Source organism: Talpa occidentalis, unplaced genomic scaffold (assembly GCF_014898055.3).
Source record: "Talpa occidentalis isolate TD23 unplaced genomic scaffold, MPIMG_talOcc4v2.1 talOcc4.14, whole genome shotgun sequence".
Classification (NCBI taxonomy): Eukaryota; Metazoa; Chordata; class Mammalia; order Eulipotyphla; family Talpidae; genus Talpa; species Talpa occidentalis.
The window spans coordinates 58,055,362-58,127,450 of NW_023601433.1; the positions used below are offsets into that span (position 1 = coordinate 58,055,362).

Genomic DNA, 72,089 nt, shown 5'->3' on the forward strand with positions numbered 1-72,089 from the left:
TGTAGTTGTAATGACTGACAGGCTGGGAAATCTGGACGTCTATGGAATAATGGTCTTAGAGGGGAGAAAAGAAAATGTTCTGATTAGGTGTCATTGAAGGTTTTATTTGTAGTATTCCAAACACTAAATTATGAGGATACCTTCCTGACCTGATCTATTAAAAGGGATTAAATGGGCCTGGGAATGCCAGTATGGGTTCTTATAAGTCTAAAGTGGAGGGGTTTTCATCTAAATTGGCTTGGGATGGGAAAGGTTAAATATGGTGTCAGGTTTGAGCAGACACTGGTACTGCTTCCAACCTGAAGAAAATTTCTGAAGTCTTAACACCAGATAGCTCTGATTATTTTCTTTTTCATCAGTTTAATTTCATAACATTATCTTTTAATACACTTAAAACATTTTTTTTGGTCAGAGATTTGGGGAGCATGGACATCAATATTTATCTAATTTTGTTTCTTTAAAACAGGAAATGATGTTAGTAAGGTCTTCTATACATTACTACAGATATCCAATTCCATAGACCGACATTGCAGGACGAGTATGAGAATCCCTTTTAAACTCCTTTTCTGGGATATGAAAGGTTATTATAGAACAAAGTACTAGAGCTGTTTTTATTTCAGTTTAGGTATATTTTGTTTCATCATCTAGGCAGTAACCATGGTTGATTACATAATATTTTTATACTTAGCTATGCAACTATTTCTTCACATGGTATTGCTAAATAGCATCTGCATTAATATCTAGTTTAGAAGTAGCTGCTTTAGCAAGGATGCTAGCAAAATTTTAAATGTTGATGGTTTAGAAAGTGTTACATATGATTTTCATTTCAAAAATCCCAATTAAAATATTTTGGTATTTTTAATATTATATGTTGCATTCCTACAACCATGGTATATTAGGTAACATGTTTACCTAGAATGATTTCTTTTTCGTTATTTAGAGTTTGCAAATCTTTTTGATATATACTGTCTCAACAATAATCTAAATTAACTATTAGTCCCAATTTACAGAAGAAAAACCTGGGGTTGCTGGGGCAAGTCATTTAGCTGCCACGTAGGCAAAATTCAAAACCAGGCCATGACTCTAATGTCAAGTTCCTTTATTACTGTGTGAAGATAGCAAGGTAGGGGAGGTAGAGTTATTTTGCAGGTAGCCAGATACAATGGGCAGAAGACCACAGAATAACACAGCATTTCTCCACCTTCCTATGTTGGAAACCTTCAACAAGATGCTGCTCACTCAACTGAAAATCAATTGGGAAGAACAAAGACCTTAATTCATAGATGCGCTCCCATTACCTATTGTGGTATCTTCTTCCTTTCAAATCCTTTTATCTCTCTAGTTATAATCACCATGGATAAGATCTTAACTTTGTGTTTCCAGCTAAAGTTCAGATTTTTATGGGCAAATTCTTTCAATGTTTCACATGGCTCCCAGGTTTCTCAATGAAAGTTGCACAGCATCGCTTTTGTTACCATCAAGTGGCATGCTTGTAGAGATAGATAAACCATACAATTACAGGGTAGAGCTATAATTATCTCTGCTTTCTAAACCACAGTGTCAGATCCTTATGCTACTTCCTTTTGAATGTGATAGAGTTAATTGTTATTACTATGTTATCATATAGCATTAACTAATAAACCCCACTAAGCTACCTAGTAATTCAAGAGTCATTGCATAACAAAGAACCTGGTGACTTACAGCAGTGATCAGCATTTATGAAATGTGTGAACTGCCTTCACTACTATTGTAACCCATCGAATTGCTGTTGCTTGTGATCAGCTGGGGATTATAGTTCTCACAAAAGCCTTAGGGGTATTGTAGTGTCCTGAAGCAGAGGTTTTGAAACACCTGGAACTTCACATAGGCTCAAAACTCTAGCATGGCTGACTCAACAGTATATTGTTACTCACTGTGCTGTTTGTAAGTATTTAGGAAAAGCGCTTAAATGTGGATTTCTGTGTGCTCATAAGTGGACTCCAGGCATTCAGGGAAGGAGCAGAGGAGTGTATCTATGTTCCATCAACAGGCAAGCCTGTTATACTGGTAATGTCATGTAGTGAGAGATAGAAGAACTGGTTTGGAAAAAGTTAGAACTCTGGCTCATCCCACTCATTCTCTGACCTATCACCCAGTTTTGTGGAAATGTTTGGAGTCAAAGTTGGAACATTTTCCTCTCCATGTGATGTACATGAGTACTGGGAGAACAAACAGGTATTCTTCCAATTATACTCTGTATCTGGATCTTGGAGTTGATGTTCCTTGGTATCAGTCTATCTGTGTATCTTTATATCTATGTATATGTCTATTTGTGAACTTGTGTATCTCCTTTTATATCTTTATGGAACATGCTGGCATGAATAAGCCCAGATTGCTAACTACAGTCTGGAGTTCATGGATAACAAGAGGAAACTCGAAAAGGGCCTGAATAGCTTAGAGCCTGAGGCTTCGTGGCTTTCCAGAAATCCTGCAACTATTTTATTCCCCCAACATGTTGCTTCTATGATGTCTCTTGCATCTGTTGGCTCCAATTGCTATCATGCCAGATCAGTTCTTCATTAATCATTAAGTGGACTAATATAACAGTTTCACAACCAGCTTTCTGACTCCTCCCTTCTTATCCGTCCTAAACTACATTCTATCTCCTGTTGAGACACTGTCAATGATTCCCTACAGCTTAGCTGGCTATTCAAAGCCCTCTGTGGGCTTCCTTGTATTAATCTTCTCAACTTCTTTATGCTCCAGTTAGGGACCTATCCTTGAGTCCCACTGGAGTGACTGCTGTTTCTGAAATATCATGTGGCATCTTCCTTGCTCCCCATCATTCTGTACCTTGTTCTTACCAAATAAAATATTCTTTTATCCATTGCAACATTTGAGCCTATCTTGAATGACATTCTGACATACCCAAACTTCCCCTCTTAATATGTTTTTAAGTAGAGGAGTAATTACTAAATGATCATATTCATATTTAAAATATCCCTAAGGTAGGGATGTGGAAGATAGCAGATAGGGAATGTCATTTGCAATATTATGGAAAAGAAATAATCCCCTAAAATGACATTAGGGATGGGAAGGGTGATCCAAATTTGAGAGATACTTAGAATCTTAAAATTGAGCATATGCCTGATTACTGCAGAATTACAATCAGCCAGAGGATGCAGGCCTAACTGAGGTTCTTTATAGAGGAGGATTAATGTTTGACCCTTTCCTAATCGTTTCCACCACACTTTATCTAATACAACTTATGTCAACTGTATTTCTATAAATTTTTTGTCATCTGTTCCTCCTCTGCATTTCTACTTCCTAGTGTAGGCTCTGATAAAACATTCCTTGACTGCTCTAATAGTCTCTTTTCTCAATCCCCTGTGCACACCCACCCAGTCACGAAGCACACATGGAGTACACTCTTTGTTCCAGGAAGTGCTGAAAGATGACTTGGATAGACTGAGAGTATTAAAGCAAAATTTTAATGTCTGACCCCTCCCTGTTCAAAAACCTTAATGAATTCTTCCCTCAAAGATAATAAATTTCAAGTTCTTTTGTATAACAGTCACAAGATTTTATGTCCACATTTTTGCCAAATAAAGCTTCTTGTTCTGCTTATACATCAAGCATTCTCTTTGCCTCGATAGACTTTGATATATTGTCATTCTTTTCCCTTCTCCTTCACGTTTTAGCTCAAAGAGCTCTTTGTCAAAAAACCTAATTTGATTACCTGCAAACTGAGGGTTTTATTTCCTCATAATTTTTTCCTTTTTTCTTTATATTATTTTTATCTTTGCTTTTTCTCTTATTTCCTTCACTGACTATAAAATATTTTGATGACAGGGTTGGTACTGGGTTTATCATTAAGTGCTTTGCACTAAATCATGTGTTCAATGAAAGACTAGAGAATGGCTGAATAAATTAGGACAAGCTCCTATTTGCCTTCAATATCGAAATATAAGGCAAGAACATATTCTCAAATATGTTCCTTTTTTGGTTGCTCCAATGCCTGGACTTTCATACATAGAACATCATCCTTCTGGGATAACATATTTGATCAGAACTATCAGGACTATCAACTTGCTATTATCAAGTCACAGAACTGATAAAACTTTACATTTGCTTTCTTGGCAGGGAGACATGAAAACTCTCACTGCCAAGAAATTGGAGAAAATATTAAGTTTGCTTGAAATTAGGAGGTGTATTTGGATAGAGTTAAAATACTTGTTATGAGGGAAAGCTTAGTGATTCAGTGTGGCTCGGATGCCCAAGGACAGAGGTGGAGGCAGCTAAGAGATAAGAGAACCAAGAGAAGCATCTCTGGTTACTTGCTATTGCTTAAGGCCAGGCTTCATGACAGTCGTATTTCCAATGAGGGGGTTAGACTTGGGACAGAACTGTTCAGCCCATTTTATACTCTGACCCTACACCTCCACCCGGGGTGTAGAAGTGGAGGTGGGATTTGGGTGGGATGAAGTCTTTAATCACTGCTCCTGTCAAGGAAGAAGGAGGTCTTGAGTTCTTATTTTTACAGAAACTCATCTTCCATGTCTGTTGGTGAAGATGGAAATCCTGGCTGCGTCTTATCTAAGTTCCCCTCCAGCTATCACAAGCATGGATTCTATAAACTATTCTCAGCACAATATTCTGCATGTAGACTTGCTAAGTTCATCAATTTGATAGAAATTTATGACCACATCTTTTTGCAGCAACTTAAAACTCGCCTACAGGTATGTGTGCATGTGATGTGATAAATTGTCAATTACAAATACAACACCAGAAAAAATAAACACAAACAAAATTTAGCACTTTTCCCTCACTTATCTCTTTATTTCAACTACCGAAGGTTTGAGGGTCTAAATTATCTATTTGAATTGTCTCAGCATTTCCCTTCAATTTCTGTATGGAGATAACTCAAATTATGGCCAACATTACCATTGCCCCCAATCTCTTTTTTTGGCTTTAAGATAGTAAATTTCTCCTAACAACTTAAAAAAAAAATTGAGATGCCCTTTTCACTTTGACCATACAGATGGGAAAATTGTAAATAACAGATCCTTGACACTCTTCAGAAATAAAATGTGATGAAGGGCCCATGGTCTGATTAAATTCTCCCAATAAAATCTCACCTAGCCTATTCTTACCCCAGGGATAAAGGGCTATGCACACAATGGACATTATTTTTCTTTTGAACATACTTGTATCTTGTCAAGATGTCATCAATACAAATACTTTGACGCTTTTAGTGCTACGATTGGGAAGCAGGTTGAATTTTTCAATCCTCCCAGCCAATATAAGTCAGTCTGAGATACTTAATTTCTATTTGAGATCCTTCGTTTCTATTATAAACAGATCCCGCAGTGGGAGATAAATTTCATGGTAACAGTTTGGACTTTTTTATGAACCACCTGCAAGTTTTCTGCAAACAACATGTTTTATGGGAGCTCAAGGCAATGTACACCCATCAAGACCTGACAGTAAGAAGAGGATGGATGAGGTCTTATCTCAGGCACACATGTAACCTTCCTTGTCCCCTGGCCTGACCTCCCTCTGCACTCATTTATGAAAATGATTCATCTTTAAAGAGCTTCCTCGCTCTGCCTGCAGGCTGTAGATCTTTTGCACTGGACTTGTGTAGGCTGAGGTTATAAACTTCAGTGTGTAAGCCATTTGGAGGGGCTTAATTTTGAATATTGGTAGAAGGAAACTGCACAATGTGTGTGTCTCCTTAAAGGAACAGTCATGGGACTCTTTTCTATAGAAAGATGCACCCAAGGGAGTTCATTAAAAAGGATTTGTAGGGATTCAACTCTTACTTATGTTGCTAAAGTGCTGCCCCCTCTAGCACATTGAAATCAAGGATGGGCTGAGCTTGGCAAGTAGTGCTAGCATTGGTGGTGACATGAACATGCTTCCCTCTGTATGGAGAGAATTTGTACTTTGAATTTCATGTTCATAGAGGGCACTGCAAAGGCTGTTATTTGTGTCAAGGCTAGAGGGAATTGCCATGTTCCTCTAGAATACTCTTGAACTGAAAAGCCTTAAAGAGTAAGGAGTAGGAAATATAACTGAAGGGGGTAAAGAGCTAACCAAAAATAGCAATAGGAAAAGAAAGAAGACAGCGATATGAGCTGGTTCATTCAGGCTGGACTCATGGGTTGTAAAGTCAGGTTTACTTCTGCAGTTCTTGGGAATTGGGACATATATGGGAAATATGGCAAAGTGTGTAAGAGCTTGGAGTTGAAAGAGAGAGAAGATAGAAGATGTTGACTTAATGATTTTTAAACTGAAAAAAAAAGATTTATTTTTATTTATTTATACAAGCACTGGGTACAGTCAGAAGCGCGGGAGGGTGAGAGAATTCACCAGAGCCAGAGGGGACAGCAGAGCAGGCAGACTGACAAAATACACTGCTGAGGGGAGCAGCGGGTGGCAGGAGAGGTCTGCGCGCCATGTGGGATCCTCCTCTGGTGGCCGGGGAGCAGCCGGGGATGGAACTGATGCCGCAGAGGCTGCGGGCAGCTTCGCAACCCAGCGCTCAATGGCTGCGCCACTGGGGAGGCCCTAAACTGAAAAATTTTTTGAAGAATGTTTTAAATAGATAAGATATTTTAGACTGGGGTAGGCAAACTTTTTTTATGGACTATTGCAGAAAGAGTAATCTCCATAAAAAGGAGAGGTTCCAGGCTCTCTGCCCCACCCAAGGAAGGTGGAGCTGAGTGCTGAGGGGAAGCTAGGGAAGACTTGGAAGAGGAATTGGAGGAGACACATGGAAGTAGAGACATGTGACAAAGAAGTCCCACCTGCTTCTAAGCCATGGCCTTACCAGGGACTTGGGGGAAATGGAAAGGAAAGGAGACATGTGGTGCTGAGACATTTAGAGAGACTCTTGGAAGAGCCATGGATGAGATACCCATGGGAAGGCTGACAATTTTAGCTGTTACTTTGCACACTAATCTGTTCAAGTTCCTTCACACTAAGAGCATGTTTTGCCTTCGTGGGCAGATGGCAGGTAGAGCATGCAAATTTGGGTGTCACAGGACATCCCTTGGTCTGCCCACTAACAGGACAATATGTTAATTATTTTAGGCTTTTTAGCCTATAGAGTCTCTATCACAACTATTCAGCTTGGCCATCATAAACTGAAGGCAGACATAGACTATATGTAAGTGGATGTGACTGTGTTCCAATGAAACTTTATAATGACATGAGGCAGCCCAGATGTGGCCCATTGGCTCAAGTTTACCAACCCTGTCCTAACTACTCTGATCTATCATCAAACTTCAAACAGGCCTGAACCTGTTTCCATGCTCCTAGATTGAGACCGATGACTAAAGGTGAAGAGTAACATTTGCTACATAGGGGAAGTATAAATGAATGCAATGACAGCTAGTATGCTACAAGTTCCTGGTTGTCCTTAAAAAGGGTTTTCGTGGTTAAGTAAATTTTGTAAGTAAGAGGGAAACTTTTGGGGACTTTTAGTATTTCAAATTCATTGAGATTGTTTAGGAATAGTTGTAGAAGCCATTATTTTTCAAATGCATTTATCCATTGAATCCTTTGTTGTTGTTGTTTTTTTAAGATTTATTTATTTATACAAGAACTGGGGTACAGGTCAGAGGTGTGGGAGGGTGAGAGAATTCACCGGAGAGAGTGGAGAGCAGAACAAGCAGATGGACCAAAGATACTGCTAAGGAGAGCAGCAGGTGAGGCAGGAGAGGTCTTCCATGACATGTGGGTATCTCCCTGGCTGGGTGGGACTCAAACCCGTGCTGCAGAGGCTGTGGACAGCTTCACAAAGCAGCACTCAACCCGCTGCGCCACCGGGGAGACCCTCCATTGAATCCTTTGTAATTCCTGCCTATTTCCACATTTGGGACTCTAGGGTTCATTGGAAAACAATTTGGCCAACACTCCCATGTGATTCTCAGGGAGATTCAAGTCTCAGAAATTTACTAAATGCAAAATTTTTCCTATTTTGCTTTTCTGATGTGTTTATCTTACGCTAGTTTTTCCTTGCCTGGTAGGTATTTCATCATATGTGCCACTGGATTATGGGACAGTTGCAAAACAGCAGTAGAAAGTAGTTATTTCACCCTGTTCTAGCATTTTAAAAAGTCTGCTTGTTAGAGATATTACAAAAAGACCTGAAGAGACTTGTCTTCTGGAAATCTCTGATGCTGTGAAGTCTTATTCTTAGAAATAATGTCCAAAAGTTTTACTTTAAAGGGAACTTACCTGTTCTCATGGATAGCAGTCACCAAACCTGAAGGCCCTGGGGAGGCTGACAATGGTAGCTCCTACTTTGCACACTAATCTGTTCAAGTTCCTTTACACTAAGAGCATGCTTTGTCTTTTGGGCAGATGGCATATAGAGCATGCAAATTTGGGTGTCACAAGGTACCAAAGGCAGATGTGATTGTGTGGAGATTAATAAAGGATGCCAGTTGTCCCTGGCACAGTGGTTTGTGTGTTGAAGAATTGAGTAATTTATGTATTCTCTATTGTCACCTTCCATATTCATGGAAAGTGCTATTGAAATGAGTCAAATTTGTAAGATACTACATAGACTTTTAGAAATTTTTAGTTATGTAGGGGTTAAAGTGTTTGCTAGTGCAGTTGTTTTCAAATTGGGAAGACTGAAGATCTATAGAGCAATCTAAGGAGTGGGAGAGGATGAGCTGAGGGTCTCTAAATCCCCACTTTAATTGGAGTAGAGATGTCACGTATTGTATATTCTAGAAAAATAGCGGACACTGGAGTCAAAAAGTCACATCTTTCCTACTTACCATGATGCCGCATAATTTCACATAATCTGTTTTCCTATCAACTGGGAAAGCATCTAGGCTTCATAGATTTGCTATAAAGATTAAATGAACTAAGGTATATGAATTACCTAGGCCAGTTTCTGGTATAAAGTAGTGTCTCAATAAAGGACAGCTAAGATCATGAAGTAAAACTTGATTAAGAATCACAAGGAAACCACACTGCACCTTGCATTTCACGTCAAGAATAGTTGTTCTTCACCTGCACCCCTATGTTTATAGCAGCACTATTTACAATAGCTAAGCTTTGGAAACAGCCCAAATGCCCAAAAATAGATGACTGGATCAAGAAGATGTGGTACATATATACCATGGAATATTACTCAGCATTCAAAAAAGATAAACACATGCAATTTGCAGCAACATGGATGGCGCTGGAAGGGATCATGCTCAGCGAAATAAGCCAAAAAAAAAAAGAAAAATACCGGATGGTCTCACTCATAGCAGGAATCTAGAAAACTTAAATAAAGGACCAGGAAAATGAATAACTATAAGAAAGTGAAAATCAAAATCAACAAAAAACTATGAACCAGAGACACTTTTTGGGGGGTGGGGGGCAGGAGGGGAGGGACTGGGGTCAGAATGGGGGTTTTGCAATTGTATGGGGGAATATAAAAATAAAATTTATTATTTAAAAAAAAAAAAGAACAAGAGCAAATGCCAAGTGTATTAGGGCTAAATGTGGGAGCTGCCTCATACTTCTCTTTCCTCAGGAGGGCGGCATCCATGGCCTGAGACTGAGTATCATGTATTCGAGGAGCAGAGAAGCATAGAAGGAGGCCATGATAATTTCTGGCATGTGTCTGAGGAAAGGGTGGAGGTAGCTATGAGAGTTGCTATTTAGGATGTTTGACAGACCATCTTTGAGGGAGGGGACACGGGTTTATGGGTAGTGGAGCAGATGGGCTGAAGGGCAGTGCTGCAGCCCTGCTTTCACCACTGACTCCAGCCTCTCAGGTAACAGGTAACATTTAGAACGCAGCCATCCTGAAAAGTCGTGAGGCCAGATGCAGGAAACTTGCCAGGTTCCAGGTGTACTCAAGGTTGGGGGTGAACCAGTTTGTAAAAAAAAAAAGAATAGTTGTTCTTAAAAAATATTTATTGAAAAAAATAGGGAATAAAAAAATAAAAACAATGAATGAGAACAGGGATTGGTAACTGCTGGCTGGGGGATCAAAGAAAGTTTCATAGTAGTGGATACATTTGAACCACATATTTTCTTTGGATCCTGAGTGTTGATTGAGGGTTTCCTGAAATCAGTTGAATTTAATGGAAAAATGACAGCTGTGTACTCTGGACTTCATAGATACCCCCAAATATTTGGGGGTCACAGTATAGTTAACATCTAGAGCCCCTACAAAATGTCAGGTGCTATTATGCAAAGATTTACCTAAAAACAGAGGGTAGGGCAAGGAAGGGATAGAGATAGGGGAGAAGAACAAGAAGGAGAAAGAGGGAGAGAGGGAAAGAGAGAGAGAGAGATAAAAACTGCAGTTCTAAAACGTAACAACACCAGCTATATAGAAGATAATAGCAACGTTACTATTCCGTTTTCCTTCTAAATGAAGGCAGTCAATTTTATATGAATCTTTACTTCATTATCATAAAAGTAGTTCTACAGTTATATTTTCCAGCCATCAAATTTGTTCTTGATCAGTTTCCCTAAAATGCAACTGGAGGTTTGAATTAACTCTTAAACTATCACTAACGGTCAGTTTTCTGTTAGCTTGTTTCCAAAATTGGGGGATGGAGAGAGATAACCTTGGAGTTATTTCTAGGTTCAAAATAGCTACTTTAGTTTTAAAGGGGAATAAGTAGAATCTGGACATTTGAACTGAAAGGGATCCTAGAGATGATCTCATTATAGACTCCAATTTCACAGATAAAGAAGCAGAGGCCTACAAGCCGTCTGCACAAGCAGACGCAAGACCAGAATCCAGGTCTTATAAAACTTGGTCCAATAAAAATCTTCACCACACCATGTTTCACATCAGAATTGTATAGGTATCCATTCATTCAATTATTTTATTCAACATTTAGATAAGAAAAGTGAGCTGTTTCTATGCTCTGTTTTTCAATCAAATAGGTATATGTGCAGGTTGATTTGTAGCAGTATGACAGCAGAAAGTCTCTTAATGACTCAAGGCAGGGTAGCTCACTGGATGCTCAGCCAAAATTTAAGTTCTCCTCCTCCTCGTAACTCCCTCCTCCTCCTAACACACTGGCTCTGGGCCAGGTCTTTGCTTTTACTTTGTACTTCAACCAGAGAAGAGGCAGGGGAAATAAAGAAAGATAAAAATCAAAACAATAAACACACTCATTTGAGAGGACAAGCACTGTGTGAGGGCTTGGATAATCAGCAATTCAGTTACCTGTACTCTCCCAGTTACCTGGGCTCTCACGAAGGAGGAAATCTGGATGCTGAAGTCTGGGTGCATTATTTTTTTTTTAAATTTATTTATTTATGCATAGAAGAACTGGGGTACAGGCCAGAGGTGTGTGGAGGGGGGTGAGTGAATTCACCAGAGACAGAGAGGGGACGGAACAGGCAGATTGACTGAAATACACTGCTGAGGGGAGCAGCGGGTGAGTCAGCAGAGGTCTTCTGCGCCATGTGGATAGCTCCCTGGCCAGGGATCGAACTTGTGTTGCAGTGGCTGTAGATAGCTTCATAGGTTTCGTCCTAACCCCTTGCGCCACCAGGGAGGCCCTTGTGCATTTTTCCTTAGCTGCAGATCTCACCAATGAATATCTGGGCTTTCTGTAAGAAAAGTTAATGTAAACTATTCTTAACTAAGTCATTCTTTTTGTAGAATAATTCTTGTTATACAGTGTACTGGGAACACATGTCTATTGTATAAGGTGAGATGTTTTGTTCTGGCAATACATTTTGCTCTGTTTACTTTGCTCTTGGCTTTGAAACATCCTTTGGCCAAGCTGCTACTTCATCATTGTTTATTTTTTTATTTTATTATTTTTGTAGTAGCATTTACTCAGTGTCTTTCTTCTGTCAAGTGGTCCATGCTTTAGTATGAAGATACAAAGCTGTGTAATCACTATGTAGGAGCCAACTGAAAATTGACACAGATATCGAAAAACATGTCCAGGTCTGGGCTTTGAAAATGCTTTTACCTTTAGTCCAGTCTGAGTACTAAGAACAGCATGTTGAAACTGAATCATGTTTTCTCACAGATTCCTTATATCTGGCAGGGAGTAGTTAACTGCATTTCTATTATGTGTTAATTCCTGGGAAGATTTCAGAGAAGTTTTACATCGGCACTAATCTTTCTCATTATGCCTCCAAAATAGGGTATTAGGTCGTGAACCACTAGCTAAGTGGCAGTTTGCTTATTGGTGGATTGAGGAGGTGACCGTCTACTGGTAGGAGATGAAAGATCGTTGGAGGGTCCTACCTGGAAATCTTATTACCACTGTCTGCATAAATGTGTAAGATGCTACTAGAGATATGCTGTTTTATGTTAAGAATTACTATAATTTTTTAAAAGATATATTCTGGCATTATCCATATTACTGAAAAGGACTCTGGAAAGAAGAAAACTTCCAGGGAAATAACTATGAAGAAAGGGGAGAAAAGGAGCAATAATATTGGGAACTTAAGGTGGGGTCAGATAGAGACAAATTCTGTCAAATTCATATTTCCGTGTGATTGATTTCCTGGGCAAAAAGGAGACAGGATGCTGCATCCAAGGATCTCTATTCATTCCTTAGAGTGTTTAATTTCACTGCTAAATAAAAAAATTAGCTGGGACACTAGGATCATCATCAGGTCTTCAATTCAGTTAATAATTTTGTGGTTCTAGAAGAAAATGAAACAAAACATTTATTTTAATTTTTGTAATTGTATTATTTTTTATTGCGATAATGTTGGTAAACAATGGCATCCTAGATTCAGAGGTGCAGGTTCACACCTCTGCAGATGTATTTGACCACACCAGACCTACCAGTAAGTGTATCTTATCTAATCAACTGAGCTGTCCCATAAGTACTGACTTGTTTGGGAAGCTGGAAAATCTCCTACCAAACTAACCACTAGACAAATTGCAGAGAAGACATTTGAAACAATGGGGTCGCCTCTCCTTTACCTACAAATGCACATTGCAGATGTGCATTTGCTGCAAACATTTCCAGTCGAGATACTTAATTGTTAAAACGATTGGGCCTATGATTATTTGATTTCATAGCAGCATACTTTAAAAATTGCAAGGAGACTGTTTTACACTACAAACATTACAAAGGACCAGAATTATTCTTGCTAGGCAAGACCACTGGGCTAATATTTGGCTCAAGTGATATGAAAACCTCAAGATGACAAGTAAAACATTTTCTGGGAACCATCTCTCACTCCTTTTCCTGATGAATTGTCATGCCCTTCTGAGAACATAACCCATCAGTCCTCTGAAATAGAGAATCAGATAACCAAGTCACGCTCAGCTGATTTGTCAGCTGATAAATGATGAACTTTGCTCAAGCTATCTGCCCACAAGTCTTTCAAGAAGAAAACGGCCAGAGTTTGAGATAATGAGGCAATGGGACTTACAGCATCGTCATGGTTTTCCTTGGCTCACACAGCAATACTGATAATTTCCGAGTCTTCGTCAGCATCCTATTAATACATTTCATCAGTGGCAGCAAATGCTGCTATAGCAGAAATGCTCAGAGATTGCTACATGATCAGAGACACATAAGTGTTCAATAAATATTAGAGAATGAGGTTTCCAGTGGTGATGATGGCTATTCTCAGTGGCTTAAGGCACATGCTTCAGTAGATCTGTTGCCTTAACTATCATTCCAAAGTAGCATTCTGCACACAAATGACAAAATAAAATAAAAATGTGATTGTTCTAATTCCCAGAGGTTTCCTATGCAGATTTTGTATCTTCTTGTTCTGACTGTGATTGAAGCATTGCAAACAAGCACCAGACAGCTAAAGAGGGGCGTAAGATGTTGGTAACTATTGCAGGTTAGAATGTGCCAAAGGAGATTATGCTAGAGACAAATAGCAAGAATTCTGTTAGGAGCTGTGTCTATGAGATTTTTTTTTTTCTAGCATGAGACTATGGCATAAGTGGAATTTGTTTTTTTTCTACCTGTGGGGCTATAAGTGGGGTGTGATAGACTGAGAGAGTAGTGTGGAGCATAGTGAGGTAGAGAATCAGTCAATGAAGATTGCAGAGGTGAACTTCAGTGGATGAACTACTTTAATTTTCTTACTTGGGTTGATTGGTGATGTTGATAGAAGTAGGAGCAGCAATAATAACAAAACTAGTAGTAAAAGAGTTTACATTTATTGACATTTACAATGTGCTAGGGTGCTGTAATAATTGTTTAACATGTATTATTCAATTTAATGTCCACAACAACCAACCCCATGAGATAATTGCTCTTATACAGCAAGGAAGCTGAGGTTTAAAGTTCATTAAATTGCCAAGGCCACACAGCTTGTTAACTATGGCTATTTGAACTGGAATCTGGAATTGGACTGTGTAAGTTCAAGTGATATAAATAATGATAGACCATCATTTCCAGATAGAAATAAATACAATGTGAAAATGGCAAAAAAACATCATATTTCTCTCCAGTTGTCTTTGTTTTAATTTGCTTTATTTTGATCAAGAATCAGCCAATATGACCTATGGGCAAAGTTTGGCTTGCTGCTTGCTTTTCCTATGGTCTGGAACTAAGAATGTTTTTACATTTTTAAATGGTTGGGAAAAATATCCAAAGAAGAATATATTGTGACACATGAAAATGACATGCAATTCAAATTTCAGTGTCCATAAATAAAAATTTTTTGGAACACAGCAAAGCCCATTAGTTTAAGTATTGTCTTTAACTGCTTTTGGTTTACAACGGCAAGTTGAGTAGTTGTGACAGATACTACATGGCCGGCAAAGCCTAAAACAGTTAACATCTGGCTCATAGAAAAAGCTTGCCAACCATTCATTGCTTTTGTTTTTTTCAGAGTAAAGTAGTTTAGAAGGGTTTTAACTTGGACCTGCTGGGTTTCTGTTTCCCTTATTTGCTACATTAGTTGGGAAAAGACCACTGAATCTTCTTTTACCTCAGCTTCCATATCTGTACATGGGGTTAATGCTACTAACCTCAAAGGATTTTTAAAAGATATTAAATGACACATTTGATGAGGGAGTTTATAAGGAACTCTCACCCAGAGTAAGTGCTCAAACAAATGTTGGCTATAACTATCACACTAGCAAGTTTTCCCTATCGCTGTCTAACATGTGGTAGCCCTATCACTGATTAGTTAAATTAGGAGGATGAATCTCATCTCACCACTTCTCCTTGACCTACGTTATTTCTTTCCTTATCAGCACTGGAAAGGCTCCCTGGACTTCTCTTGCCTCAGGTTAGAATAGGGGAGTGTAAGGGCAGGAATGGCCACTGAGCAGGTTTCTAGGATCCAGCAGACCGGGTAAAGGAGGAGTCAGAGCCCTCCGTGGTTTTGCAGGCTTTTATTGGGATTGCCAGGTACACAGCAGGCAGAGGTGCTGGGGGGCCGGGAGGTTGGCAGGCCTCCCAGCCCCCAGCAAGTCTTCACTCTATCTGGGCTCTCCGGCGTCTCTCTCTCTCTCTCTCTCTCTCTCTCTCTCTCTCTCTCTGCTTCTGCTGCTTCTTTCTTGGCTTCTCCTTTGGCTTCTGTTCTTCTCGGCTTCTGCTGGCATCCCCATGACGCCACCCTTAAAAAAGCTCAGTCTCAGCCCAGGTGAATCCCATCTACGTATGCCCACACCCTACTCCAGGTGCCCACCATCAGGCATGCATTCAGGACCGCAGATCCATCATCTCTCCTGATGGCAGGAGGGCAGAAAAGCCTGATACATTTTTCCTTACCCTACAGGGAGGCACAGATAACATCTATACCTCCCATATCTTCCATTATAGGAGCTGGCTCTGTTTTCACTGCCTTTGGTCTACAGCTCCCTGTAGCTGTTTGGACAAATTCTTGTGGATTTGGAGACTGTTTCAGTTAAGTTTCATTGCTTAACTGTGTTCACGATCCCAAAAGGCAAGGAGGGTTAGGAGGCGTTACTTGGGTCTACAAATAATACTGAAGGAAATGGGCTTTCTTATGGGGTTGGCTGGGGGGGGAGGTAGCTTTTTCTATGATGTGACTTTTAGGGGCTCCCCATATCAGCTCTACTGATTGTCATTTTACTGACATATCAATTCTTTATTTGGCCAACAGATAGTGTATATGAGGGCTTGTGGGGGATGGAGGGGAAGGGACACCAAGAAGAAAGAAAAGGATACAGCACCAAAACACAGCATTGCCTTTTCTGGAGTGTTGCTGAGGACCAACTCTAGTAATGACTGTAGTACGACATGAAGAGAATGTGCATGGAAATGTTAGCAGTAAAGATAATTCCTCCTTAGAGCAACTGAGGCAGGATCTTTCTAAAGAGTTAAGGATCTGACTCTTAAGCAAAATAAGCACCTGACAAGACTATTCAAAACAGGTCTTTACTAACTAATTACTCACTGTAACTGGACTTCTCTTTATCACAAAACAGTAGTGAAACGTTCTAGTGTCTGAGTAACAATTGAGATGCAATAACATGCTTCAAGTCACACAGAGAGCTACTACTCACCCACGTCAGATTAAATGCAGAACCCATGCACTTCCTGTGAGTACTTCTGCGGTTCTAAGATTCATTGATTCTATACTCAGATGGCGTAACAGAGCTTAATAATGTAAGCTATGTTAATTACTTTAGTAATCAATAAGGTAGCCCACTATCACTTGAATATTTTGTATGAAGTATTTGCATTACCTTTTTTCTTAAATTAAGAAGTTAAATTGTGAAGTCAAATTTCATGTATTGGTTAGCATCAAGCTACAGTACTTTTAGGACTGAGTTTCTAGTTATTTTTCCCTGTCGCCACGTACTCAGTAGAAAAGCTATAGACATTTTATTTATCTTTTTCCTGTGAATGCCAAATGAGTGAACTTTACATGAGTTTGTAAACTCAGAGATGAGTGTGTGTGGCCATATGGAACATGTGATTGAATGTTGGTGGAGGTGGGAGTGGGAAAGGGTAAAATATAATTAATTGTTACCAGAGGGAAAAGTTGAACTGGGTGGAGGTTCAGAATGAGTCACCTGGATCTTTGACTCAAGTGACTTAATGAGTTTCTGCAACGCCTTCTGATAAAAGTTTGGCCAAGGAGATGGTATTTTGCTCAGGGTGTAACCACTCCAAGGCTTGATTACTATTTAGAAGCTGTGACTGCCATTTTGCAAAATGATGATTCAAAGATTGAAAAGTAAAAGTGAATGGCTCACCTTAACTGGATTGCTGATTTAGAATTCCAAACGGCCCAAGTATTAGCTGATTAACCTACCAAGAATAAAAAAAAAAAAAGTGATTTAGAAATACCCTGGAGCTAAAGTGTGTTTTAAAAGTGGAGCAAAACATCCCACAAAGCAGAAAAACAGATCAAAGTAGAGGAAACAAGCCTGTTTTAGAAAATCATCCAACCCAAACAACAGAAAACAGGAGATGGCAATAATGGACTTGCCTTCCAGTGAAAATAATGGGTTCAACAGGCATTTGTGAGTCCAGAAAGGGATGTTTTAAATCATGGTGCATCTTGTTGGACTTGTTATCACATATTTAGTGGATAGAACTTGGGTGATATCTCCTGCTGCTAATTTTAAACTAGTTAAAAACATATCTAATTCCATTTGGTAAATGACCAAAAGAAGAAAATGGGGTGGTCCAATCAGAGATCAGAGGTGTCTTTCTAATGTAAAACATTGTATTAAGCCTTTTAAAAGTTCTAATGATTTGCAATTGAAAAATAGAGTTCAGACTTATCACGCCAGGTAGATCGTTTGGAAACTGGTGAGATTGCTAGTGTTCTTGCTTTGTATCTTTGCAAAACTTCTTTTAGATTCTCTATGGTTTAATCACTCTTGGATACTGAGCCTTCCCAGACCACCACAAGTGTTCTTAGATTTCTGGTCTTTGTACACAACATAACATTACTACCTGGAATATAATGCCCTTATTTTTTCCTACCTCAGAAACTACTACTTTTCTTCAGAATCCAGATCTCAATCCTTCCAGTTTGTGTTTTGACTGCATTTCTTCCTATATCCATTCCACAATTTTAAAAAACATTTTTGTGGTTATATAACAATAGATATACATCAAAATATATTCAACTTTTTTTTTTTTTTTCTGTTAGGGAGTTGCCAATTTTTTTCTTTTGTAAAGATATCACAATAATCAGCCTTGCCCAAAAATCCCTCTAAGCATTTTGGATACTTTCTTAGGAAAAAAAAAAATAAGTAAAAAGACTGGATTGTAGAGTTTTAATACTTTCTTACCCTTGGTTCACATGCCAAATTGCTCCTATCATTTTTACCCTCTTTCCTTCTTTTTTTTTTTTTTTTAGATGTATTTATTTATTTATACAAGAACCAGGGTACATGCCAAATACGCAGGAGGAGGAGAGGATTCACCAGAGACAGAGCGGGGAACAGAACAGGCAGACTGACGAAATACACTGCTGAGGGGAGCAGCAGGCGAGACAGGAGAGGTCTGTCACACCATGTGGGACCCTTGCTGGCTGGCTGGGATCAAACCTGTGCTGCAGAGGCTGCGGACAGCTTCACAGGGCTGCGCTCAACCGCCTGGGCCACCAGGGGAGGCCCATTTACTCTCTTTTAAAACATGTTTTAAACACATTAAAAGTATTTTTGTCTATTAAGTCATAGGAATGGCTTGGCTGCCAGTGTTGCGTGAGATTGAAAGGAGAAAGATTCAAAATGATGCATGATTTATAGGAGCATAGGAGGTGAACATTGGAAGGGGTGATGGCAAATTCTAGATAGTGAATATACAAAATCAGGGTTAATAGAAGATTTAGGAAGAAAAATGCTTGCCCAAGAGGTTCAAGGCTGATATGGAGAGACACTATAGACGCATGCCTCAACCTCATAGTACTTATTGACATTTAATAAACATATTAAGAAGGGATGTAGAGTAAGGAACAAATGGAACAAATTGATTTTAAATACTTCCTGAAATCAACATGATTCATAATACCCAACAGAGCAGAAGAGATGGATTATTTTGGGAAGAAGAAAAGCATGCACAGAGGAAAGAAGAGCATGTTTGTTTATTTATTTAGATATTTAGATACTAAGATGGTTCTGGTGTGTGTGTGTGTGTGTGTGTGTGTGTGTGTGTGTATGTGTGCAAGAATAACTGAGACAACTGGTGAAAAACAGTCCTGTTATGAAGGTGGTTTCATGTTACTAGGGACAACTGGGAGACATTGACATCTAAGTTGGGGCTTGAGGAAAGAAAGGGATGATTGGGTGAGGGAAGCCCTGGATGCATGTGAAGGAGTTGACATGTGATTCATTTTACATCTTCTTTGCAGATGGAAATGGGGAGCCAATGAAAGATTGTAACGCAAGGGTTGGCAGGATTAAGTTGGCATCATGAAGGGATTATTCTGGTTACGGGATGGACAACAGATGGGGAGGAGGCAAAAATAGCATGAGGAATACAGTCGAAGACTGTGGCCACAATTTAAGAATGAATGGGTTAAAACCCATGATCTTAGGCAAGGTGCCGTAAGGAAGTACATGAACTGAAGAGAAGGAAAGAAGACAGAATTAGCAGAAACTGGTAAATCTTAAGGAAGAGTGATGCCAAGGATGACTTCCAGATTTCTGGTTTTGGTCAACCATGCACATGGTCATGCACATCCTGAGATAAACAGCAGAGAAAGAGCTGCAGTTTAAAAAGAGATGGCAAGTTTAGTTTTGGCTTTCTTAATTTTGGGATTGCTGTGGGACATCCAAATGGAAATGTCTCAAAGGAAGTTAGCAATGAAGCAATGATAAATAAAGATCTGGACTTACAAATAAGAAGCATGTTTGCTTTTTTTCTTTGAAGATTTATTTATTTATGCATACAAGAACTGGAGTATAGGCCAGAGGTGTCGGGGGTGAGAGGATTCAGCAGAGACAGAGTGGGGAACAGAACAGGCAGACTGACTGAAATACACTGCTGAGGGGAGCAGCAGGTGAGTCAAGAAAGGTCTGCTGTGCCATGTGGGTAGCTCCCTGGCTGGGGATCAAACTCATGCTGCAGTGGCTGCAGATAGCTTCATAGGTTGCATCTTAACCCCTTGGCCACTAGGGAGGTCCCAAGAAGAGGCTTGTTTTTGAGGACTGGGAGAATATTGGAAGAGTTGAAAGAGATGGGGATGTTATTTGTGTTCATGTAAAGAACTGTAGGGAGGAAAACTGGTATTTTCAGTATGTTGTTTTAAATACATTAGAATCAGATCTATTTAGAAGAAGTAGAGTTCATTAGCTCAAAGCTGCTAACTTCAACAATGAAGCCATCTCATTTTGGTGCTGTCATTAATTTCATTTTAATTTTAATCATTAACTTCTAGATAACTTCAAACTTTCATCTGGAAAGTGAGAATAACAATCCAATTTACAGCAGTATTTTGAATTTTATTATAATATACTTAAATTTAATACCAGTATTGATAATTTTAGAAACTCTTCACTACATTTGGTAATTTCTAAAGGCAGTGCTCCTTTTGCCTAACAATGGACATTCAGCTTTGTAAGATACTTAGTATTTTACATACACTTTTAAAGACATGACATCATTTGAGTTTCATAGTAATCTAGTAAAATAGGTAAGAGTTTTTATTCCTTCAAATTTAAGATGAGAAAACAAGCTAAAGGAGGAGAAATGACTTTTCCAAGATAAGTCATATTCCAGCAAGTGTCAGATTCAGAAATCTATTTCAGGTGTCTAGGCTACAAATATGATTACAATTTTTACAACTATTCCCTAACAGTCTGTTGTTCAATATTTGTATTCAGATTAGATAATTTAATTAAATTGGCTAAACTATTCATGTTTGCTAGTATATTCAACAGAAGCCATATACAAGGTATTGTATAAGGCATAGGACAGACATAAAGACAAATATTCAATGCAAATATACCTAAGGCATATAAATAGAAGTGTCTGGTTAATTAAGGAATAGTAATAAAAATACAAAATGATAGCAATTATTCAAGAGATTTTGCAATGTGTGGAATGAATGACCAGAAGGGTTCTGAGAGGCAGTCATTTGCAAAAATTTCATGGAGGAAGAATGACATATTATCCTTGGGGATGAGCAAAGAGAAATATGAAAATGTCTCATATGGGGTTACAGGGTGGACAAAGGGAAAGAGAAGGGAAGGTAAAGATACACCTGGTTCTCTATAGGCCAGGATGACAGGTTTATGCAATGAAACCTGGGTTGAAAATCTTATAAAGGTCAAGGGGGCCAGATGTTGGAGAACTTTGAAATCAATCCAAGGGAGTCACTCAAATCTGATTTTCTTCCCAAATTATTCTATCAATATAGTTTAAATAATAGATGATTAGTTCATTGAAAAAATTTTGAAATTCCATTGCAGTGGTAAATCAGTTTGGTCAAATTTATCATTTTTATGCATTTTCCTAATCACAGTTTGGGAAAACCTTCAGGCTGTGGCAGAGGGCAATTGCATTTACACAACGAAGTTCAACGCAAAATTTATGTGCTATTTTCTGTTAAATTCCTCAGGTTTTCAAAAAGCAATTTACTGAGGGTCTTTGGAAACTTATTTGCTAATGTGGACACACCCTTCAGGCTTCTCTTGAAATTTTTCCTGAGAGTTTCCTGGAGACTGATTCTTGTTCCACTCACTGGGATCAAGTGCTAACTCCTTAAAATGATAGTTTTTTTTTTTCCACAAGAAAAAGCAAATGTCAAAAGTTGACCATAAATTCAGACAGTTTAGCAAGTCTTTGACATATAGTCATAGAAGATGATCATATCTGTCATTGTAAGTCACTTGTTTAAAACCAACAACCAACCAATCAGTATTTAATGAAGCTAACCCTTTATTAATGATGCTACTTTTAAATCTTACTGAATCCACTATCAGGAAAAGATGACAAAAAATACTGTACTGATAGTTCCAGTTTCTATTAATGTCTGACAAATTATATAGCCAGTAGACATCTTTGGATTATCTCTTGGCGATATCAATGATATTACAACATAAGGATGGCTTAGCATGTACAGTGACAAGAAGCTAAAAGCTTCTGTACTGTCATATAATTATGTAATGTTCAAGTTGTGCCAAAAACTCCTAATCCTGATGAATGAGTTCTGAGCAGTGAAAAGGAAAATGCATTATCTGCACCAGTGTTGGCTCTGAGAAATGCCTTTTAAGAACATGTTGGAGCTATGTGACTGGATCACATTTTGGAATGGAGAATATTACTAACTGTAGAGGAAACTGAGTCAATGATGCATCTGTGGGCGTTAACGATCAATCCTGTGATTTTATGGAAGATATATATTCCATTTCTGGAACACACGTGGGCTCTTAAGATGGATGGACTTATTCTGCTTCAATACAAGGTAAAATTAAAACCTGTAGAGTTTCCAATTTGAGGGGTTGTCCCTTTAAAATACTATTTTATTTCTTTTAACAGATCAGGGTCATATAAATACAGGGTAATAGAAGGATGTTTATCTTGAGTTACATATGCTATATTGCAAAGGTACCTGGAAGGGAGTAATTCTGAATAAAGACATCTATTTCTTGATATGTCAGTCACGTAACGGATCTTTAGTTGTTCTGCTGATAACATGTAAGCATATTTTCATTGTCTGTGACTCTGAATCTTTGTTATCTGGGCTCTAGAGTTTTGGTGATTAGTTGTGCTTCCTCTGAGAACCTGTGTTTCTAAGCTTCTAAGATGGGTTAATTAGACCTCAAGTACTAGCCAAAAATCAATCAATCAATCAAATCAAGTCAATTCCAGGACCTGATTGGGCCTGTGAGATGTCAGTTTATAACTTTCAATTTAGTTCTATTCGTAAGTGACTATTGGTAGAAGTGGGTCAAAGCTGAGATTATGTGACCAGCAGCAGAGTGGGTGAGTCTTGGTAACTAAAATACTTGGTGGGCTCCTATAGCTGTTAAGGTTTGGGATGTGGGCCTCTGTGGTGGCGCAAGGGGCTAAGCACCGCACTATGAAGCAATCCACAGCCTTTGCAGCACAAGTTCAATCTCCGGCCGTCCAGGAAGCAACCCACATGGTGCAGCAGACCTCTCTTGTCTTGCCTGATGCTCCCTTCAGCAGTGTATTTCAGTCAGTCTGCCTGTTCTGTTCCCCATTCTGTCTCTGGGGACTCCTCTCACCCCCCCACCCCACATCTGGTCTGTGTACCCCAGTACTTGTATAAATAAACAAATCTTTAAAAAAATTAAAAAAAAAAAAGATTTGAGAGGTTAGGTTTTCAGCCACCTTCCTTATGATAATTTTCCTGAAGACTGGCAGAAAGAATTCATTAGGTCACCAACTCTTACCCTTTCTTGCTCTACTTGAGGAAATTGTGACTCAGAGTTAATACAATGACTGCAATTTATAGTGGACTTACGAATGGTTCAAACAATATTTAATACTGTAAACTCATTTGCCCCTCACCACAGCCCTATGAACTAGAAACTATTAATATTTTCTTTTTGAACATAGCAATACAGATACAAGAAAGTTAAGCAACTTGCCCAACATTACACAGCTACTAAGTGATTGAGAAAGGATTCAAATTAGCACCATTTGGCCAAAAGGCACCTTTGTGACTGCTCTGAGCTAACTGAAAGTGACTCGCTGGAGGCTAATCAGGAAATCAAAGAGGGGTAAAGATTAGAATTCAGCTCTCCTGATTAATAGCCCAGGACATGGAAAATTATGCTTTAATATCTAAGACCTGTGTAAAACACACACAAACACACAATCGCTTTGACTTACAAACTTTTGCAAAGTTATCTTTAAATCATCTGTTTTCTTTCCCTTATTCTCTCTTCATACCACCCTGTAATAATAATTTTCATTATGTGATGGCAAGGATGGGGATTAGGGCTGTTTAGGATTCTGTTCTTTTGCAGAATTATCCTGAGAACAATAATCAGTGAACATTTTAGATGAAAAATATTGGAAGAAACCATCCTGAGTGTTAGTTTTGTAATTAGCCTATTATCTATTTCTTCACAGTTCATTTAATAGTGTTATAATTTTGCAAAGATTTCCAATAGGATATTTACTTGCACAATCTTAGAATGTGTACAGGATTCATATGTTTGGTGTTTCTGACCTCAAATAGTGCTCATGTTAGGAATTGCTAAGTGGATTAAATAAATAATGCCAGCTTTGTGGGAAAAGGCCCATGAAATAGCTACCAAAATCATCTAGTAGATTAATTAGTTAGTAAAGTCATCTAATTAATGTATATTTTCTTCTTGGACTCATGGGCTGTAATATGTATTCTGGTAAGGAAAGAGATTTTTTTCTGTCCTCCTTTAGTACAAGTGTCTTTTCTTTCCTTTGTGGGAACACCCATCGCCCCCAATAGCATGCTCTTGTTTATCACTTCAAAATTGTGCAAGAAAATGTGGGTGGATTCAATATAACTGGTGCTAACATAGATCAGGCTTAGCAACAAAGCATGACAGAAAGAGTTCATGGCTCTTTCAACATGGCTCATCCATTCTTCTGTCCCTTTCCATCTTTTTTTCTACCTTGCTTATGGGTTGGCTCCTTATACAGAAACACTGCACTCTAAAATGCATTGCCATTTATTTCCTCATGACTGATACATGCCCTCAAAGACAGACATGCACACACAGAGACACACACAGTTAAGCACATGCTAGCACATAACATCCTGACACATATACAGAATCACAGAGCACAGACAGACATGAACACAGGCACTTATAAAGAGATACATAGAAGTGCACAGATATATATGCACAGACAGACACACCCTGAGAATACACAAACATGCACAGATGAACACACCTGTGTTTGGACAGAGGCACATGCAGACACATACAAATTTTGACACACAGGTAAAGACAAAGACACACATAGGTGTATATCCCCTGCCTTTAAATCTGTTGGTCAGACATACCTAAATAAAAGTTTGGAAAAGGTAGCAGTAGACAGAAAATAAGATGTATGATTTTGGGAAGTTGTAGTTCTTCACCATTTACACAGCAATTAACTTGATATTGTTAAAATCATTGGTGTGAGAAACACCCTCACTGATGTTGCTTCTGGAAACCAGTGGTCTCTGTGACAACAACAACAGAAGGACTACAACTCTGTTTTTGAAGCAGAATAGGAAGGTCAAGTTTAAAGCAAAGGAATTAGCCCCACCTCTTTCTATGCAAATCTGGGAGCCAACTTCCTTCACAGTTTTCCATTGCCTGCCCTCCTGTGAAGGGGGCAGATGGCAGCAAGGGTCAGGCTAAGGAAGAGAATACTTAATGGAAATGTGATCTGATGGTTTCTAGGCCACGTGGAGTTAACTTCCTGAATCATAAATTTGTTTAGATGCAGCTTATCTAATTATAACTACAAGGCTGTAACGTTCTTTCAGTCAGTATGGCTATCCAACCTTTGTATCTGCTGTAACAGATCTTTCTAAACAACTTTCACCATCATACATAACTACTCCCTTTGAACGCTGATTAAGTTCAGGTAGTACTAGCTTATATGTTCACTATTTCCCAACTGCAGTTCTGTTCAAGATATCATTTCACAGCATTGCGGTTTGTTTTGTTGGGTGAGTGGGAACATTTATTTGCTTTCTGAAAAGAGCGTAAACACCTAGGTGCAAGATAGATCTGATAGTGAGGAGGGCAGGGAAAAAAATTACCCAATAACTGTTCTAAATAGTAGCTACCACTTATTGATCATGTATCTGCTTTGATGCCAGGGGTTCATGATTCTCACAATGACCCTCCAAGGCAAGAGAGGTAATTTCAACTACATGAATGAAGAAACTGGCACTCAGTGATTCTTGGATATGAGCCATATTTGTTCATCCGAGGCTTTAGATGTAGAAAATTTGACACATGGATTTAGATACTCAGAATTTGATGGTGTGTGTTAGGAAATCACTACTTGGCTCCATTTTCCATTTTCTCCTGTGATTCTTTTGTACTTAAGAGTTTTTACCTGGATCAGATTTTACAAATGTGCATTATTACAATTGAACTTTCCTGAGCAACACTTCTGTATTATTCTCATTCTAAAGTGTAGCTCCAAAATCAGTTTCAGTTCTGGCTATGCCACTCACTTGCTACATGACTTTGGATATGTTGCTAACTTTTCTATATTTTAATGTTCTGTCCTGTAAGATGGGAGTAATTAAGAGCACCCACATTCCTGAGCTGTGATGATCAGGTGAGTTGATCTGGGCAAGATACTTAGTGCTGTGCTTAGCATATGGTAAAAAACATATTGGTGTCAGTTCTTATTTTTACCTTTAGTTACAATTTGGTTCCTTATTCCCTTACAAGTCCCTCTTCCAAATTTAATGTGATGAAGCAAAAAAAAAAAAACACTTTTTTTTTTAAAAGATTTTATTTATTTATACAAGAGCTGGGGTACAGGCCAGAGGCATTGAAGGGTGAGAGTATTCACCAGAGGCAGAGCGGGGAACAGAACAGGCAGACTGACTGAAATACACTGCTGAGGGGAGCAGCGGGTGAGACAGGAGAGGTCTGTTGTGGCATGTGGGTATCTCCCTGGCCCACCGGTAACCAAACCCGTGCTGCAGAGACTGCAGACAGTTTCACAGCGCTGCGCTCAACCCGCTGCACCACCGGGGAGGCCCAAAACATATTCTTTTTTTTTTTTTTTAATTTTATTTATTTACGCATACAAGAGCTGGGGTACAGGCTTGAGATGCAGGGGTGATAGGATTCACCAGAGACAGAGTGGGGTACAGAACAGCCAGAGTGACTGAAATACACTGCTGAGGGGAGCAGTGGGCAAGACCGGAGAGGTCTGCTGTGCCATGTGGATTGCTCCCTGGCTGGTCGGGGATCGAACTTGTGCTGCAGAGGCTGTGGATTGCTTCATAGTGCAGTGCTTAACACCTTGCGCCACCAGAGAGGACCCCAAAACATATTTTTTAATACATGGATTCCTCAATACAATGGATTGAATGCTAAGTTGCTATCAAAGTATGTACCAAATAACACTCACTAAAAAAGAAAGAAAAAGAAAAAGAGCTTGTGGTCCTAAAGGACCCCTACATCTGAGACATGGATCCTTAGCTCATTTGTCTGGTTGAACCTGTGAGAGTAGTGGAGGCCAAAGGAGTGTTCAGGGCCATTTCATTGTTTTTGTTCAATAGAATGAAGGTTGGCCAATTGGTAGCCTATGGCAGTTGTTTAGTCAAACTGAGACTTGACTAAGAGACTGATCATAATGTAACAAGAAAAATGAGCAAATCATTTGAATGGCAAGGTTGTGTGGGTGGGACGTAGGCTTATTATTGAAATAACTGATGTTATAGCTTTATTGCACTATTATTTCAGTCAAGGGAAATATCTTTCCCTCTCCCTCCCTCTTTTTCCCGACTCCCTTCTCCCCCTTTCATCTCATCCACTCTTGCTCTATTTTTTTTTCTCTCCCTTTTTCCTTTTATTTATTGTGGGAAGTCAGGTTTTCTACTTTGTGATACTCATTGAAATGACCTTGGTGACTCAGTTAATTTACACAGCAGGAAAAATCTAGGTTTTTCTATCTGCCACAGGGTGAAAGAGACATTCCTGTCAGTGCTGAATTGTGAAAAGTATATGGTGGATAAATTGTCTGAACACATTAAATCAATGTTAGTAACAAGTATAGAATTGTGGAGATAGTTTGGGTTAAGTGGCTAGACACAACAAAGGAACTAAAAAAAAAAAAGACAAGATGAATGTAGTCTTCACTTCTTCATTAAGTTTGTTTTTGTGAATCTGTGCTGACTTGTTAGAACTACCATTACTGTAATATCAGAATGGTACACAAAGCAAAACAAAGCATAATTATTCAGGGTGCTCAGAGATTTCTTAAATGTCCCTACTTCATCCTTTCTAAACAAGTCAGTGAGTTCAGCCCCAAACATTTCTACAGGGAAGGAATAAATCAAATCAGACAAATTAAAAACCTAATGGAAGGAATGGAACCTTTTAATGTTTGTTTCTGTTCTTCTGTGATGATGGGCTCAGCTCTCAGTTTTCACTGAGTAGAGAGTATTTTAAAAGAAATGAGGAGAGTCAGGGACAGTGATGTCAGGGTAAATTCTTAACATCAGAAATAATTATTGTCCCTCAGATCTTCAACTGTTCAAAAACCTATGATTTATTTCTTGCTCATCCATCTCAGGAGCCCGTGATATCTTTTTTTCTTAGAAATCCTGTAGAAGGTATTTATTGCTAGAGTTATACTTAAGTTGTATACCTTTCATGTGTCATTTTTTTGGCAAAGACATACTCAGGTTTAAATCTCATCTACTCACTGGGAGTGATAAACACCTTGAAGGCCAGATCTTATGCTGGTTTCTATCCTCATGGTAGTCTCTTACATACAACCATAGTTTCTCAATAGAGATTTAGTATCAGAGTGATGCTTTTCTTAGACCATATTTCTCATGTGGGTTTTTACTTAGCAACAGCAGGAGGAAAGTTGCTTTTCTAGGGACTAGTGGTTATCATTTACTGGACTTTTCTGCTGTTACCACAAAGAGGATGAGATGCTGGGTCCTTTGTCTGATTTAATATTCCTCTGTCCTGGAGGTGTAATGTACCTTTATACACAGAATTATTCATAAGAAGAGCAATTCCAAGTTTGTTTTACTTGGGAGCTCAGGTAAAATTAATGTTCTTGCCAATAAAATCTCACTGGATTTGCAACATTGCCTTACTCACACTGGTGGCGTGGCAGGGGTGGGGTTAGAAAGAGGAGAATGCATGAGGAAGAAGCAACTTGGGGTGTTGTCTGGTCTCGAATCCCATTCTTTTGCAGCCAAATCCAGGGAAATGAGAAGCAGGTAGACATAGCTTGAGGGTTAAACCTTATATTCATTATGGATGAGGCTCTGGAGGTCTAAAGTGTTCTCTCTGTTTGGAGGGAAAAGAAAAAAAGGGAGATACTGCTACCTCTCCTTTCTTTCTCCATTTGGAAATAGAATTAAGATACTGTTGTTGATTTCAACCTATGAATATTATTTCAACAACTTCCCAGTTTCTCACTTGTAATTTTAAAGATTATCTTTGAGTGGGAATGTTCAATCACAACATACAGGTAACAAGCAAAAAAGACAAGTCTGAATTTATCACTGAATGTTCAGGTCATCTGCTAACCATTTCAGGTATCTGATTCCAAAGCAAACATATCATATAGCTATTAGGATCCCCGGGAGACATTTAAGTTAAGTGAAAGGGCAAGCAATGCTCTGTGGCACAGATTGCCACTGCAGTCAAAGTTACTAAAATTTCTGGAGGTAAAAATTTCATGTTATTACTTTCAAATTAAATTATTCATTATGGTTTTTCTCTTGTGAAGTTTTATGGAAATGACAATTATTTAATTGGATATACAGATACAACTAATAATTAAAGTAATTGTTCTTTTCTCCTTAATTGCCACTGGATCTTTCTGGGATATTGATCAGCTTCACTGATCTGAAAACACCTTCCAGCACCTATGAGCACGTCAGCAAACTGTTCCTTAGTTTCTTCATATGTAATAGGTGATACAAAGCCTTTGATTTACTATATATGATTATCTTTTTTGATATATAAAGACAGAGTGTTACTGTGATTAGTGGTAGTAGCAACTTATTCAGATGCAGATTTTTCAGAAGAATGCACTGGGAAAATATTTAGAATATTAATTTCATGATGAGGTATAAGTTTGTTCATCTATATCTCACTAGTTTAATTTTATATGTATTTTTTTGTTTATGGAAATAGGGAATGGGAAGGATATTTGACCATAAGAGATGCTGTTACATTAGAGGAGCTTTTATTACATAGAGTTTGCATGCTCTGGCCCACTGAATTGATGCTTGCCTTATTTTTTACTTGTTTGTTATGTAAACTAGCACATAGGCAATCTGAATGACTTTAGAGTCTCTAAAAAACAATCAGATTTATTAATCACAGTGGAGTGTGGTATAGTATTCTTAATTAAAAGATGAAAACAAAGTAATTTTCATATTTTATATTTATTGATATTTCCTGGTTTTATAATGAATATTCTTTTCAATACAAAAGTAACGATCTAGAAAAAAAAAAGCACTATATTTTTCTGGCTGCACTATACTTTTTCCTTCAAAGCAACCAGCTGTTTCCTGATTCTTTTCTCAGAAGTTACATTCTTGGAAGTCTACATGAATATTTACATGAATACACATTTTGTTTAGGCTCACATGATATGATGTATTAAATTCACTATGTTGGGATAGATTCTAAAAACGTAGACAGTAGTATGGATAATAAAATATTACATAATTGAATAATTTTTCTCTTTCATTTAACATTGACACTTTTTTGACTGCTATGTTTGAAGTTCTTTTGTTGCAATTTTTACTCTGTATAATGCCTTGAAGTTTTAGAGATCACTTTTAAAAATGTTAGTTTGTTCGTGTTTGTGCGTGTTCTGATTGGGAATCAAATACTGGCTACGCTACTGGTTGTTGTACCATCTCTAAATCTACACACCAGAACTCAGGGAACCTCTACAGAAAAAGATCATATACTTTTTGGAGCTATGTAGAAGAAATTCCTCTATTATTCTTAGGCATTTTGTTGTTTAAACATTGAATCTATTCAAATTAAGCTGAGTCTCCCAAACATGCTTCATCATAAAAATCACCAAGGATGCCTAAAAATTTGTGTATGTTCAGGACACTTATTTAGAGATTTTGATTCTTTTGTTCTAGGACAGTGGTCAAGAATGCATATTTTTAATTAACAATGTAGGAAATACTTGGGTTTCACCAGGTTTGTAAACAGTGCTACTGAATAAAGACCAGAGTCTCTGTGTTCTCAGAAAAGAGGTTTTCATGCAGCACTTAGCTGATTAATATTACTAGATCAAAATAATTTTTAACTTAAAAAAGTTAATCAGTCTACACATGTATCAAACAATTGGTGAAAAATTATAATTATTGTGGCCTTTGCAATACCATAACTTCTTAGAAGGTGATTAGTTGGCAACATCAAGAACTATGAAACTACAGCTTTAATACTTCTTGTACTTTCTAGAGACAAAGCAATCCTAGACCAGTTGTTAAATATGACCAAATTCACTTAGTCCTCAACCTCCTGGTCCAGATATCTGGCCGAAATAGACTCAAGGACCATATTACACTCCATTTGATAGTATTTATACTTCATTTTCATGGGTGAAATTACATACTGTGTGGGGAGATGTTTTTGCAGAATTTCTAATCACTTGTGAAAAATCTAGAATTATAATGGTAAAGGGGAGAAAAACTGCCTTTGGGGTGACCTTGTGAATACTGAACTGCTGTTTTTCACTCTCCGTAACATTCTGTTGTGAAATAATGGCCAAGCTTGTTTTTCTTGCCCGAGTTTACCACGGCCAAGCCCACGTGGATAGAGACTAAACCAACTTCCTTACAGCACACCAAAAAATTTACTGGATGTTTTCTCCTCAATTTTCACGATTTTATTAGTCTTTAATAAGCATTTTCTCAGCACTTGGCAGTTTCCGAATGTTTTAAAATCATTTTTACTAGCGACTTCCAAAACGCACCTGTGTGTTAAGTCTGTGCATTCAGCCATGTTTTTACAGGGTATGTGTGACCAGAAATCCGAAGAGGAGAGTCAGAATTTCACTTTTAAGCTCTGTCCCTTGCACTAAAGCACAGGAAGCCAAGGGAGAATTTGCCTGCTATTTATTCATGTTTGGCCTTCTATGAGCCGTGTAAAAGTGCCGTGGCTCCAACATGCAGGTCCTTCAAATTCCTTTTTCCCTAATAAGAAATCCTCTTCAGAAAATGATTTCTAGTAAATTTTGTAAAGCAAATTCTCCAATTTTTAAGTGATGTGTTGCTTAAAAATAAAACTCAATAGCAACAACAAGAAAAATAATAGCCAACTTTTAGAAAGTACTATGTAATTCTTGTTGAGAATAGTGTAGCAATGGGATTTTTCAGTTTAGGCATATGACAAATTAGTATAATGACATAATGACTTGTGTACATTTTTTTCTTTATAAGGAGGGTGTTTAATTTACTGAAATGTAAGCTTGTGATTAAGATCTAAGAATTTTTTCTTTAATAACTTTCTGATTCTTCAACCTAGAAGCCATTCTTTACATTTGGCCTATTGGATCTCTTGCAAAAACTAATTATCACATTTTCAAATGAGTTCTGAATATTTCATTCTTTAACCCTTCTCTAACTCAATAACCTTCTTTAGTTGCTTAATTGTGTCATTTATTGGGTATTTGAAAACTTGAGTTTAAAGGGCCAATAATACCATTATACCTTTGTATTTTTTACACCACTTCAGATACATAACCATGAGTGAATGAAGCTATTAACACTGAATTAATAAGGAATATACTCATATAAACAAGTTTTGTAAAATGTGTACGCTTGTAAAAGACATAGACTTTCTCCCCCCTCCAATCAAAATTTAAATTAATTGATAGTGTTTCCTTGCTCATTAAAAATCTTTTTCAAAAAGAAGCAATATTTGACAAATGGAGAAGCCTGAAATGACAGAGTATTTTAAATTTAAATTTATTTTTATTATACATATATATTTATTTTCATGTGACTTTTTGCACTATTATATTGTTATTTTTGGTGATGTTAAAGTTGAATTTATTTCTGTCTTTGTTGGACTTAAAGTTACCTCTTAAGTTAAACTTTCATGTATATGATTAGAAAGTGCAGCTCAGCAAATGGGAGGCAGAAATCTGCAAATTCTCCAGCACATTGAATTAATGAACATGTTAAATATTTATTTATAGGTTATATCTTGTTAATTGAAGGAATTGATTTCCTTTATCAAAGCAGAAATGAAAATTTGTACTAAAAGCTCTTTTCTCTTTTTTTATTCATGGAGTCTGCATAGTCTCAAAAGCATGTCAAACATAAACTTTTGAATAATATAAAATTATGTACATGCATCTATACTTTTACATAAAGGTAAGATATAAGAGATTAAAATAATTCTTGAAACATCAATGTGACTACACATATTTCAAGTTTATTATCATATTATTAATTAATTAGTCCCAATATTTTTTCACACTTTGTAAAAATATCATATTTATCTCAAGCTATGGATTTTGAGAATGATATAATAAAAAGTAATTTTTTTTTAGTAATTATTGTATTGAACAACTGTTGGGATGATAGAAAATAAAACAATTCCATCCAAAGAATTGTAAATAACCTAAAACTTCCTTAATAGATTTTGATGAGAATTTTATAAATTAGATAGAGGTTGACTCAGTCCATAATAACTTTTAGTGAGATTAATTTTTCTTATTTTGTCCATTTCTATTTAATTAATAGTCATCATCACTATTCTTAAAAGATTGTCATTCTTAATATTGTCTTTTTTATAGAACTTTTCTTGAACAACAGTGGCTGGGCCTGAGTTCAGTGACCTCTCCTTTAGCTAAGACCTCTTCATTGGTAAATGGCTAGGGTTCTGAAGGTTTTAGTCTCATGGTTTCGGTCTTGATGCTTTGTAGTTTCTTCTGTGACCAAAATTTTGAGTTTCTCTTTTAACAGTAAATGCTGAAATCAGGGCACTATTTCTTACTGCTCAATTGAATGAGGAAACAAATGAAAGAAAGGAAAATTGGTGAATGTACTGGAATTTTTAGGAGTGGATTTCATAGTACCCTGCTAAGCTTTTCATTGTCCAAGGAAAGCAAAGATTTTAGCTTTAAGATTGTAATGTCTCCCGATATTATAGAATCTAACAGTGCAATGCATCGTTCAAGAATGTCAGCAATGAAGATATAATTAAGCCGTCCTTGTAGTCAAGTTTACGACACTTCCTAGTAATAAACATATTTATGTTTTCCAGTATCTTTGAAAGTCAGGTCAGTCTGTGAGAGTCAATTGCTCAGGCAGATCTGTAGAATGAGTGATCATTTCCTAGGGCAAAAGGGTCGGACTTGGAGAATTAATTTACTTGTAGTAATAAGCCTGACAGAATGAATCCAAAATGCTAACCACGTATCCAAGGAACACAAACTGGAAAGTGTCTCTGAGACCAAACTGGTAGCAATAATTCAACACATACATATCAACTTATTACCCCAGAAAGAAACACAAAAAACCCTTCCAAAAATTCACTCTCAAGGCATGCACATGCAAACAAAAGAGAAACCCAAGACTCACAGTTCATTTGAATTCACAAGGGAAAATTTTCGGGATGAATGTTGCTTTGACGTTGTCTTACTGATGCAGAGGGAAGCCAAACCTGTTTTTAATTGCAAAACCAAATGGTTTATGCATGGGCTCTGCCATGCTTGTGAGAACATGTTGTTTTTATAGCCCCCTCCCCCTCTGTGAACACGAGACTAGGCTTGCCAGCTCTGTGTTAGACCATGGCCACATTTAAAATGAAAAGCCTTGCAGGTATTTTTTAAGGGTGTGGGGGGGGTGTCAATCTGTCAGAGATGTCACTATAAGTGGATCTATCTGCCTATCTGTTACCACTTGCTAATTATGGATTTGGGTGATAATTGTCGTAAATCTTGCCACAAAATGTGTAATTAAAATGCACATTTCTGGGGGTAGAGGGGCAATGTGTGGATAGGGAAGAAGCTAGAATCTAAGGGCTTGTGATCAACATATCACAAAGCTTGTGCTGGAGAATTGTTTCCCTGCTTAATATTCCAGTGAACAAACATACTGTTGCGTGTGTCAGGCCGCTTTGAGCACATCGCTGGCATTCCATCACAGCACCGGTGAAGTACACAGAACATTCTGTCAAGAAGTTTCTCTTTATCTGGCCAAAAATGGCCAGGCTTCAGAAGTACTCTGTCCTCATTAGAGTTGTCCAGGAGAGAACTAAGAAAGAAAGCAGAATAAATGACTAATAAAATCAGGAATTTCCTACTGTTTATTAAGAAGCAGATTAATCACGGCAAAGTTAGATACTGGAAAAAATTTGAGATTAGGTCTTAAATATTTGTTGTTCCAAAGATTTCTTACAGATAAAGAAGAGAAAACCCAGAATAAAAGGTCCATGATTCATGAAGAAAATCTATGTTCTTCTGCAACAGGTTGGCAGTAAAAGAAAGTACAATTTAAAAATAGTTTCTGCTTCTGTGTCCAGTTCTTGAAGTCACTGCTACCAGCAGCCGCTGACTCAGTAACTGCCACCATTGCCTTATCTCTTCCTAGTCTCTTACCTATCTCACCCTAGACTCTTCCCTCATCAGCTCTCATCTACACACACACACACACACACACACACACACACACACACACACACCACACACAGAGAGTTTGTGACATGAGTCCAAATGTTGAGTTTAAGAAGTCCACCCACACCTCAGGGAAATAAGCTGGTACCTCGTTCTGGTATTCTATGAAAGGCTCTGAGTTTTCCTAAGGGCAGTTGGCATATTATCCTTCTGTCCTCACAATCCATACTCACTATATATTGAGTAATAAATATATAGTTAGTAGGAAGATGCCTTTCTCTGAAAATTGGAATTGTAAGGAAAGGTAAGTACCACTGGACATTAATGTCACCATTCATTCATAGAATCAAACAAGCAGCTCTGTTGGTAAAATTGGTAAAATTGGGATGACAGAGTCTAAGTGAATATATGTCATATTCTCTTTTGAGATATAACTGGTTCATACAACTCCAAAGGAATTGGCATACTCATGAATAAGAACACAGTTAGTGTATACCTTGCTTAAATTTTCCTCCTAACCTTTACCCTTATAGACCAGAACAATTTATTTCAGGTTCTAGTTCATCCATGAAATCTTAATCAGTGAAACTTGATACATTGTCATAGTATTTAACCTCAGGAGCAGGTGCTTAACGGTCTTCTCTGGTCTTTGCTCTTAACTAAACATTCAGTGGATATAATATTAAATTTGAATAGAATAATATAAATTCTTCAAAAACAGGAATAACAATAATGAAACTAGTTATGTATCATGGATATACAAAACATAAAGCAAAAATAGAAGCTACGTGCGTGTATCACCACTGTAGCTTTGATGGTACTCTATCACACCTACTTAATAAAATGAAGAAATTGAGGTTCTGAAAACTTGAGTGGTTTGGCTAGAGGTGTGTGCTAGAAGTTAATCTGGGAATCATATTCTGATCTTTTGTTTCTGTCTTTCATTTTACTTTGATAGAAGTGGTACAATAGACTGAAAATTGTCATGAGGTGGAAGAAGGGTTTGTTTGTTGCAGACATCTTTCTTATGTAGGATCACATTATTTGCCCTTATATTTTCATTCAGTAGGATGAAAAGGAAACAGTGCTCTCCCTACAATTAGGGGCTAAGGGAGAAAGGATTTTATTACATATGTGTGTTGAGGTAGAGAAGAGGGTGAAGAGGTGGACATTAGGAGGAAGAGATATAAATGCACCAGTTGCAAATGTCTGACATCATGTTTAGTGTCTGGATGTGAAAAGATGAATGAACAGTTTCCTTGTCTTCATAATTCAAGTACTATTTAATGGTCCAGTGAGTAAGAGAAAATATAATAATGAAGCCACATAGAATAAGTGCTCAGAAAAACATGGTTAGGATTCTGGAATCACAGAAAAAGGTGACTTAACCCAATCAAGGTATAGAGAAGGGGATAGCAGTGTTAAGGGTCCAGTTACTCCAAAGTAGTGGGAGTATAACTAGCCTTGCCTCCTCCAAAACACTAGAAGTTCCCTAGGCTAAAGAGTGACTCAGGGTTTGTGGGGATGAACTCAAACAAGAAAGGAATGCCTCAGAAATACCCTTGCTCTCAGGCACATAGAACCTGTCACCTAGGACTGGCTACCTAGTCAGTAGACACAATGCAAAATAAAAATGCCAGATCTCTTGTTCGAAATGCAGGGAGACAGTGCCATCAAAAGCACTGAAACATAAAGTTTTTTCCTTTCTTCCACAGATTCTCTCTCTGGAGAGGTCATGCTGTATTTGCTATTTAATGTCTTAGTAAATTTAATTCTAAGTAAAGAAAGCATAAACATTTAAACTATTAGCATGAATTTCACTGTTCATCTTTATATTGTACAATGTCAATTATTAATGCATTGGGGCATTTATCTAGTATAAACCAAAATTACACTATATATATATTTTGTTTTGTTTTTATTTTAATTTTTAAGAAAGATTTATTTATTTATACATACAAGAGTTGGGGTACAGGCCAGAGCTGCATGGGAAGGGGTGAGAGGATTCACCAGAGACAGAATAGGGCACAGAACAGGCAGATTGACTGAAATACACAGCTAAGGGGAGCAGCAGGCAAGACAGGAGAGGTCTGCTGTGCCACATGAGTCACTTCCCTGGCTGGCCAGGGATTAAATTTGTGCCCTGCTGTGCTGCAATGACTGCAGTTAGCTTCATAGTGCTGTGACTTAACCCCTTCCACCACCAGGGATGTCCTATATATATTTTGTATCTGTATATGCATATGTAGTTTTGTTCACACCAAAATAGTGTAAAGGCTGTACAAACCTAACACAACTCTTTTTTTATTTTGTTTCTTGATATGTACACATTATAGTCATGCAGTGTACTTACTTATCTTTTGCTCTCCTTGAATCTCTCAGAATTTCACATGTTATGAGTCATGGGACAACACAAGTGCTATATGTGCATAGATAGGCTGGCAAGAAATAGAATAAACGTGTTTCTCCTCTACTCACATATATTCTCCATTGTCTCCTTGGATGCTGCTTAGAAAACATCAATTCAAAGATAAAATGATCAAGAATTTTGAAATAGTGACAGCAAAGTTCTTGATCAAGCACAGGTTCTCCAGAGCATGAGTTCCAGGACCCCAAACAGGGTGCAGGCTCATGACACTAGGCTTACTGTCAACACAATTTCATCTTCGGCCAAAGAGCAAGGTCAAATGATCAAACAGGAACTCTCTGCTCTTTGACTCTCAGGCTGAGAGATCAACCATCCTTCATCTTGCAAAAGCCCAAACCAGGAGTATAAACTGATCATTCAAAATGAAGACTAGACAAATATTGCCCAAAGTGGATTTGTTGAACTTGAATAGGATACCAGATGGACATCACACACATATTTGATGCTCTTGCCCATCCTCTGGATTCTCTGGATTGGGTGGCTTGACATTTTCTCATTGATGTGATGATGATGATGACAATGATGATAGAACAAGGGCCCCAGTGGGATATAATAAATATGAGCTACAGTTATTATTTCTTTATTGTTTTTTTTCCTCTTGGGGGGATTTTCTGTTTAGTGGTTGTGTATCTTTGGGGTAGCTATTTAATCTCTCTGGACCTCTTTTTCTTCATCACCCAGACCGTGATAATAACATAATTCTGGTAAAGACTAATTGAGGTAATGCATAGAAAGGCCTAGCACATAGTGGGGCATGAAGTAAATTCTCACTAATGATCATGAATATTTGATTTTAGAATTCCAGCCTTATTCTCAGAACTTTGTTGATTCTTAAAATATTCATTCTTTCTTGTTTACTGAGATATAATTGACATGCAACACTGAGTAGCATTGTGTTGATTTGACACATTTGTATAATGCATTTATATAGTGTAATATGATTGCTTCCATAGCTTTAATTAATACTTCTACCATATCACATATATATCATTTCTCTTTTTGTGATAAGAATAATTAGGATTTGCTCTCTTATCAACTTGAAATCTCATAATGCAGTATTGTATTGTTGTTCATTAGATCTTGAGAACTTATTTATCTACTTTGCAAGTTTATACCTTTAATGTTTATTCTCCTTTAATTTAAAATTTTTCAGTAGCATCCTACATGCAGTTTCATGATTGATGTAGTTTCTCCTCATCGAGACCCTGAGATTTGTTCAGCTCTTCCTTTAGTTTTTATTTCCTTTCTTATCAGTAAATTTCACTTTTCTTTAATAGCATATCTTTTTGGCACCTCCTGCCACTAAGTGTTTTGTACTTACTGTTCTTGTTTTCTGTTTGAGTCCAAACAATGATCTGAGTTAACTGTTAATTAGTAGTTAATTGTCTCTGAACCTCATCAGTGTGGCTACCTTTCTAGAAAGTACCAGAGAGGATGTAAAGGGTGGAAGTAAGACACTGGAGAGGAAATGCAAAATATCAAGCTGTAGTCATAGATGGTAGGTTTTTAGCTTTCTGCATTTAACTGAGATTTTTAAACTTACCTTTGCATGTAGGAATTATAGTGGTGACCACTAACACTTATTTACCATCTCCTTTCTTCTTCACCTCTGTTATTTCCTCCCCTTCTTCTCAAGTTTGGTTCCCCCCTTCACCCCTTTTATAAAGTGAAGTAAAAGTAACCCTATTATTTTCCTTCGTTATATTTTGAGGTGGTAAATTTCTTTGTGTGTTTAATTGAGACTTGAGCCAAGAGTTCAGTTTACTTCTTGAACACTGTCACTAATCAATATATTTTGTGTATGTATGAATGTATGTATGTATTTATTTTTTAAAGATTTTTTTATTTTTATACAAGAACTGGGTACAAGCCAGAGGTGCAGGAGGGTGAGAGGATTCACCAGAGACAGAGCGGGGAGCAGATGGAAATACACTGCTGAGGACAGCAGTGGGCAAGACAGGAGAGGTCTGCCTCACCATGTGAGAATCTCCCCAACTGAAATCGAACCCGTGCTGCAGAGGCTGCAGTCAGCTTCACAGCACTGTGCTGAACCCGCTGCGCCACTGGAGAGGCCACTAATCAATACATTTTAAATATGAACTTTTACATTCTATGCTATATCTACTTATTTCAGATTTTTAAAACTCTTTTTTTTGACTTTCCTAATAGTTTTGCTTGAAGTAAAATGGTACAATAACACTTTTATTGTGGTCAGTGATCAAAATGAATTAATTGAGGCATATAAAGTGCATTGAATCCAGAAGCTTAAAACCTACTTTAAATAAAACCATCACCATACATTACAACTCAAAACATAATTCTTCCTCCAAAGCAGGTTAATTCATAGCTAGTAATTCCAGATCACTGACTTTATTTATATAACTCCTCAGGCTCATCCTTCATCCTTGACTCACCTCTTCAGCATCCCAAGGCCTCATTTGCTCAGACTTTACCAGCAACAGACTTGTTGAGTCATCTAATTGAATGACAGAGAGCCACTTTTCCACACCCTCAAATTTATCTTATTAAGAGCATATAAATATCAAATTCATTACAAAGGAACATTTAGAATTTACAAGCAGCCTCATGAGAGTGATATTTATAACCTGTACTGAGAATTTATATTCAAAATATATCAACAACCATAAAAGTTTTATGATATAGCAGAGCTCTCTCCTAAGAAGCAAAGGTCTTGGTTTATATGTAGTTCACACCAGCACATGACCTTGTGTTGTATAGCGATTCCAGTCTCTTACCCATGAAATGGGAGGAATATTGATACTTTCAGTAACTTCAGAGAGAGCATGGCAATTCAAGAATATAAATTTTGGGGGGGAATTTTGCAACCTAGAACTCAATAAATCTATGACAAGTATTTTTAAAATCACCTACTGTAAACTATGTATACAAAGCAAATTGAAATTCTGAATGAATTAGCCTTTTTTTTTTCTTTTCTGCCATCTGAAATATTGAGCAGGTATCTAGGACAATGTGTTTTAAAAAATATTTTGGGCTTGTATTTTCCTGATAAAACCTCAATTCTTTATTTCATTGTAGATAGTCTATCACCACTCAAGATATTTTCAGTTGGAATCTTGCTTGTTTTTATGGAGGAGAGGCCTATAAATGAATTCATAAGTTTTATCTTAAAATCTAACTTGGGCTTCTTTTTTTTTTTTAAATTTTTATCTATTTATTTATACAAGAACCAGGGTACAGGCCAGATGAATGGGAGGATGAGAGGATACACCAGAGACAGAGCAGGGAGCAGAACAGGCAGACTGACAAAATACACTGCTGAGGGGAGCAGCAGGCATGACAGGAGAGGTCTGCTCACCATGTAGGACCCTTGCTGGCCAGCTTGGATCGAATCAGTGCTGCAGAGGCTGAGGGCAGCTTCACAGCGCGGCGCTCAACCACTTGCGCCAAACTTGGGCTTCTTTACATAATACAAATTCCATTAAGTTGTTAGTTTGTTCTTTCCAGAAGGGACATAATCTAATTGGCCATTTTGGAGTTAAAATCCTTTCCCCAAGAGTAAAGCAGATCTCTTCTTGTCTCTAATCCATGAATTTACATAAAATAAAAGCAGTATAGATGTGAGGGAGACTTTCATGCACCCCCAAAGAGTGGTAAGTTTTTTCCTGAATGCGGTGTGGAGTTTCTCCTGCAGACAGAAGGCTCACAGGGAGACAAGATCTGCAAACTTGCTTTTCAGGAATTCTGTTAATATCTATTAATTTTGAAATTTATATCCTAGAATATCTTGTACCAGGATAGGATCTTAATTTTGTTCCCTAAGTTTTTGAAAGCCCACTCTTGTGAAGGACATTGAAAACAAGGCAGTGAAAATGTGTACGCATTTTTAATTTTATTTTTTCCAAAGTTTTTTTTTTTTCAGTAGGGAAGAAGAAAAACCAAGACTCATTGAGTTTCTAAAAAATCAGTTTTGACAAGATAATTTCAATCTATATTACTCAATAGGAATTTGGTGACAGATGATCTTTACACTAATCAACAGAAAGGTGAAGAGGGTATAGTTGGTCTGAGAAATGAAAAATTTTCCCATCCTGGAAAAACTGGAAAAAAAATAAATATATATATGGCTTGATTCATCTCCTTAAATAACTTTAGCTAAAGATAAAGGATATTGGGGGCATGGGACAATTATAAGATGGGTTATGGAAAGTTACCAGAAAAGTGTGGGCCATTGTCTTGATGGCCAATTCTTGCCAAATTTGACTCCTACCATTATTTTATCCTCATCCTTTCCAGTTGTCTGACTTCTATACCTACTGAAACTTTCCTTTAAAAAAATATTAGATTATTCTGATGATAACTGATATATTTCATCTTTAAATGTTATTCCTAAATTTCTTTATCACATAGAGTGTCCATTAATTCTCTCATTTGCCTGCACCCATAATGCAATAACTTGCATTGTTATTAAGGGAAGAAAACATCAATAAGAGAAGGTAGCTGGATGTTTTAAGGGAAGGTAGTGCCATGGAACAGAACAGGAGCAGGAAAGCATGGACTAAAATGATTATTTTGACATCTGAGGAACCTGAAAACAAAGTGGAAAATGGATCTCACAGTCCACATAGAAACAGAGCAAAACTGATTGTAGCCAATGTTCTTATATTGATTAGCAGAGATCTCATTCAGGAAAACAGTATAGATGGTGGAAGATGGGGGATTATAATACTTTGGAGCTTACTATTATAGACTTGGATTATAAATTTTTTATGGAGGTAACTAATTTACAATGCAACACTAATTTACAAGATTACACTTTCTCCACCCACCACCAGATATCCAGTCACTATCCATCACCATCCAGTTGGAACTCCTTTCCATTTCCCACCCCCACCACCACTAGCAACCAGCATTCTGTTGTTAGAATTCAAGGGTTTGCTTTTATTATATTTCATAAATGAGTAAAATCATTCAGAGTTTGACTTTCTCCTTCTGACTTATTTCACTTAGGGTAATCCCTTGAAGGTCATTCTATGTTGTTACAACAGGCAAGTTTTCATTATTGTTTTTTAAGATTTATTTATTTATGCATACAAGAGCTCAGGTACAGGCCAGAGATGGGGGGGGTGGGGGGGAGGTGAGAGGATTTACCAGAGACAGAGTGGGATACAGAACAGGCAGACTGACTGAAATACACTGCTGAGGGGAGCAGCGGGTGAGACAGGAGAGGTCTGTTGCACCATGTGGGTTTCTCTCTGGCCGGTCACGGATTGAACTCATGCTGCAGAGGCTGCGGATTGCTTCATAGTGCAGTGCTTTACTCCTTGCACCACCAGGAAGGCCCTTCATCATTTTTTTTTAAATGACTTAGTGTGTGGCTATGCCACATTCTCTTTATTCATCCTTCTGTCATTGGGCACTTGGGTTGTTTCCGTGTTTGGCTATTGTCAATAGTGCTATAAGGAACGTAGGGGTGTATATATATATTTTTTTTTGAGCAGTATTTTTCTCCTTGTTTTGAAAGTTCTATTATTTCAAGTTTCAGGTCTGCTTCTGTATAGTTTAATACAGATTTAGGTGTAGATTTGTTGTGATCATGTGAAAAGTTGAGTACAAGTTCTCCCTATTCCACTATCTGGACACCCTTAAGTATTTTCTTCTATATATAAAAAAAAAATTCTTTTGTATGAAGATAGGTCATTCACATAGTATTTGAGTGCTGATCTATTGTTTTACCCCAAGTATAAAATCCTATGAGGAAACACTCTTTTGACTGTAAATATATATTCCAGTTGTTCTTGTGTGAACATATTCTTTATTACATATATGTCAATATTTATCAAATTATCTTTAATTTTACTATAAAAATTTCAAAGTTATGCTAGGCTTCACAGCCAGGCTTATTGCCAGTGCTTTCTACATGAAGCCATTGCTGACGAGAAGCTGGATGCCTCTGTCCAGTCAGCTGTGCGCCCACTGAATAGTTGTGTGGTTTAGATTAGATCTCCCCAGTTTGTTGATGAGAATGTCAGGTAGGACAGAATCAAAGGCTTACAGAAGTCTAAGAGAGATTACATCTATTGCATCCTTTTTATCTACAAGGCCTGTCACTCTATCATAGAAGGAAATTAAATTGGTCTGGCATGATTTGTTCCTTTAAAAGCCATGTTGGTTGCTACCCAGTCCGTTATGCTCTTCTAGGTGATTGCAAATTGATCATTTTGATGATTTATCTTAGTAACTTTCCTGGCACTGTGTTTTAGGCTGATCAGTCTTTCTTTTTTCTTGTTTTAAGGATGGACATTGCATTTACTTTTTTTCTTCTCTTCTGAAAGGATTTGTCTTGATATATGATTTTTTATAATAGCTGATTAAAATCTGACAACATTCTAAAATCTCATTCACATATCATTACAATCTGTCATGTGTGTCATTTTCAACAATTGACTATTAATTCAGACTAATTCATTCATTCCTTTTATTTTTCTAGTGAGTCACTTATCATTTATTGAGTTTATAGGATCTGAGAAAATGATAAGTATATAACCAATGAATTCATAAACCTCTTGAGAAGTTTATAGTTAAGTGCAGGAGACATACAGATAAAGAGATAATTGTAATACAGTTCTGAAATCACTATAGCCAGGATGAGTCAGATGGGGCACCTACCACAGGCATTTACTTCAATAAATCAGGGGAGATTCTCAGGGGAAGTTCATGTCTGAACTGAGTTCCAGTGGCTGAGCAATAGTTAGTAGGTGTTAGATAGGGAAAGTGATGGGAAAAGAGAGTAAGACAAAGAGAATTGGAATCAAATTTGCAAAGACACAGATGTGAGAGTGCAGTAAGCTTGGGGACTCTTGGCATGCCAGTTCAGTGGGATTCAGGCATAGTCTTTCTTTACCCAGACACTGCGGAGCAAGACAGTAGCAAAGCTGGAGAGGATAGTTGTACCCAAATATGGAGATCTTGAATAAATATATAACAAGCTTGGTTTTCTTGAGGGAAACACTTGGGTTCCCTCAAACTTTATCTGACAGTTTTTTATTGAATATCTGTCATTTTAATAACATGAATGGTCATAAATATCAGAAGGATGTAGAACAAACTTTTAGAATATAATCTCATTCCTAATGTCCCTTGCAAATTTCTCAAGGAGTAAATATCTCTACAGACACATAGAAATAAAATTACAATATAAGTAGTTCAGGTAAGAGATAAACTCTTCTCTCAGAGAAGAGTTACTGGGAGTTCATAGAGAATAATATTTGAAATTGAATTTATGTATTTTATAAATTAGATATGGAATAAGAAGCATCTCCGATTTCAATTATTTGGGTAGGTGTAAAATAACATACACTCAAATTCAAAATGAGAGTTATATTCTTACAGTTGTTCAATACTAGCCATAAACTAATACCAAAAATAAATTATGCATGTGTTTGCTAATGATCTTAATCCACACTGTCCTAGTAATGTCAGAAAAAAAGTGAGGAAAGAAAGGATCTTTCTTGTGATAATAATAAAGAGTTCAAACTAACTATGCTACTGAGAAAATTAGACTAGTTCAAAAAGTAGTTTTAAAAGTGTTCTTGAATGTATTGCAGAGATAAGGTAGAGTAAATTACTAAGATAGGAACCAGGGGAGGGTGGAGGTTTAGGGAACAACTCCAGTAGTTGGGGCTACTTTTAAACTTACTATGTTTTCTCTTTTTCTCCCAAACATGAATGGACTAAGTAGCACTTTCTACAGTCTTACAGGTTTTAAAAGCTAGTATTGATGAGCAAGATTTGTGTAAACTATGAGCATCTATTACTCATTAAGATGCTGAGGACAGCGATATGGAATGTTAGTACTTCTAGGCCCCTTTCAGATCCAACTACACAGATCATTTCTGGAAGAAGAAAACATTGAGTGGGTGTTAAATTATTTCTAGGATAACCCAAGAATAAAGGACAGGACAACATGAAAGAAAACCAACAGAATATCAGATAACAGAATAGACCCACAGGCGTTCCATGTATTGGAATAATCCAAAAGAATAGAAACTTTATTGGAGAAATGGGAAATATAAGGACTTGAATGAAAATGCCAGCATTGAAATAAAATAATTGAAAATAATTATATATTATTCCACTAGAAAAAAATTATATTTAAGTTAAATAGTGGATGTGATACAACTGGAAAAAGATGAAGGGTAGATTATGAAGTTGATGCAAGAAACCCAATGAACCCCAAATAGTAGTTGAAATGAAAAAGAAAGCCATGCCTTGATATGCCATAAAAATATTATAGCCAGCTGCAACCAAAAGGGATAAAACAAACTGATTCCTTTAAGGAAATAGCATTAGACTGACAACTGAATTCTCAATAATAATTAAAAAAAATCCAGCTACAGTTGAATAATATATTTAAAGTGCTAGAAAAAATTAACTTACCACACAGATGACTATACCCACTGAAAATATCCTCTAGGATAGAAACATATTTTCAGACAAAAAGCAGAGATAATTCTTTTAAGTAGAACAGCAGCCTGCATGGACTAAAGATTATTCTCCAAGTAGATGGAAAAGGATTCTAAAGTGAAGGTCAGAAAATAAGTAAGAAATAAGAGATTTTAAAAAGAACAAGAAAATGTGAGGAAATATCCAGTGTTGATATTCTATATATAGAATCGAAATACATGACATCAATGATGTATAAGTTGTGGAGGTAATAGAGTTCAAATGTTTTAAAGCCATTTCATTAGAAAGAATTATAAAAGTGGCAAACATATAGCTGAATGTTACAATGTTGAGCAACAGGAGCTAGATTTTAAATAATGATTATTGTATAATGATATTTATATAAAATTTAACAAATGGGCCAAACATTCTTAAAGATTTAGAGTTGTATTAAAAGCATTAAAACTATAAAGAAGAGCAAGGGAGTGATTATTATAAAGTAGTCAGAATACCGTTTTGATTTGAGGGTCAGCAAGGATTTTGAATGGAACTTAGTAAAGGGAACTATGAAAGTGCTGGCAATATCATTTCTTAAATATTGAGTTCACCTTGTTTTCCATTTAATGGTAATTCATTGATTTGTGTATTTTTCTATAGATGTGTTTATGTTTTGCAATTAATTATTTTTAAGTGGAAGAAGAAAAGAAGCTACAAAAATCAAGAGTATCTGAAGTGGAAACAACCTTGAAATCAAAGAAGTGATTTCTCAGTAAGCCCTAAATGATCTTTTTCCTATCCTGGCTATTTGCTTTCTACTTTTTTGGGACTATTACATGTTATTTCACCAATTATAACTTCATTCCGGCATACTAAATGTCTTTTCTTAAAAATGTAAATACCTCTGGTAGCTTGAAGGGCTGTCATCACAAGTATCTTGTTTCTAAATCCCAAAATTCTGTCTAACAAGTCAACAATAATTTATTTTCATTTTACAGGTTAAATTGCCTTTCCTGAACAAGACAGGAATTTAACTGCTATTTATAATATTGTTTCTATAGAGATTAAATTAAATTAAAAAACAAAGTATTGGAATATGATCTATTTATCATCTGAGGAATGCTTGTGCAGTGATTAGCATGACATAAGGGAGAATGGAAAGGATTTAGAGTTTGATAACCAGGACCCAGGTTTTGGTTTTGGTCGTTATTAGCTACTTAACTTAGAGAAAATTACTAATCTCAGTTCCCTTATTTATAAAATTTGGGTAAAGATACCTATGCCCCAAAGATGTTAGGTTCAAGTGAGATAAAACAAATGATAAAGAGTTAAATTCACAACAGTAGGAATAAAATTGTATGCAAGAGATAAAACAGACTAATAAGAATATCATGTGGGACTAAATCATAATTCCATTCAGTTCGTGTTCCATCTTTCACATTGACAGTATTATTTTGAGCAACAACTTCATAATTAAATCCTTCTCTACTGTTCTCAAGGACTTGGAAAATATCCATGGTTTTTATCACTTAACTTTTTTAAACATTTGTAAATTGATTATCAGTATTTTTGTGTGAAATCCTAGCTTGTATTTTCCACAAGGGAAGAGACAGTGTTTGACGTATAGTCAACTGCAAATATTTTATGAATTAGTTAAAAACTCGTCTTGAAGTTCTCAGGCATGAAGTTACATATATTAAATCATTTGCATTAGTGTTAGGCGTTTTAGAATACAGTTGCTGATATTGACATATAGATTTCACAATGTCCTAATCCTCCATGAAATGATAAAAAGTTTTGTTACCATGTTAATTTTTGATTCTATTTGCCCAGATTCATATACATCCCTGTAACACCTCCAGACTCCAGCCATCATGAGCCATGATGACTGTGTATGGACAGTCACAAGTGAAAGTTGTCTGGCCCATGGGGTGAGAAGTTCCTCTCCTTATTTATCAATAACTCCATGCCAACCAAACCAACTGGCAATACCACAGACATTTAAAGGCAGGAGAGGATTGGAAGACACATATAAACTTTGCCAAAATAAACCATCTCTTTTAGAGATGTATAACTGTATAACTGAATGTAATAAAATACAAATATTTGGCTTATGTTTTCCTCTAAAACTTCAGTTTTCAAAGATTCCTGGTGCAAATCATCCAAACTTATACATAGGTCTTTGAGATACTTAAGACACTCTTCTTGCTGTGACTCTGCAAAGGAATGGTGACTGGAAATTGTGACTTAGAATTTCTGAAGACAAGATAATATCAGAGATTGAATTAAATACATAAGCTATAGGACTTTGGTCTGGAGAATCTTTTGGATAAGTAGAAGAATCAATAAGACACTGCCCCAGTGACCCATCCTCTGGGGATTTTCCAGCTGTCTTGTGGAGTTTTTCCTAAGAGGTCTTTCAACAAACTATTTAATTTACAATTTGAATTTAAATCAGAGGGCACTTAACTCTTGAATGCTGGCCTGAATACTAAACTAATGGAAAGAAAAGCCAAGCTGTATTATCTCGAACTCTTAAATTCACAAAGGATTATCTTTTCCAACCCACAACTAATTTTTTTTTTTTTCATCTGAGAAAAACACCTCAATACCTGTATTTGTTGCTTTCTCTTCTATGGGTGGTTTACCTTTAGCTAAGGAATGAGAGGAAACTCAGATGAAAGAAAGAGCTGCTTAGGGATGCTTATAGTTTTTGTGTCTTTCCTAGAGATTTTTGTTTTCTGTTTTTGTTCACACTGACGAAGAAATAACCTGGCCGTGTTTCTATTGTTTCTGGTCCAAAGGGTCAGGGCAGCTTGTAGATCGAAGCATAGTTGGTTTCGTGGTGACCCAAAATGATCCTGGACTTCAAAGAGCTTCCTCTTCTCTCTGCATGAAGAACTCTTTAAAGAAGTCCTTTTTCCTTTTACAAGGTGAATGCTTCAAAGCACGTGGGAGGAGTATTTCCTTCTCAGTGTTTACCTTTCAAAGGTGAGGAGTTCATAGACATTTCCCTGTTTGTACAGTAGAATCTAATCGCTGGCTTTGAGGCAAAGGTTCTCCTTGCTCCTGTTCTACTGTCAGGAGTTTCCCGTGCTCATTTTTCACTCACTGATGCACTAAAGAAGCTGTGCCAGGAGCCTAAAAAAAAAGCTGCATTAATTCCTGGGGAGTATATTTCTGTCAACATTGTATATCACTAAAAAAAGAACTTGGTTCTATTTTCAAAGCCTTTCTTTCTTTCAGAGGTTGTAGAATGTTCACTGAGTGGCCACAAATGACAGGCAAAGTGGATGAGTGGGAAAGTGCACATATTTTCTCACTAGGCTTGAGGGAAGAATGACCATAAAATATTGCAACATTTTTCACCTAGCCACTTGTATTTATACATCCAGTTGAGTATGAGCGCCTCAGTAAAGATAACCTCTATGCTCTCCACAAGATATTCAACAATGTGCAACAAGGAGGAAAAGCAGCTTTGAAAACATACTGAAATTCTATTCAGATCCATGGTGCATCATTTTATGCCATTGTAATCTTTATTTTTCTGCCCTGGGATGGTCTGTGAGGGTAAGGGCAGGGATTTGACCTTATTGGTTTAGAAATACCCTTTGAGGATTAGAATAATGACTGGTACTTTGTTAGAATTTTTTTTTTTAATATGTCTTTTGCATTAATGTGAAAAAATCTTAAACTTTGAATAAAATTGTAGTTTTGGAAACATCTAAAAACAGTTGGGATAGAATCAGGTAATGAAAATAATCTACTTTTGTCATATTATATATCAAAACAACAGATAAAAAACTGATAGAATTATATATAAAATATATAATTAAATATAAACACTATAGTTGTGGCATAAAGGGATATTATTCCTAGAGAAAACCAAATGAATAAAAACACACCAAAATGTTAATGTTAAAGTATTTGAATTATGAATGATATTTTTGTGCATTTGTTATGGCAAAAATTCATATTTAGAAAAAATAATGACGTATTTCCTTCTGTAATTTCTTTCCCTCAGGGAAATTATAAGCAAGAACATCAAAACTCTTTTATTATTACAATCAGTGACTTAAAACTATGATAAAGATAGCAGCTGTTTATTGAAGTTATAATGTGTCAAGCACATTGTTCTATGTGGCATACAAATGATCTCTAATCCAGAATATAGCCTGCAAGGTGAATATTTCAATTTCTACCTTACAGAAGATTTTTTAAATTTTTATTTCAATTTTTAGTGTTGTATTTTGCTCTTCTGTATGTGTACATGTTCTACTCACTCTACCAAATCTCCCATGCCAATACCTCATTTACTTACCCCATCTGCCCTCTCTTGGCTCCTCACCTGTTTCCTCTGGTAACAATTACTTTCTTTCGCTGAATTCAAGTTTTATTCCTACTGTATTTTACCTGTGTATGTTTTTGGTTGTTTATATTCCACAGGTGAGTGAAATCATCCAACATCTGTCTTTAACTTTTTGACTTATTTCACTTAACATAATCACCACAAGATCCAACCATTTTGTCCCAAATGCCACAATTTCATCTTTTTCACAGCTGCATAGTATTCCATCAAGTACATATCCCACAATTTCTTTATTCATTAGTCTGTTGAAGGGCCCTTGAGTTGGTTCCATGACTTAGCAATTGTAAGCAATGCTGCTACATACTAGGTGTAGGTAAATATTTTTGCAGTGAGTTTTCTTTCTTTCTTTCTTTTTTTTTTTTTTGATAAATAACTAAGGGAAGTATTGCTGGATTGGATGGAATTTCTGTTTTTATTTTCTAAAGAAATCTCCATACCCTATGGAAGAGGGACTGTACAAACATATTCCCATCAACAGTAGATGAGAGTTCCTTTTTCACCTAATCTCATGAACATTTTGTTGATTCCATACTTTTTTATATGGACAATTCTCACAGGGAGAGGAGGTTTATTAATGTGGTTTGGTTTGCATTTGCCTTATAATAGTGATTTTGAACCATTTTTCATATGTCTGTGGGCCATCTGAATGTCTACTTTGGAAAAGTGACTAGGTCATTTGCCCATTTTTGATTGGATTTTTTGTTGTTGTTGATGATGTTATAGTTGGATTATGAAAGATCTTTGCAAATTTTGGACATGAGGTTCTTGTCAGGTGAGTGATTTTGCAAATATTTGTTCCCATTCCGAAGTTTGCCTTTTTGTGTTTGTAATGGTTTCTTTTCAGGTACACAGTTATTTAATTTGATGTAGGCCCACCTGTTTATTTTTGCTTTTGTTTCTCTTGCTATTGGGGTTGAGTCCCCAAATAATCTTTGTGGTAGGGTCCTGTAGTATGTCCCCTATTTTTTTCAAGTACTTTATGATTTCAGTTCTTATATCCAAATCTTTAATCTATTTTGAATTAATTTTTGGATATGGAGTTAAGGATGGATATTGTTTCATCTTACATACATTGAAGTATTTCATCTTACGTACATTGAAGTATAGAAAAATGAAACAACTTAAACAGGTCCCATGTGGTGTATAGGATTGTGTATAGCCCTCTAAGCCCATGGCCTTTTATAGACTTCAGAAAGCCCCTTCTAGTGCCCAGTCTTCTCATTAACTAAAGGTCCATGTCCTGATGTAAAAGGGCTCTCTAGATTTATTACCCTCCTATGTAGTCAAACTGGGAGGCCCTCTCCCCAGACTCACCAAGTACATTCCCACACTCAGGCTTCTTCTCATATTGTCTGTAGGCTCCTCCAAACTTTACTAACCTTGTACAACCATTGCAAGATCTCCAAACTATAAATATTCTGGTATCTCTCTAGTTCACTGGAGTTGTGCTTACTTTTGTATTTTTTTACTCTGCTATTCATTGGGCACCTGCTTTCTTGTTTTTTCATATTATCATTATTCTATATTTTATGTGTATATGGTCTTCTCCATAGTTAGAATTTTCTTTTTCGCGTTCAGCTTATGTATTTTACTTATTTTTGTAATAATTGCAGTGTAGCATAATTGTAAAGAGAATAGAATATGGGCTCAGCAAGTTAGTGGTTCTACCACTGTGTGGCCTTTAACAAGTTTTCTATTTCTCTACATTGTTGCTCTTCTGTAAACTGTGACTAATAATATCAGAATACTAATAGACTTGTTAGGAGGATTAAACAACAGAATAAATATAAAGTAAGCATTGGGACATTGAAAGCATGCAATGAATTACTCGTTACCATTATTATTAGAGTATAACTCTTATTAACAAAAAATAACCACTGAAAATTATATAATGATAGTAAACAAAACTTCCAAAAATCCACAAGCATTTTCACATTTCTTTAGATCTTTTCAACATGCATAGGTTTTTAAATTAAAAATGATTTATATTTATATCCTACATTCATGTTATTTAAAACAATGACATTTAAAAAGCTTTTGATACACATTTGCAAAATTGCATATGAATAAATGTGGCCAATCTCAAGAGTAATTGAAATAAGAAAAAAAAAAAGAAGAAAATAATCAGAATTGGAGAAAAGTGATCAAAAGGTACAACTTCCAGTTATAAGATAAATCTGTACTGGGGGTATAATGTGACATGATTATAAGTAACACTCCTATATGATATAGAAAAACATGAGAGAATATCCTAAGGGAGGATATATTATCCTAAGAGCTCTCACCACCAAAATAATTTGTTTCTTTTTTTCTTTTCTTTTTATTTTACCTGTATGAGAAGATGGACGTACACTGAAGCTAATATGTAAATCAAACCATTGGACTGAACACTTTAACCATACTGTGATGCATGCCAATTATTTCTCAATAAAACTGGAAAAAAAAAATCTAGAAAATGAGAACTTTCAAAATAACACCATGGCTGGTTTTGCAGCACTGATGGATTAAAAAATGTTGGCAGATCCATCAAATAGAGTTAATGCTAATTGGTGGGAGTTCTTGAGTGTTGTGTTCTTCTCAAACTAGCAATGACTTTATTGTGGGATGAGTCAAAGGGAAGCAGGTAGAACTCAGTAGACTTTCCTGCTTATCTGTTGAGACAACTAGTGACTCACTGATGTCTCTCTACAGTGGTTATTGTTTGTGACTAATGTTTCCAAACTAATCAGTGACTCTAAAACATTTTCCAATGAATCAAGATGCTCAATGATGCAAGCCCATCTCTTGTTTACTTTATGGGAGAAAAGAAATCACCTTGCTTCTCTCCTACGTGTACCATAAATGGTGTTCTGGTAAATAGAATTCAATTTCAGCCTCAGAATTTAAAAAAGCTACATCCAAAAGCGATTCTGTTTTATTGACACTAAGGCAAGCTGCTTTGTATCACAAGAAGACAAGAAAATAGCTTTGGAATTTCTAGGTTTTCAGGTTCCACCTGTATATTGGTCTGCAAGGGTTCATTTTGCTTGAGGCTTATGCCTGAGATTTGACTCTGTCTGTGAATGACAGAAGGAAAGGACAAGTTTGGGTTACAATAATGAGTAATGAGGGTGATCAATCACTTCACCTAGCTATTACTGAAAACAGTCAGGTATTCAAAAATAACAATCTGAATTGTAGGGGGTTCTTACACTTGATTGGCTTACAAGCAACCAGAAGCCCCTGTGCATTAAATCCTGGGTGTATTTTAAGTAAGGCATGGAGCTGTTTTTTATATGTTAAAATTATGAGGTTATTCAGAATTTCTTCCACTATTCTTGTTGATCAATTGAATACTAATAACTTCATTTGTGATAAGTTAAACAGCATGCACATTACCTCAACAAGGAAAAACACATATAAAAATATCTCTAAACAGAGCACTTGGGTTACTTTTATCAATAAAAGGAAAGTGATTTAGAAATTAATGCCTGCTACTGTTATTGGAATCTGGTGATTGCCAGATGCTATACAGTACAGGTAGTGTTCACTTTAGCTAGAATGAGATTCCGAAACTGGTAGGTCCCTTCTCTGTTATCCCACTCAGTGGCTTCATATTGTCTTCAGTACAAGAATTTAACAGCCTAACACAGCATCTGACCACTTCTTACCTCTATACCATCTGGAGTTCAATCTTCCCTCTAACTCCTCATCTTGTGCTCTCTTCCCCAGTCTGCTGGTGATTTGCAAGTCTCCAGTACACCCTGTTCTGGTTGCTCCAATCCTTGCTCCTGATATGCTCCCTGTGTTCTGAAGCCCTTTCCTGATTACTTCTCTCTTCTCTGACATCAACTACTTCTTTAGGTAGCATCTTAGAGGCCATCACTTCTGTAAAATCTTTCTGGATTCCTTCCTCCCAAGAACAATTGAGGTATTTCTCCCAGATGTTCCTATAGCTTTATTTAAAAGCCTTACATATAACTGACATATAACATTATGTTAGTTTTAGCTGTGCAGCATGAATTATTGCAAAATAATCACCCCAATGAGTCAAGTTGACATTCACTATACATAGTTCCATTTTTTTCAGATCTTTGAAGATTGATTCCCTTAGTAACTTTCAAATACCCAATATAGTCAGCTTGCTGTACGTTGCACCCCCAAAACTGACTCATGTTTTAACTGGAAGTTTATACCTTTTGACCCCTTTCACCCAATTTCTCCCACACCCATTCCCTACCACACAACTGCCTGTACTCTTTCTTCACTTGCCAGTCCCATCAGAGCACTCAGCACATGGTTACATAACTGCTTGTTTGCCTGTGGGTCTTCCCCACTAGGGCAGGGTCTATGTAAAAGAGTTAAATAAATATTTGTCCTCATAAGAACCCAGTCAAGGTAGATATTATCAAACTCATTTTATGGTTGCAGAAACTTAAGCTGCTGAGACGAAATGACTTGTTTCAAATCATGCAGTTAGTATGTGAAGAGCTTGATTTAAGCTGAGATTTCTTTTCATCCAAAGCCCATTGGTGTTTATGATGCTACAATTCACGTTTAATTGCCAAAAATGTAAACATTTGTAATGATAAGTTTGTTAATTCAGAAAACTGATACTCATTTCACAAATGTAACCTAAATGAGTGAATAAATGATGACTCTATTTAGACTAAGAAATGACTTTGTATAGAAACTGATAATTTGTATAGAATCTGATCTGGGGCCCCCTACCAATGGAATTCCAGAATCTCAGCACGGTCCTCTAAGAAAAGATTCAGAGTTCCCCTTGTGACTGGAGACTTTTCATGCTGGCAGAACACTTCTGCCCACTCCTAACTAGCCACTCCCCACTGAGCAATGAGTTGGATAGCCTCCAAATTCTTCCAAGTCGTCTTGCCAGCTGAAGCATGCAGTGTGGTGATGGCACAATTTGATTAGCAAAAATTGAGGGCCAGGACACAGAGAAAGAAATTGGGGGTGGGGTTGAGGCAAGGGGCCTCATCCCAACAGAAGCTCCTGCTGGCAGTTTTGATCTACCTGAGATCTTCTGCCACTGCTTTATTCTGAGTTGGACAAACATTGAAGTTTTTCTTTTTTTGTTAACACTTGTTTCTTCCAAACAGTCTTTACTCTTTCCTTGGGAATTTATTTGATTGTATAGACTTAAAAATGATGAAATGAAGGGATTCTTAAAAAGGATTCATTTGTACAAGCCTGCTCCTTCCCATGTTGTTTTGCCAACTTAGATGTGTAGGTAAGGAGAGATGGGTGGGTCTTTGGATTTAAAAATTTCCTAACTCCTAATTCAGGAGTTAGGGTACTGGGGATGAGATGGAGGGCTGAACTTAGAGTGTGTGAACCAGAATGGGTGATGGGATGTGAGTGTCATTAAGAGGAAGTAGCAACAGGGAGATAAGGGAATAGGGAGTTCTCTCCCTCCTCCCTCTAGGGACACCCTTCATTTGCACTCAGTGTAGTCAGAAACCATTCTGGACTGTCAGTAGGGTAAAGAATGGGGTGAATGAGGGAATTGACAAATACTAAGGGGTTTTGAATGGTGTGGAGGAAGGAGAGTGGCTAAAAGAGAGAAATCCTTTCTATAATAGTGGAAGAAGGCGTTTCCGGGCCTCCCCAGTATCGCAGCGGTTGAGCACTGGGTTGTGAAGCTGCCCGCAGCCTCTGCAATGCCGGTTCAATCCCGGCCACGGGCGAGGGTCCCACGTGGTGCGCAGACCTCTCCTGCCACCCACTGCTCCCCTCAGCAGTGTACTTCGTCAGCTGCCTGTTCTGCTCTCCGCTCTGGCCCTGGTGAATTCTCTCACCCTCTCGCACTTCTGACTGTACCCAGTGCTTGTATAAATAAATAAATTAATTTTTAAAAAAAGGGAAAGGACATTTCTATGAGAGCCACTTCCTTCCACGATATTTTCTGGTGCATTCTAAGCAAGGGCAAACATTTTAGTTTTTATATCTTAGTACATTTATTACCCAGGAAGTTATTAAATGCAGATTCCCAGACTTCACCCTTAAGTTTTTGATTCCAGAGGTCAGTGAACCCTGGGAATGTGCATTTTAAAAATACCCCACATGATTCAAATACAGGTGGCTTATATTCCAAACTTTGAAACAGTGTTCCTATTCTGAGATTCAGAAGTGACTTTATGGTCTACTGTAGTCATATGGCCTTGCATTTTTTTTAATTCATGAAGTTATAGTCTATTAATTAAACAATAGCATTTAATTTAAAATATACATTGAGAACAAAAGACCTATTTTTGTACATCTAAAGCAGATATCATTTATCTTATTGTTGAAAGTTCTGTGTAATGTTGTGCTTTTTCTCCAAATAATTGGCATTGTGACATTCTTCTATCTTCATATTTTAATGGTTTAATATGATTTTTCTCCATGTTTCAGCTTCCTATTTAATCTACTCTTGCCTGTTAAATCAGCTTCCCTTCACGGCAAAGACTGAGGCTGCTTTTGTTAGATTAAACATTGTTTTTTTTATCTGACCCAGCTTTCAGCTTCATCTACTTAGTTATATCATTGGTTAGGTAACAGAAATTGCCAGGATGTCACCCAGTGGGAAAATCAATTCATGAAAGAAGGCTAGGGCTGTGTGTTTGACTATAGAGTATCTCTTTTTCTTTTTCCAAGCATATCTGTCTCAGCACACCTGGGTATTCCTCCCCAGGGCTAAGAAGAAGTTTGAATTGCCCTGCTCTTAATTAGCAACATCCTTTCCCCCTTATATTACAGGTGAACATGATTCATTCTCTTGTATCTATTCCTAAGAGAAAACACTGGGAAAGGACACATCATTGTAAAATGAAGACGGCCAGTGGTGAGGTGCTTAAAAGATAATTTCTCTTTACTGTTCTAGCAGGTTTTAAAATAAATGCTTCTTATGTTGTAATCCAACATCCAACTAGGAGTTAGAAATGCTCTTGTTTCATGAATTTAGATGTTTCAAAGACACATCCACACCCCTCTGACTCTTAGAATCTACTGCTGTTGGCTTAACTCAATTGATCTTAATCTGTGTATATGATATCTTATATACACAACATATACAGAGGACACAACATATACAGACTTCATTCAGTCTAAATCATTTCCCAAGTTGCAGGACAATTTGTGCATGTGTCTATGTGCCTTTTTCTAAGAAGCTCTTTTGTAAATGACGTGAGCTTTCTCTATGGAGTGTTTGATACCAACAAGATAAGCAACTACTGAAGTAATGGCCCAAAACATTGGACCATAAGTAGCCAATCTGCATTGCAAACAATAGTATTTTTCAAGGGGACTCCAAGTTAGTTTTCATAGGAAGCCAAACTTAAAAGTTAGGATTCTTCCTCTCAGGAGAATTTAGAAGGGACTGTATGTTGATCCTTACCTCTCAGAGCCTGAAGACTCATCTATCGCTGACTTAGATTTGGGAAAGTGGTTTGCAATCAACCACATGAACCAAGTGTGGGGTGTTAAATTATTAGTAACTCTCATGCTCAATTTAAAAGCATAACTGTTTGTACCTTTGCACTATTGATTTCTTTTTGAGAATGGGGAAGGAGAAAGTGGATAGTAGGATGATATAGCACATAAAATTTTTCCCTACTCCTCTAACTTCCTTTCCCTACCTTCCCTGCCATAGGATAACTTTCTGATACAAGATTTCTTTATTTGAGAAATGATGTTAGTACCAAGTGGGCAGGCTGGTGGTTTTTGTGGAAAACAAATACTGCAGGGATGTTGAAGAGAAATTAAGGATTTAATGATCTCTTAAATATTTTAAACTATTATTTACTGGTTGAGTCTAGTAAGTTTTACCTTTAAAATGTCATCTTCGGCCTCCCTGGTGGTGCAGTGGTTGAGCGCTGGGTTGCGAAGCTGTCCGCAGCTTCTGCAGTGCCGGTTCAATTCCCGGCCACTGGGTGAGGGTCCCACTTGGCATGCAGACCACTCCTGCTGCCCGCTGTTCCCCTCAGCAGTGTATTTCGTCAGTCTGTCTGTTCTGCTCCCTGCTCTGGCTCTGGTGAATTCTCTCACCCTCTCACGCTTCTGACTATACCCAGTGCTTGTATAAATAAATAAATCTTTAAAAAAAAAATAAAATGTCATCTTGCACACCCTGTAGAATTTAAATTGTGAGAAAAATATATTGCTTTCATTTTCTCATTTCTAACATGGGACTAATAATATCTTTTTACAAGATTTACATGCTTTTAATAAAACACCAGCACACTGTTTAGAAGAGAGCTTGGTGTATTTATGTTGAAAATGTTTGTTATGATTTTATTATATCTACTGAATACAAAAATTGAGAAATGCAAAAATTAAGAAGCTTAGATAAACAGTTGTCTTTCATTTTTTGTTTAATCTTCATTGGGTTTGAGTTTTTAATGTCTTACTGGGCTTTGGACAGGATTAACTTTTGGCTACATAGGTAGATGGCAAGGTAATATCTTACTCTTTACTTGTTTTTTTTTTTCCCCTTTATCCTTCCCCCCGCCCCATATCCTCATGTTCATTTCCCATTTTTCTAGATCCCTTTCCCTGACCTGAATATGTATCTGCCCTGAATTCAACTTGCTTAGGATTCTATTCCTTAACAGCTTTGTTACCGGATTGTCTTTCTGCTAATACCAATAGTTGCACTTAACTAAGGCCTCTTGGAAATTATGCTTATTGGAAAAAGAAATTCTTCTGCTAGAAATATGGGATACATTGAGGAAGTTATTTTAAAGACCAACAGGACTTTCTATCTAAGGGCTTTGTAGAAACACCCCCATGTGCATGATGAGCATGCCATGCAGAGTCAGTTGAAGGTCACCCTCTGCATGGAATTCTGAATTCCACTCCCAACTTACATGCTGAATGGCCTTGAACAAGTTATTAACCTCTCTGGGCCTATATTTTCTTATCTGCAAGAAATGAAAAAAGAAAAAAAGGAGTACCTACATCAGAGGGTTGTTGTAAAAATTAAAGTTCATATAATACAAAACACTTAGAATAATAATAAGAACCTGATGTACGTGCTTATACAAGTGTTTGCTCTTGTTATTGCTAGAACAATCCCAATTTCCATTGTTTTCACAAAATGCATTTCTGCTTAGAAACTAATCCTGTGTCCAACCAAATGTCTTGATTCTGAGTTCAGACTTATCAAGACATCTTTCTATAGAAATTGAGTCTTTTGTTTTCTCTTTATCTCTTGTATTAAAATGAAGAGGATCAAAGACTTAAATATAATTAAAAATTACCGAAAGTTTCACCCACATATAATTTATTACACTTATTATTCAAGAAAGTCAGGGCATATTTTGTTCACTCTTTAATAAAAAAAGATATGAGACCCACTTCTCCATTTCATCAAAATAGGCATAAAAACAGATTGCCACTCAAGGATATTGACATTACAGAATAGCTAATGGGCCATATTTCAAAAGCAATATGAGTACAAAAGTAATAAGGACAAACCACTTCCACTGTGTCATTCTTTTCAGATCTGAATATGGGTACAATTGACTTCTTTAACTTACAAATTTCTCTTCCAATTTATTTTTCCTTTTGCCTCTTTCCTTTGTCTTTTTTTTATGCATTTAGAGATCATGAAGATGAATGAAGATAAATTACTTGCTGAACACTTTAACTCAAATCAGAAAAACTGCCCACTTACATGAAAGCTGAACCACACCCTGAATTTATGTCTGGTTACAGCTTCCCAAACACAACTTCCTAAGTTATCCATTTTCTCCTTGCTTATGAGTGCAGAAAACTATCTTTGTAGTGCCTTATATCTACAACCTAATGAACTAGGCAGTGCTGCCTTTTAATTAATGTATCTAATCCACAATACTAAGGTATTGTTCTGGCATGTAGCATAGCATGTTTCTAGCAGGGATTAAAAATTTATATGTGAAAAATAAGAGCATTTGTGGTTGCTCCACTTGGGGTAAAATTACAGTCCTATCAATCTCAACACTATGAAGCATGAAATCAGGAAGTATTTTCCTTCTCCAGACTATTATTTTGCAGAGTGAGGTGTTTTGGGAGCAATACTTCTGCATGGGAGGAAAAGATGGAAAATACACAAACTACAGTGAATTCAATTATCTTCCAATCGTGATTTCTGTGTTAGCTCAGATCATCGGTTTTCAGTCTCTGCCCTTGGGCACTGAGGCTGGCGAATCACACCCAACATGTTCCCATTTCTCTTTTGTGGCTATCATTTAAGTGCTGACATGTATCTCTATGACGATATGTCAATGTGGAGCTAGTATGACCATGGTTACAAGACAACCTAGATAGCATTTTATTGCTGTTGTTGCTCTCTGCTTGCTTGAGAGGGAAGAAAAGAGTGGAATTAGTGATTCAATGACAATTATTTAAGTAAACTTTTTTGTTAGCTTAGAAAATTAAGCTTCATTGCTGGAACCAGTCTCAGAGACTAGATTTGTTTGTTTATTTAGCAAAGTTGTTAACTGATTGATTTGTGGCTGGTATCTTTTTTGTAGTGAAAACTGTTGTGCATTAAATTCAAAACCAATCTTGATATGGGCATGCTTTTGCTTGCTACAGCTTAGAAGGATGGCAAGAATAACTCTAGACCTGAGCTTTCCAATACAGGACAGGTGGCAATTGTGCAGGTGAAATGTGAAAAGCCCAAATTGCCATGTGCTATAAGTGCATATCACACAAAAGATTTCATAGACTCAGTATATAAGATAACTCAATGATTTTTATAAATATTGCATGTCGAAATGATAATATTTGGGGTATATTGTGCTCAATAAATGAGTTATTAAAACTGATGTCACATATTTCTTTTTAAGTGTGGCTACTAGAAATGTGAAATTGCACATGTGGCTTCCATTTATGACTTTCATTATATTTCTAGGACAATCTTGCTTCAACCATGATTCGTCAGCTAAGCATTTAAAGTTAACACTCTTACCTGGAACACTCACCAAAGCATACTTCTCAACGTAAGTACAAGTCAGAACATTATTTGCATTCTTGTAGCTGGAAGGGAACAGAAAAACTTGCTCCAAAAGACTTTCTTGGAGAAAGTGCTTCACATTTTCCAAATGTCACCTGTTGAATATGCACATAATCACAAAGACTACTTTTTTAAATTAAAATTCTGGAGGCAACATAGCTCTGTTTTGTGAAGATATGGGTTCTACCTGACACAGAATGCCATTAGTTCGTGAGTAAGAATTGCTTAGAGGCAATCATTAGACAGTGATGAATTGAGGGTGTGTGTGTGTGTGTGTGTGTGTGTGTGTACACACAGGTGTTTCTGAGCATTTCTTGTAAATCTTCCTGGATAAAAATATCAGGGGATTTCTTCAATAGGTTTTAGTGATGAAAAGAATTTTTAAAAGTGTCACAAAGAAAAATGACCAAGGATCCATTTGAAAATTAAGTTTCAATGGTCACATGAATTAGCTAGCCATCTGCATAGGTCATTATCTTAAAATAATTTTTAAAATAATATTTGATTGTTAATATTAAATTGAAGTTGAGCAACTAAAATATCCTTTTGACACAGATGCAATCATTTTACCAACATTTGGAATGCCAGTCAATGAAAGGCTATTGACTAATACACTGAGCAAGAAGGTGGCAGATATGAGGGAGTTAAGAAGCAAGTATAGACATCACTGGTTAAGCTTCTTGGCATGTTCCAAAGCAGAGAATAAACTGTTAATACCTTATGCTCAGTGCCATTTTAAATGCCCATGAATAAATTCTGACATAGTTCCATAGATTTTCATGGCATTTAATAATCAACTTTCCTATATAATTTTTTTTAGATTTATTTATTTATTTATACAAGCACTGGGTACAGTCAGAAGCACGGGAGGGTGAGAGAATTCACCAGAGCCAGAGTGGGGAGCAGAACAGGCAGAATGACAAAGTACACTGCTGAGAGGAGCAGAGGGCAGCAGGAGAGGTCTGCGCACCATGTGGGACCCTTGCCGGCGGCCAGGGATCGAACCGGCGCTGCAGAGGCTGCGGGCAGCTTCTCAGCCCAGCGCTCAACTGCTGCGCCACCGGGGACGCCCCTTATATAATTTTTAATTTGCACCTGTTTTAGAGTTTTAATCATGACTTTTTTTCATAAACTCCCCTGCATGTCTCAAATGCAAGTTTTAATTATGATTGAGAGATTAAAATCTTAAATTGACACACTGATATTAAGAAATAACATAGAAAGGAGAAGATATGTATATCCCCACAGTGTAATGAACCAAGAAATGGACAGGTTTGGGATTTGTGAGTTCTAGCCTGAAGTTGATAGTTGATGAATAGCTTAGTATTTTGCCTTATCTATAGAAAGTCATACTCTGTTTTCTAGTTCATGGGGATTTTGTGAGAGAGAACTATTAAAATCCCACTATTAAAATATTAAAGCACTTGGCACAAATAAAAGTTCTATATAAACCGTCAGAAAAGCAGTGACTGATGAAATGAGATGTTTTCAACTCTGATTTATGCTCAGTGAGATGTAAGATACTGTCAGAAAATGCCAGACAAAGACAGTTAAAAACTGTCTATTATTGGAATTGGAAAAATTGTGTGAGTGAACTCATAGTAAAGGTCTATTTTAATTGTCACTATAATTACTTGACAGAAAATCATTCTCGCACCGCCATCACCAAATTATATACATTAAGGAACAATGCCTAGTTCTTCCACATATAATTATATAAATACTGATAGTTTGTATAGAGGCAACAAACTCTAACATATTTAGCGATATATTTTCAAGTCATATAACTGACCACAATATTCTAGTATATTGTAATATGGCAAGAAGAGAAACTGTTACAATGTTCTAATATAAAACAACATATAATGTTTGTGCTATATAGGAAATTTTACAGTTGAAAACTAAAAGACCACTGGGGGAGAGAATCTAAAAACTAACCAAGCAATAATAATTGAATTCCAACGAAGCCCTGTGCAAAATTCTTGAACAGTCCTTACCTAGATGGGGAGTCATGAAGTAAATATATGCAAAAGCACAAAATGTAATTAAACATAAAGTTGCATGGTAAAGTCAACTGATATAGTAATCAAGACCATAGAGAGTGGTACAGGCACAGGGAATGGGAATAACATTTGAAAGACAAAAAATAAGATAAAATATAATGAAATTCTGGAACTGAAAAGCTCAGTTTGGGTTCTATGCTTAACAAAGGGAAAGAATCCAAGGGGATGCCTGAGTGTTCTAGAATCAGAACACCTGGGTATATTTCTCATGAGCATTTGTATAATGTTGGCCAACTCTCTCCATCTAGTCTCAGCTTCGACACACTGGTAAATAAGAACAGTAAAATTCTTCCAGCCCTACTTCAAATGTTGAGATTGAATTACATGATAAGTAAATGACTCTGAAACGTGTGGTTTGTAGTAGCAAGGATAGTTTGGGAAATAGAAAAAGCTCAGTGGTGTGGGAGTGGTTTGTATATGATAATGTTAGGAGAGACATTGATGGGGAAGAGGTGTCATAGATCTTGAAAAGTTCTGGTTGATCTGTTATAGAGTTTGGATGTTTTTCTTTAAGTTATAGTGAAACATCAAGAAATTTAAGCAGGGGAAGATATGATTGTATTTGTATATTGCAATTTAAAATGACTATACAAGCCCAGTGGGTTGGTTGTTGGCAAGCAGGTGGGAACAAAGAGCAGGATGTTAGTAAAATGGTCATCGGAATGAGTTGGGCAGGGATATTTGTGACATAGTGGAAGATGTTCTCTGTCAAAGGAAAAAAAAAATAGGCCTAATGAAAGTGTGGTCATGAGTGAGACTAAGGCATCTAAAATGGTCTTTGATATTTATATTGGGCAAGGTGATGACTACAAGAGAATCACATTTATAGGAAGGGAGAGGTCATGATTTCTATTTGGAAATTGTTGGATGTGAGATGTTTATGGAGATCCAAATAGAACGATGTGGCAGGAGGGCAGATATGTGTCAAAATACTTAGTAACCTCTTGTATAAGACTCTAGAGCATACGTTGCGTTTTAGAATATTAAAGGTCAATTCATGTTTGCCAGGGCCTGGGAATAACTGTCAATGAGCACAAGTTTGTTTTCCATGATGAAATGTTTTGAAATTGATTGTGGTAAATGTTTGCAAAACTCTGTGAATATACTAAAACCCATTAAATTGTAAGCTTTAAGGTGTGTTTCATCATATGAATTATATTTCAATAGAGCTGTTAAATATAAAAGGTCATTAACATATAGATAGGTAAACTTTCCCTCTCCCATCTTATTTAGCCCAGGTAGGAAGAACACATGATTAAGGTGAATGGACTTTACTTTTGGCAACATGACAGCCAAAGTTATAGACAAACATTCTAGCTACAATAGCTGCAAATGAGGGGCCTCCCTGGTGGCGCGAAGGGTTAAGCACCACACTATGAAGCAATCTGCAGCCTCTGCAGCACAAGTTCGATCCCCGGCTGGCCAGAGTGAAACCCATATGTGAAGCAGACCTCTCCTGTCTTACCTGCTGTGCCCCCTCAGTAGTGTGTTTCAGTCAGTCTGCCTGTTCTGTTCCCCACTCTGTCTCTGGGGAATCCTCTCACCCACCCCCTCCTCATCTCTGGCCTGTACCCCAGCTCTTGTATGCATAAATAAATAAATCTTTTAAAAAATATATCTACAAATGAAGGATAAACTGTTACAAACTATTTTTAACATAAAAATTGAGCTTACAGAAAAGGGGGGCATCCCATAGAGACCAGATGTTAGAACTACAGGTGCTCTTTAAGCAGATGAGTAAGCTGGGAAGAGAGGAAGTTGGTTCCAATAATAGTCACACATAAATGGCAGACAAGACCTTGTGAAGAGGGAGCTTTAATGAAACCTCCAGATTAGATCCAGATTTCTGAAGGACTACATGCATAGCAAAAGGACACTAGAAAAAAAATCTGGTCACTAACAGGACATACAAAAATATTTCTTCTTGTGTTCGAGGTAGAGGCAAGTCCTAGTACAAGAAATCAGAATGCTTATTATCTTGCTTCTTCAGTAGATTTGGAGTCTGAATTTCAAGTTAAGAAATTAACACATAACTGCTCAATTGCCAGTGCTATTCCTGGGGAAAAATATAATGTCTCATTTGAAGATAGCTGCCTAGATCAAAGTAACCCTTCATTCCTGGTGCTCGGCACTCAATGCATGAGGTTGCAAAGGCCTGACTTCTCGGTCTGCTTGGAGACACCTGTGAAGGTCAGCTTTACTCTGCTTCCTGCAAGAAGGTATCATAGCTCAATCTCTCACTCTCTGCCTGGTCATTCTGCTTCCTTCTCTTCCCTTAGACAGATGTTAAATCCCGAAGCAAATCTTGATAAATTCCCTATAGTCTAATCTGTCTCAGGTCTGCTTTCCAGGAAACCCCACATGTGGCAGCTGCTATTATAATGATCTGAGACATATGGTTAATTCAATTTTCTGAACCTTAGAGTCCAAATTAAAAAATAATACATAAAGGGAGTGGGGAGAGATTTAAAAAAAAAAAGCAAGCATAAGAAGAGAAGATACTAAGAAAAGAAACATTTGAAAAAAGAACCAAACTAGAACTTTTGCAAGAAAAGATTGTGTAGTCATGGAACTTAATACCCAATGACAAAATAAACATGACTTAGATACAGCTGAAGAACAAAATTAACTGGAAGAGAATACATTATAAATTACCCAGAATGTAGCATATAGGGAGAATTTTAAAATGTTAGGAAACTATGAGACCAGAAAAAGTCTTCCTATGGGAAAATAGGTTCAAAGAATAGAGAATGGAAAAGAGGTACTAAAAAAAGTAATGGTTGATAATTTTGCAAAAGTGATGAGTGGTATAAATCCTGAGAATGAGCAACACATTAATTCCAAGAAGTATACATAGACTTCCTTCAACCATCTAACAATTAAGCTCAGAAACCCCAAAAAAGTACGTCTTAAGCAGTATGAGGAAAACGTTTATCTAAAAACAGAACAATTGTGTTGACAGCAGACATCTCAAAAAATAGCAGTACAGAAAACAGCAGAATTGAACAAAAATTCTGTCATTTGAAAATGTTCTGCCCATTTCTTCTATTATTCAAGAGTGAGGGAAATACTTTTCTACACTGAGAGACGATTCATATGGGTATTAGGATGATATAGGAGGAGATAAATGGAGAAAGTAGTTGTGGACTAGAACATATGAAACAATTTTGATCAAACAAATTACTGGATTGTGGGTAAATTTAAATAAGCATTGACTATAAAACCAATAACAGTAGCAGTATCATAAGATAACAATTGTGGAAGCAGCAACAACAATAATAACTGATTTCAGAACATTAAAAATAAGAAAAACAGACTAATATAAGATCATAGAAACTAGAAGATTCTCATTCTATGTACACATTTATGTCTATACATACATACATACATACATACATATATACATATGTGCATATATACATATGTATGTATACATATTCAGTTATTGGTTTTGTGTTAATCAACTCTTCACACTGAGGAAATTTTCTACCTCCTATACAGAGGCCTAAATATGAAAATAAATGTTTTACAAAATAGGTAAGAATATATTTATAATACTGTGTAAGGGAAAAATTTCTTGAAAAAATATAAAGAAAAATGTTAAAACATTTGAATCATATGGATATAAGCAATTTAGAAATATAAGCAACAATTTAAAAAGGAGGGTGCTTAAATGGCCAATAACATAAAATAATGTGTAATCTCTATATTCACTGGGAAGACATAAACTAAAACAACCAGATTCTCATCCCACACACCACCTTGGCAACCCTGAAGAAGTATGAGAACTTGTAGTGTTGTTGATAATCTGGTGACAAAATTTTCATATAACGTTGGAGGGGGCTGAATATCAGTGGTAATCATTCTGGAGAACAATTTTGCTGTAACTAATTAAATGGAAGATGTACATAATTTCTTACCTCAAATTCTGCTAGTTATATCCCAAAGAGAAATTCTAGATGTACAGTGAGAGATATAGAATATTGTATATTGTAAAATTATAGCTAATAGCATAATAGCAACAAAATAAGTAAAAGATACTTGTCTATCCTTAGTGGAAGCTTTATTTTATAATATATAGTGATAAAAATAAAATCATTCTTAGATCTACATGCATTCATATGGATGTGTCAAAAACATGAGTGAAAAGTAAGTTTTGTAGAAGGATATGTGTGATACGATGACTTTATATAAATTTTTATGTCTTGTAAACCATTTAGTGTGCTTTGGTGAAAATATACCTTGATAATCATCAAGAGAATGGAACAGAAGCCCTCTGTTGTGTTTATATCCATCTAGAGAAAGAGAAAATGGGTGGGATGTAAGTGTGCTATTATTTGTAACTTTGTCAAAAAGAAAAAAAGAAAGAAAAGGAAAGGAAAAAAATACAAGAATGAAAGCTAATGTGAGCAAGGTGATTGTTAATATCTTTTTCACCTGGTTGATCATTAAAATGGGTTTCTTATTATTCATATGCACATATTTAAGTATCTCAGACATGTTTATTCGCCACGTGATAGTAGCTCTGCCATTTTTAATCCCAGTCTGCACCATCTTCATGGTGCTTTCACCTGTAGATGGGTAGAGGGACATGGGCCCACACCTAATCACATCTAAATTCATGAGGCTTCCCTTGTTTCTTTTAAGCAAATAATTTGGTTTTCATCTTAAGGATGTATTTCCTTGGTTTTCCAGATTCCACATATAATAATCATGTTCTTGGCAAGTTTCCTGTGATAGATGTTTCCTCTTTAGACTCATCTTTACTTTGTTGCTTTTTATCCAAATCAGTCATATTGTCTGACAAATGTGTTTTTAATTTTTTGTTTAGATTGCCTACTTACTGTCTGCTCTTTGAATCCAATTTAAATAGTTTTGATGGCATCTCTGAGTCTCTAGCAAGGCATTTTTCTCACCTGTTCTTTGTAAAATAAACTCTTGCCTTTGGTATATTATCACTAAATCATAGCTTCAACAAGGGAAAAGACTGTCCTCTTATACACTGGAACTTTTTTTTTTTTTGCAGTAAGAATAAGTTAAAGGACTTAATTTAGAAAAAAAGCATTGGTTCTTAATTGTAAAAATGTCATCTATTTGAAGTCAGGCGCTATGATAAAAGAGAAGTAACGATACCACCTATGCCCTCAGGTCTCTGTTTCCTGACCTGAACTTCAAAGTCTCCAGAAGTAGATCGCTAATGACTGTATCATTTGTTCCTATGTGAGTCAGCAGAAGTGGGTAGTGATCATTGTCTGATTATTCCTGGCAGGTTTTCAGTCCAACTTGCATGTCTGCTCCAGGAAGATGGCATCCCTGCCAAAATGCTTCATCAGAACTATACATATTCATCTCCACAACCACTCGGCAGGGTGTTACCACCTACTGTCTCACTCCCCTCCTCATCTTCTTTCCACACTATGACCCTTGTTGGTAATTGCTGTCATATATAGAATTGAGTTTTCAGTGGAACAAAGAATGATGTTTCTTCAGATATTTATTCCTATAAAAAAGATGGTGAATAAGAGTAAAGCAAATGCGTGAACACTGAACAAAGAAGCAGGCATCTTGGGTTTTGCTCTACTCTTGCATTGTGGAGAAATGAGAAATCTCATTTTAAGATAAACTCCTGTGTCTTAAAAGAAATTCCCAGCTTTCTGGAGTCCACTATAACTCTGTCCATTTCTTCTTTTCTTCCTGTCCCCTAACACACTCAGGGACACTCATGCTTACTTGCCTTGCTCTTAGCCATAGACTAGTGGGAAGGTTTGATAAACATTGATATATGTAAAATTTTTATAAACTCTAAAGTTGTTGTATTTGCATTCATACAAATATCTTTATATAATCATAGGAAATCCTTTTTGCTTCCGTTTCCCTTTGTTGTAAATTCTCTCCCCATGCCTACCAATTGGCACTCCCCGAGTCCCCTTGGAAATGTTTTCTTTCTGGCTTTGGCCTACATTATTTCCCCCTTCTCTTCGAAGAAGTCTCCATTGTAATTCGTCATCTGGAGTGATAAAAGGCATTGTTTGTGCCATTACCTCCCCCACCTTGCATTTGTAGCAAACAGAACTGGATCTCACTTTAGACAGAAGTCACAGAGCAATTCCTGTCTCAGCAGGTCACTGTTCTACTTTTTTTTTGCTTGTGTCCCTAGATCAGCTGGCAATTTTTAAGTTTCCCCCCCACCCTGGACATTCCTGGAAACTTATTTGTGTTCATATGTGTAATGACATTTTACTCCATAATAATTAAACTTTGGGGAGAAAGTTTAGGCTGCTAGGAGAAAAGATCGTTTGAAACCTGGAGACCTCAGAATATTTCCAAAATACCTGGTGGGTGATGCCTGTTTACTGATTCATAAAGACAAACTCACCCTCTTCCCTCCACAATATTATAATTTGAATGAGGGCAAGGCAATTTTTTTCTCTGAACAAGGAAATGGTTCATATCTATAAGATGGCAGTTTGTAAATTCATTAATGGTTAGTCTGTGATCTAGTGTATATTGTACTTAAAACATACAATAAAGACTTTTGTTTTCGGGCCTCCCCGGTGGCGCAGCGGTTGAGCGCTGGGTTGCAAAGCTGCCCGCGGCCTCTACGGCGCCGGTTCGATCCCCGGCTGCTCCCCGGCCACTGGAGGAGGGTCCCACATGGCGCGCAGTCCTCTCCTGCCGCCCGCTGCTCCCCTCAGCAGTGTACTTCGGTCCTTCTGCCTGCTCTGCTCCCCGCTCTGGCTCTGGTGAATTCTCTCGCCCTCCCGCGCTTCTGACTGTACCCAGTGCCTGAATAAACAAAAAAACAAACAAACAAATAAATAAATAAAACATGCCTCTATTAAAAAAAAAAAAAGACTTTTGTTTTCAACTTTAATAGTAATTTTTACTCGTAGTAGAAAATTTGGAATATCCAGAAGAGCATAATGATGAAACTGAAAGTCTGCAAACCCTTGCCTTTTTCTCCAGGGACAACAATGATTTTGATGATAAAGACAATGAAAGGTAATAGGAATTGTTACCACAATGCCACATATTGTAGCTGTCTCAGTGACAGAGACTGATGCCAACCCTAGTCTGTCCACACACTGCACTCTTCATCCTCATTGCCTCTCTGATATGTGTGCTCGACAACGCTAGAGTAATAGTCATGATAACAACAAGGTTATAATGATGGCTTTAGATTTATTGACTCTACTCCATGCCAAGCACCATGCATACATCTTCTTTGTTAGTCTCATGATAACTCTTTTAATTAGATATTTATATCTGAAAAAATTATTGACATACTTTGAATTAAAAGACTATAAATAAGGTTACATTACATTAGATAAATTTCAGGTGTCCAGTATAAACCCACATTGTATATACTACATTTTGTTTACCACTAAAAGTCTAATTCTACCATAGATAGAGACTATTATTATCCCCATTTTTAAGGGCTTAGAGAGGTGATACACTTTCTGGAGACCAAGTTTACACAGTGGGTGAGCAGGGGAACTGGGATTTATTTATTTATTTATTTATTTTTAAAGATTTATTTATTTTTATACAAGAACCAGAGTACAGGCCAGATGCATGGGGTTGGGGAGTGGGGAGGGAGAGGACTCACCTGAGACAGAGTGGGGAACAGAACAGGCAGACTGATGAAATACACTGTAGAGGGGAGCAGCGGACGAGACAGGAGAAGTCTGAGGCACCATGTGGGACCCTCGACGCTGGCCGGGATCGAACCCATGCTGCAGAGGCTGCGGACAGCTTCACAGTGCAGCGCTCAACAGCCTGTGCCACCAGGGAGGCCCGGAACTGGGATTTAAAACAGGTCTTTTGAGCAGAACCTTGAATCTTGGGAAATATTTACCACTTTCCTGAGTTATTTGGGTTGAGAGGAATCTTATAACTCATCTTTTCCAAATTACTTATGTCATAGGCAGGACAGTTGAGAATCAGAGGCAGGAAGCAATTTTCTAAAGGAAATAGAGTCAGTGAAGGTCATGATCAGCTCTAGAGCTCCTAGCTAGTGGCACAGTGTCCATCTGATTAAGCTGAGCTAGAGTTAGGGGGGTAAAATCTTGTTTCTCATTGTAGTTTTGATTTGCATTTCCCTGATTACAAGTGATGTTGAAAATTTTTTCATAAGCCAGTTGGCCATTTGCATTTCCTCTTTGGAGAAGTTCCTTTTTATCTCTTTTGCCCATTTTTTGACTGGATTATTTACTTTGTTTTTGTTGAATATCTTCAGTTCTTTGTAGATTTTTGTGATCAGTCCTTTATCATTAGTGTTGTGTGCAAAAATTTTCTCCCAGTTGGTGGGGAGTCTCTCTGTTCTGATTATTGTCTCTTTTGCTGTGCAGAAGCTCTTTAATTTGTTATAGTCCCAGCTGTTTATCTTGCCTTCACTATCACTGCTTTGGGTGATTAGTCTTTAAAGATGTTACTGAGGTGTATGTCATGCAGTGTTTTGCCTTTATTTCCTTCTATATATTTTATGGTTTCAGGTCTTATATCTAGTTCTTTAATCCATTTTGAGTTGGTTTTTGTGGATAGTGTGAGGTAGTAGTCAAGCTTCATTTTTTTGCATGTAGCAGCCCAGTTTTCCCAGCACCATTTATTAAACAACCTTTCTTTGCTCCATTGCATATTCCTTGCTCCTTTGTCAAAG

The 72,089-nt window shown here is 37.0% G+C and overlaps 1 long non-coding RNA gene across 2 annotated transcripts; it reads right to left on the minus strand.

The window, feature by feature from the left end:
- Window positions 1–17,148: 17,148 nt before the first annotated feature.
- On the minus strand, window positions 17,149–59,263 carry LOC129145835 (uncharacterized). Of its 2 annotated transcripts, none has more exons than XR_008551931.1 (4): window positions 59,236–59,263; window positions 34,652–34,809; window positions 34,135–34,216; window positions 17,149–17,192 (listed from the first exon to the last, which is right to left on the minus strand). It is a non-coding gene; the product is annotated as an uncharacterized LOC129145835 (long non-coding RNA). The 2 variants fall into 2 exon arrangements; XR_008551932.1 differs by lacking the exon at window positions 17,149–17,192 and adding an exon at window positions 28,839–28,852.
- Window positions 59,264–72,089: the final 12,826 nt, after the last annotated feature.